Source organism: Stegodyphus dumicola, chromosome 1 (genome assembly GCF_044657685.1).
Source record: "Stegodyphus dumicola isolate Sdum_Otavi_A_Nest chromosome 1, ASM4465768v1".
NCBI lineage: Eukaryota > Metazoa > Arthropoda > Arachnida > Araneae > Eresidae > Stegodyphus > Stegodyphus dumicola.
Window position 1 is genome coordinate 255,464,243 of NC_140768.1, and position 72,089 is coordinate 255,536,331.

The 72,089-nt window shown below is 32.2% G+C and overlaps 1 protein-coding gene across 2 annotated transcripts; it reads left to right on the forward strand.

Annotated features, from left to right (window-relative positions):
• The first annotated feature begins 8,160 nt into the window (after positions 1 to 8,160).
• LOC118188111 (uncharacterized) lies at positions 8,161 to 57,211 on the forward strand. Of its 2 annotated transcripts, none has more exons than XM_035358469.2 (8): positions 8,161 to 8,276; positions 15,154 to 15,468; positions 18,504 to 18,851; positions 25,336 to 25,622; positions 30,637 to 30,866; positions 36,650 to 36,887; positions 41,057 to 41,482; positions 44,494 to 57,211. In XM_035358469.2, the coding sequence occupies exons 2-8, from the start codon at positions 15,189 to 15,191 to the stop codon at positions 45,241 to 45,243; spliced, it is 2,559 nt and encodes an 852-aa protein (XP_035214360.1). In that variant the 5' UTR covers positions 8,161 to 8,276; positions 15,154 to 15,188; the 3' UTR covers positions 45,244 to 57,211. The 2 variants fall into 2 exon arrangements, with proteins under 2 accessions (XP_035214360.1, XP_035214361.1); XM_035358470.2 differs by lacking the exon at positions 8,161 to 8,276 and adding an exon at positions 8,466 to 9,177.
• Positions 57,212 to 72,089: the final 14,878 nt, after the last annotated feature.

The window sequence follows — 72,089 nt, forward strand, 5'->3', positions numbered from 1 at the left end:
TTTGGTACTTTCGTTTTTAGACATACTGTCCACTAGGCTCTGCTTTCCCAATATTAGACAATCTTCAGCAGGATTCCATGACAGTCCCAAAACTTTAATAGTGTTGACTTGTGGCTGTGTATCGAAACCTTCACGTGTCCAAAACTGCATCAATGTATTGTCATTCGTAGTCCATTTTCGTAGCACCATGCTAGCTTGGCTCATAATTGATGTAGCTTGAGTAGAGATCTCAAAAGCATCCGACACATTATCAGCTCCAGAAATAAAATCATCCACATACAAACAGAGGTCTAAGCATTCTGTTGTAGTCGGGAATTCTTCAGAGTGCTTTCTCAGGTGAGTTTTCAAAGTAGCAGTCAAAAGGAATGGACTGCTCGTAACACCAAAAAGAACACGATTAAATCTGTAAACTTGAATTTTACCATTTTCTTCCCGCAGAAAACGAACTGCATCTCTGTCCTTTTCGGATAATAAAATTTGTAGGAAAGCTTTCTCTATGTCTGAAGTAAAGGCGACTTTGTTTAATCTGAAATTAACAAGAATGTCGAATATGTTCGAATTCAGGTTTGGCCCTGACCACAGGCAATCATTTAGACTTAAATGCTTAAAGTTATGACTAGAACTTGCATCAAATACTATTCTCATTTTTGTAGTTGCACTTACCTCTCTAAAAACTGGTTGATGTGGCAAATAGAACACAGGTTTATCAACAGGTTCCTTAGGACATCTAATTTTCTCTATAATATTCTTATTTTCATAGTCTTTTAAAGTTTCAATATACTGCAAATGAAGATTTGGATCTTTTTGAAGTCTACGCATAAGTAAATTAAGTCTGTTTTTAGCAACGATGAAGTTATTATTGAGCTCTCCCCAATCTCTTTTCCATGGTAATTGAACCTCATACCGGTTATCTTTAAAACGAACAGTTTTTTCAAATGTTTCTAAAGATTGATCTATCTCATTTTCACTGGGATCATCTTTAATTCCTATAGACTCAAGTTGCCAAAATTTTTTAATTTCATTTTCTACATCACTATAATTATTAATTAATCCACAGTGAACTGATCGCGCATTTTCAGTCTCTGAACCTAAAATGCTGCCAGTGGCTATAAAGCCAAAAACAGAATTTTGAAATCTTAGCTCTGAATTGGGCACTTCAACTTGACCGAATTTTAAGATCTGATAAAACACCTCTGCGCCTAATAATGCATCAATTTTTCCTCTTTTATAAAAGTTTGGATCAGTAAACTTAATGTTTTGAGGAAAATGTTCAGTCGGAACTTCTATATTATTTATTGGTAGAGAGTCTGAGATTTTAGGCACGCACAAAAATTCTAAACTCATTTCAAAGTCAATACCATTTGAAATAGAAGCACATACTTTAGAATTAATATTTATTCTCGTGTTATTTAATGCAGAAACCGCAACAGATATTTTTTCTCTTTTAATCCCTAACTAATTAGTACATTCAATCGTTAAGAATGACGTCATCGAACCTACATCACACAAAGCGCGAAGTAGCAATCTCTTATTAAAATATTCGCAGTAGAAAATAAAACATTTTTGGTCTGACGCATTCCGTTTACAGCTGTGCCGACGAAAATAATTTCTTTATTGGTAGAAGAAGAGTCATAAACAAATTTTTCAGCATTCGGATTGAGACTGACTGTCGTTTTCTCCCCCCCCCTACTTCCGGCTTTGAAATATGAGCACTTTCGGATTTATTTTGTTTTTCATTTTCGAAATGTAATAGCGTTGAATGCTTTCGTGAGCACTTTTGACATCGATAATTAGACGAACACGATCGAACGGAATGGTTTTTCAAACAATTAAAACAAAGCTTATTTCTTTTCACAAATTCACACCTGTCATTGACAGAAAGATGTATAAATTCCGGACACTTATATAATGAATGGAATTCTTCACCACGGCACTTTATGCATTTCAAATTTATGTTTTTTGTATTAGAAGTGGATATCATACTCGTAAGTTTTTTACGTGGAGAATTATTACTCTTTTTTACCTCCTTTATTTTACTATTTTGAAGCGTTCTTGCTTGGCTTTGTAAAAACGAAAGTAATTGTTCAATCGTACCAAATTCTTCCGAGTTTTTTTAATTCCTTTCCCCACCAGTATCGAGTCGATTTATCAAACTTATCCAATAATATATCCAATAATATACAATCATTATTTCCGATAAGTTTTCTACTTTGTAGTTTAAAATATTCAAAGTTCGAATACATTCGTTCGTTACATCAATTAAATTTAGAATAGAACTAGATGTCTCGCTAATACTCGGCTGATTCAAAAGCTTTTTTATTATAGCATTTAAAAGCTCACGTTTATTCGAATACGTATCTTCTAAAAGTTTCCAAGCTATATCGAAATTTGTATCCGAAATAGAAATAGACTGTATTACTCTCAGAGCTTCGTCCTTACAACTAGCTTTTAAGTATTGCAATCTCATTGCATTACTCGAAATAGATTTGTTTTCTATTACACTAGCTTTAAACATATCTTTAAACATTATCCAATTCTCTATTTTACCATTGAATGTCGGTACCGATACCGTCGGTCACTTAACATCCGAAAACACATTTGAATTATTGTTACTCGGCACAGAAGAAACAGAATGGGTGCTACTTTGGTAAACGGTTGCACGGATTTTGGCGATTTTCCTTTGGCGAGTAATACAACTGATGGTAAACCCATTGCTGGATAAGTTATTTATGGTAACCGATACTTTGTTGTCATTTTATTTTAAAAAAAATGCGTTTTATCGTGCATAAATTCCGTGTTTAAAATATTATTTATGGCTTTTAAATATTAAAAATCAATTTAATTTTGCATTTTTATTTGAAATAAAAATTTTATTGTTTATCATATTTTATGAAATTTTATGTTGTGGATGATGTAATCAATGACGTCACCTTACTTTAAAAGTAATTCGTTTTAATGTATATCAATTTAATCTAATGTTTTAAACATTATTTATGGCTCTTAAATATTAAAGTACAATTTAATTTTGCATTTTTTTAAAAAATGATTTTATTATGTATGAATTTTTAAATAATTTTAATTCTAGCCGTGATGTAATAAGCTCTCTGATTGGTTATAGAATATTTGTGCATTAACGAGCTGTAATCAGCTCCCTGATTGATTACTCACAATTTGTGCATTTCCGCGTCGTTTTAAAATTTAATTCATATCTTCGAATTCCTTCAAAGATGTCTTCAAAGATGTTATCTAAATTATGATTCTGATATTTTGTGGTACTTATCAATAAACAACAGGTTAAATACTAAAAAAAATGTAAGTACATATTTTTCTTTTATTTTATAAATGTATACTTTAATTTTTGTTTAAAATTAATACACTATTTTCAGAAATTGCTGAGATAATTATTGTCCATATGTTTTAATGTTAATTATATTCTATATAACGTATTTTAAAGTATTTGAATTTAATAATATTCTAATTCTTGTAAATGTTGGTATGATGGTTTTTAATTCGATATTCAATTTCAGTAATATTTTAATCTAATTAAACGTTGGCCCAATGTTTTTATAGCGGTGTTTTTATTCTCTTTGCTATATGAAAGTAATAATAACCTTACTTTAGTATTTTATACTCATAGTAAATGTATTTATTTACACTTGCCTGCCATCTTAAAAAACGACATTTTCAACAAAAAATTAATCCATTACTTTTAACGATATTTATTTATTTTTTTTTTTTAAGTTTCGAATACTTTACTATGCGTAAAAACAGCGTTTTTCAAGATGGCTGACGTTTGTAAAAATCGCGCCAACAATTGCGCCGATGTAAATCGCCAAAAATCCGTGCAACCGTCTACCAAAGTAGCACCACAGAATGGGTGTTCAGAATTCATCTTATTTTTTTACTACTGCTAAGTTACGTTTAATCATCAATAGCAACTCATCAACAATATCATCTGTATCTTCTTTATCCTTAATAAAGTTATCCAATTCTTCGGGTTTACATGTTTCGATAATTGAATAAAATACAGATTTAAGTTCGTTAGAAATTTCATTAGTTTTGGTTTCAAATAGCTGCAACGCAACTGAATCTGAAACATCAAATGACGAAACAACTTTATCTTTATGCCTCGTCAGTGAACTTTTTAACACTCTTTTTCTAGTTTTTAGAGCTTCCATATTTATAACAGTTATACTCTTCAAATTTAATAGAGATTAAAATGGGAGAGCTCACCTTCGATTCTCGACGGACCACTTGAACTGTACTCAGGAGCTGGTTGACTTTCTATTTAATAACAAAGATTATCACCAAAAAGATATTTACTTTATTATATATTTATTAATCATTTTGTTGCTGTAGAGGAACGATCTGGCTCCAAAACATTTTAAATTCTCAATCACAAAGCTGTAAGATCTGTTACAGCAAGTACACAAAAGAAAAGAATACTCAATTCAAATTACGTAGGTCGAGAGTATAACGCACTAGCAGCGCCTCCTGTCGGCAACTCTTAATCACTACTGAACAATGCTTATGTTACATTTTTCTGTTATATAAGCATTGAAAGTGGATTTCTCACTGAAATAGAAATAATTTTGCTATTGAATTAACATGGGGAACTTTTTTATTGAAATATTTTTTCTCTGTGACATTAGTTGCATCTACTACAAAATAAAGATTAAAGAACTGTTTTTAAAACATTTTGAATTCGTTGTCATATTGATCTATGAAGCACTAGATTAGTGAGTTTTTATTACATTATTGACAAATATAGTTTTTAAACAATCAAAAAATTTTCAGCGGAGATAATTATTTGTCAAATATGAATGTGTTTTCAAAGAGGAAATAAATAATAAGTGATAAAAAGAAAATTCAGTTAGAACATTCACATGTCTAACAAAGTAATTTGCTTTAATCTTTATAATACAATATATTTTAAAATGATAAGGCAAAATCCAATGTGAAAGGTTATGCGAAGATTACGATAGTACCTAGAGCAATGCTCCGCAACCGGTGTGCCGCGGCACACTGCCATGAGTAGGATATAGGTGTGCCGCAATCAAATACATGTATTTGACATTTTGCAATTTTTTATCATGTATTTAATACACAATGACAATTTTTTTCCTTAATAATGTCTATTTTAAATGTTTTTATATATTTCACTGTTGTGTAGTTGTGTGTGTGTGATTGTAAGTGTGTCAGCATTTGAATTTTTTCGGCACTTCCTTGATAACTCGAAACTCTTTGGTGTGCCACGAAATTCCAGAAAGATTTTTTGTGCGTCGCAGGTGAGAAAAGGTTGCGGAGCACTGACCTAGAGTATTCAGCATTTCGTATAATCCTATAACCAGATAATAATAATAATGTTAAAATAAATTTTATCTGAATGAAGTTTTCTTATTACAGAAACAGTAAAATTATGCAATTACATAAACGAATACACTTTCAGACAATATATTTAATACTGTTTACAAGTGCAAGCCAAAGTTCTGTTTATGTTACTTCTCGCCCTTCAGCGCATGCTCAAGAATTACCATCCAGGCGAAACTAGTCGATTTGTCCATGACGTCAAAAATTCGAAAAGTGGGGTAGGGTTTGGAAATACTCGTCCAGCCGAGACATTTTCGGTGAGGTTTGAAAAATCCCGCATAGACGCAACATTTTTCCGTAGCTAGGCGGGACTTCGCTTCCAGCGGGACTCTTTTTTCTAGGAATCCTCCCATTTAAACCAGTGCTACCAGAATCTCGTTTCTCAAAAAAGTCCCGTCTAGCAGGGACTGTAGCCATATGTGATAACCTCTTAACGCAACGATCGCTGTATAAAATTAAGTTTCGTCGGCAGTAATGTGACTCAACGCGCATCCAATTGAATGAACCATAACGATGGGTCTCTACGACAAAAAGGCGGTGGCTTAACTGCCACTCGTGCCAATTGTGAAGTAGCATCGTTGTCAAACACTTTAGATCAATCAAATATGCACAATAATAATATGTATAGGATATGTACAATAATAATATGTATAGAATATGCACAATAAAATTATGTATAGAAAAATAATCAATATGTATATAGTGATACAGTTTCTTGGTACTTGAAATCAGAGAAATTGGCGGCTCAAATGCAGGAGACGATACATATATACGCTGAAATTGTGACAGAAATATGTTGACTCACCGTAATGCGGCACAACGCTTGAAATGTCAGGTGAAATGTCTTACTTGCATCTCATCACAATGGATAACTTACTGCTGCTCAGAGTTTTTACATATAAACTCCATATTCGTGCAGCATTGAAGGTTGCTATTCGTAGTAAATACGGGTCACCAATTATGGAAGTACAATTTTTTTAGACAGATAGTTAAATAATTATAACAATTGAACAGAATAAATATTATTTTTTTTTGGTTGCTATGGGTTACCAGACTGGCAGAGTTGAGTTGTAGTAGGCAAGTTGTTTCTTATCTATTTATCTGTAGTGTATATTAAACTTTTAATTGTTTAAAAACTGTACCTTTTAAAAACACGTATATAAATATGTAAAATAAATAACGCCTTTTTAACTAATTCTATATCATCGTATGTCTGATTTTTCCGCCGACACAGATGCATTTCCGAATCCAAGCCTAGTGTAGTTAGGTAGTGACTGTTCTTAATATATTTTTTAGTATTTTATGGCAGATTCAGCATTTTATTATTATTTGCATTATTTTCTTATTACGAATATATTCTATATATTATATTACTGAAAGTTGTTTTTTTTTTGTGTGTGGGGGGGGCACCACGAAGGTGTTTTGCCCCGGGCACCAGTTATGCTTGCTACGCCACTGCACAGCGGTAAGAAGTCGAAGTGTTTTAAATCTTTCTTTTGTTGCTAAGACTAGAGTGGGAAATCCATAGGTTATAAATTTCACAAAATATGGTAGATGTTTGCCATATGTAAATTTCACTCTGACATTTTTCAGCTGAGAATATACACAGTGGGGTATATTAGTGGAGTATACACACTTAATTTGAATTTTTTAAAGATCTTTTCTGGCAATCTAAGAGGACCTCAGCATTTTAACCTCCATGAACCGCAATTTGAGGTTTTGAGATCTACTTGAAGTCTGCGGACCACAAATTGAGAAGTATAGAATTAATGATTTTCACCATCACTTATTAAGTTACGATCAATTGAAACTAAACTAATAAAAAAGTAACTAACCTCTCTTATTTTCATGATGAGGTTAATCTTTAGAATATGGTAACAGGTAGTTTGGCGACATTTTGGTAAGGCGATAAAGGTTACTAGCTAGGACTTTAACAATAATCTGAGTACACAGTTCGGATCACAGATTATTTTGTCTTAGAGAAATGAGAGATTGAGACATGTAATGTGACATTTTCCGGAAAATTCTGATCGTGATTTTAGCTAATATGCACTTAGAAACAATTTCGTTGCTAAAGTGCAGGATCGCCCACTTATTTGTTTGGCGCTTTTTACAAGAGTAAGAAAAATTGGATTTTTGTCAATTTTCTTTGACTTTTTAAGTGAAAATAGGTCGATGTGTACATAGATAAAGTCAAAAGTGTGCGCAATGCCATTTTTTGCAATTCTGGGATGTTTTTTTAAGAGAAAATAGGTCGACGTGTACATGGATACCGTGTAAGTGCAATTATTAAAAACTCGGCAAGCAGGCACTCTCAATTTCGCACATAATCTTCGTCGTAATGAGATACATTCCGCAAGAGAAGAAGAGGAAAAAAGGTGGTCCCGTCATCTAGTGACAACAATCTCCGCACGTGCGTTGTTTACGATGGAGTCTATAGCAGATGTACCAATAAAAGTTCTAGTATAAGCGTAATTCGACTAGCAGATTGTTGGAAAAAATTTTGAGTAAAAAAAAAAAAAAAAAAAAAAAAAACATGCCTTTACTTCGTGAAAACAAAATGGCGTCCAAAACAAAACTAGCAGGTTGCTGTAGCAGGGTTGGTCGCGAAATTTTCGCCAGAAAATCGCCAAGTTACCATAATGTAAAGATTCACCCATGATGATTATGATTAAATCTCTCTTGTTTTCATAACGAAATGTTCGTTGTTTCAGTTGCTGGTCATTGTTGTTTTCAAAAATTAGAGTAAAAATTTATTTTTCAGAATTAAAAATATCTTTTTCAGAAACTGGCAACAAGCTGCGTCGCTTTTGACGTCAAATGCAAGTTAATGGTGGTTAGAAACGTTGTGGTAGTAGGTCGAGATTGCCGCTAATCGACGAAATTGAACGGCTTGTTTTAAAAAAGTAATTCTTGTTTTCTTCATATTTTTATACTGTGAGCTGTATATTGATAAATATGCAGGACTTTTTTGTATTATTTTATAACATTAGTTTGTATGCGTATCTTCAGAGAAATTAAACTTGTAATAATCTCCAAGCCTATACATGAAAATCTTCGCAAAGTAGCCTCGAAACTAGATTATTCACACGAAGTTTCTGTTTCATTCAGCGGTGTGCGAGTGATTTGCGAGAGTGCTATTTTGAATAGATGTATTACTTTGTGTAATACTGCATACCCAAGTATTTGTAGATAGCAATTTCAGTTTGTTAACCGCCATTACAAAAGAACAGTAATCTTTATCATACTTTTCGTGTACTATTCTAGGAGCTCTGTTGTGACTGTTCGCATTGATATTAAATGAAAGTTTCACTGTGGCTTTAAAACTATTCTGTTTTAAATCTTTTCAAATTGGCCCCTATGTTTTAAATTTTAAATACTAAGTGAATACATCTTCATAGCTTAAATTTTTTTTTTTAATTTCTAGTTTTATTTCGGTCCTGTATTGAGAAAAAAATGCCGTCCCAGCTTTGTGCATCTTGTATTTTGCGATGTTGCCCAGTTGTTCTAAATCTATTGAGACTGTTCTTTCCTTATTCTTTACTTTGTTATTTAGAGATGCGATATTTCTGTTTTCTTTCTTTCCTAATTGACTTTAAATTGCATGGAAAAATTTCTTATCATGAAAGCTGACTTCCTGTTCCGCAGAAGAAAATTTAATTACATATCTGAAATCCATGAAGTTTTCAGCGAAAGAGCTGAATAACATGTAGTGGTAATAAATAATTCATTGGTATACTGTGCTGATTGATCAAAAGCAGGCTGTAATACATTCATAATCAAATCAGTGTACTTTTTTCTTTCAAGGTAATATTCTAATATGCAATTTCATTCCAGTTGTTTCCCCCCCTGCAATTGTGTGTTATTTACTTAACTTGGTTTGCCTGGTCTAATATTTAATTATAAAATGTCTGGCTTAATGTTTTTAATTCATCATGAATATTCTAAAAGTTGTATAATATTTGAAATAATAAAAAAATGTATAATATTTTTTTTTTTTCCTTTGCAGATTACATTTTGAATTTTTTAAAATAAAAGATATTAAAATGGTTACATTTATATTATTTTGTAGATTGTGGTAATTTGGTATTTAAGAAACTGTAGTTGAAACTGTACAAAACATTTCTTCTCCTTACACAGAAATTACTCAAATGTAATTTCTATTACTCAAATGTAATTTCTGTGTAAGGAGAAGAAATGCATTTGGGATATATTAGTGCAACAAACCTTTTGTAATGGATCTTTTTTTAACTATTATAAATAAATAATGATGATTTGTTACTATTATTTAATGTAAAATTAAGTAAATTGAAAATTTTTCTTTTTTGTCTATGAATTCTGCTTAATAATATAGTTAATAATGATTGTTAAATATTAAAATAATTTTGTTGTATTTAGAAAGCTATCATTAGGAAATTTGCAGTGCTTCCCTTTCTGTGTAGCTTTATGACATTATGAAATTTGGATATCTTTGATCTTGGGCTTTTTAGTGAGAAATAAAAAAATCTTTACAAAGCATGAACAGTTGCAGTATTGTTTTGCCCAAAACTGAAATAATCTTTTATTTTTGTATCATTAAAAGGAAAGATTGTCTTTTTATTTTGATGCATTTGAGAATGAGTTTTTAGATACTGTAGTGGGCTGCATATAAAATAACGTAAGAAAAAATTTTAAAGGAAAATAAAAATAAGTTTCTATTACATTGATTAATGATTGTTTTTTTTAATGCCTCAAAGGAAACCTTGGTAAAAGTATGTTTTAGGGTATCCCTTGGCGAAACTAGGCGATTTTTGGTGGTACATGGATACAGAGTTTGTGCAATTCTTTGACTTGTTAATTTGGCTTGCGTAGCAGTGATTTTTGGGACAAAAATTGCCGCTACACAAAGCCAAAATAACAAGAGAAAGAATTGCACAAACTCGGTAACCACGTACACATCGACCTATTTTCACGTAAAAAAACATCCCAGAATCGCCCAAAAATGGAATTGCACACTCTCTTGACTTTACCCATGTACACATTGACCTATTTTCACTTAAAAAAATCAGAGAATTTTGCAAACTAGGCTTTGTGCACTCCCTTTGTCCATGTACACATCGAACTATATTCACTTAAAAAGTCAAATTAGCAGCCAACAAAAAAATATATAATCTGAATAAACTGCATTTTAAATCAAACAATAAAATAACATAAAGAAAGAAATTAATCTTAGCACTACACGGAAGGAAATATCCACTTACCTTATTTACGAATTTACGCATCTTCAGCAAACCCAATTCCTTAACAGCATCCAAACACTTCCTAAAATTATCTGAACTAGAATCTGTATATTGGTGTAGCCACATAAATTCACAAAAAAAAAAAAAAAAAAAAAAAAAAAAAAAAGAGTAAAAAATATCCGATGTTCGACAATAGGCATTTCCTTCCTTCAAACAGGACATTCCTTCCTTCAAACAAATAATGGCTACTAAGTAAACCTTCATTTACACACCAGTGAATTAATGCTTTTTTCAACTTTTGTTCCAAGTCCTACAGAAACTTCAAATTAATCTTACCACAATCAACCAACTTATCGTGTAAACCACAAAATAACAACATACTAATCCATCACACACAAGCCCTTACCCAAAATCCGGCACACACTTTCTAAATGTTTTCCCACGATTCAAATTCACCACAACCAATGACGTCATAATAGGGTTTCCATAGCATTCAACTACTAAGGCTGTCATAAATGAGACAACAACTTGGCGATAAATAAAACAACAATTTTGCGATAATATAAGGGTTACCCTAAAGTCAACTCTAACCAAAACCTTTTCTAAAATCTTTGTTTTTAGCTGTGGTTTAATAATAATTATAGTGAATTAAAATTAAGCAAAAAAAATGTAAGCTTAGATTGATGTAAATTTTTATTAAAATTCTATTGATTTCAGGGCTAATTTAACATCCTCTTCTTGCAGAGGAAAGAAAGAAAGAAAAAAAAAAAAAAAAAAAAAAAAAAAAAATGGCAAATCAATAACTGTGCAATTAAACAGAGTGGTTAGAGTACAGAGAAGGGTATCCCTTGCATTATCGCATAATTGTTTCATTTATCCCCAAGTGGTGGTTTATTTTTAGTAGCCTGAGTAGTTGAATGTTATGGAAACCCTATTATGACGTAGTCGGGTGCATTATTGCGGTGAATTTGTAACGACTTGTCATGTGTTGTTGGTTAGGAAGTACATTGCTTGTTTTATGGTTTAGAAGGTAAAATGGCTGAATGTGGTAAGATTAATTTTAAGTTTCTGTACGATTTGGAAAGAAAAGGAAAAAGAACGTTACTTGACTGGTGTGTAAATGAAAGTTTACTTAGTAGCCATTATTAAGTGTCCTGTTTGTAGAAAGGAAATGCGTATTAGATGGACAATACATTGCTATGGAGGATACTTTAAACTTTTATTTTGTGAATTTATGTGGTGACGCCAGTATACAGATTCTAGATCAGATAATTTTAGGAAGTTTTTGGATGCTATGAAGGAATTTTGTTTGACTGAGACAAGTTAATTCATAAATAAGGTAAGTGGATATTTCCTTTGTATAGTGCAAAGATGAATTTCCTTTTTTTATATATTTCATTGTTTGATTTAAAATGTATTTTATTGAGATTATATATATTTTTTTGTTGACTGCTTTTTTGACTTATATAATACAGTCAAAAGTTGTTAATCCGGACTCGTCGGGACTTCGGCGATTCCGGATTATCGATTTTTCCGCATTATAGATCATCAGTTTAAATCTGGTAAGATGGCATGCAGAAATTATAAAATTAAAAATATCAAACCGTAATTTATGAAATAAAGAACAATTATGATCAAAAAGTATCAAAATTTACAAAAAAAAAAAAAAAAAAAAAAAAAAAAGCTTAATATTTATTTGTTTACTTTATTAAACATTTCTTTCAATGTAAGTTGCTTCGTTTTATGTGATAATACTTTCTCTTTAATTCTATAAATAGACATAATTTCTTGTTCAGTTACAAAGTTCCGCTGTTCAAGTCCTATAATTGCTGTGTCGAGAATACCGACTAATTTGTCAGTCGAAATTTTTTCGTCTTCAATAACCTCTGTGTCACTTTCTTCACTATTGGAAGTGAATTATAATGACGAGGAATTTGATTTAAATCATATCAAAGACGGAGTACATCGAGATGAACTACTACATTTAGTAAGGAATTATAAGCCAAATAAAATAAAAACATCTGCCCTGAAGATAAGGATAGTGCTGACAGATCAACTTCAAGTTCATTGCGCGCTGCGAAGTTCCCCCCCCCCTACACGCAGAGCAGCGTGAAATTGATAAACAGATTTCGGAATGGTTAGATAAACAAATCCATTATCCTTTATCTATTTTTTGCAGCAATTCCACTTTTTGTTTAATGGACTTAGAAACATACTTTCACTTTGTAGATCCTTAAAACATATTAGTAAATATGTATCAGAAATTCTATTTGACATAATCGAAAGTTCAAGCTTACTTTTATAAAATTGCTCTAACAGTCTGCAAAAAATAATAAGCCGGATCCAATTCGAAGATTAAGGAACAACGCAATCTGCAACATTAACTGAATTAGATAATTTTAGCTTAGCTTATACCGTCCGTTATACATTAAACTCGCATTCGTAACCATATTTTGCGCATGCGCACACGCATATCTGCAGCTGTAAAGGTCTTGACGCATGCGCAGAAAGTTTGTAGCTTTGAAGTCCGGATTATAGATCATTCCGGATTATGGGTGTCCGAATTAACGACTTTTGACTGTATAGTTCGATGTGTACATGGACAAAGTCGAGGAAGTATGCAATACCTAGTTTGTGCAATTCTCATATTTTTTTAAGTGAAAATAAGTTGATGTGTACATGGATAAAAAAGAGAGTTCGCAATGCCTAATGTGTGCAATTCTGTGTTTTTTTTTTAAGTGAAAATAGGTCAATGTGCACATGGATACCGAGTTTGTGCAATTCTTTGACTTGTTATTTTTGTATTTGTGTAGTGGCGATTTTTGGCACTAAAATTGCCGCAACATAAGCCAAAATAACAAGTCAAAGAATTGCACAAATCTGGTGTCCATGTACCACCAAAAATCGCCAATTTTCGCCTAGGGGTACCTGTAAATATGCTTTTACCTTAAATAGTTAACAGTAGTTTAACAAACTAAGCAGTAAATGTTAAAAGTGTGAGGAATCTTTATATGACTGCTTTCATAAAATTATGTATTCTTTTTCTTTTGAGCTTGGAAGTGTTTTCATATTGTTTAAATAATTTAGTATGTATTTAGGTAAAAGTATATTTGTGGGTACCCCTTGGCGATTTTTGGCGTGCATGGATACCAAGTTTGTGCAATTCTTTGACTTGTTATTTTGTCTTTGTGTAGCGGCAATTTTAGCGCCAAAAATCACCACTACACAAAGACAAAATTACAAGTCGAAGAATTGCACAAACTCGATATTCATGTACACATTGAACTACTTTCACTTGGGGAAAAAAAATCACAGAATTTCTTAAACTACGCATTGCGAACTCCCTTGACTTGATCCATGTACACGTGGACCTAGTTTCACTTTAAAAAAAAAATTCAGAGAATTGCACAAACTTGGCATTGCATGCTCCCTTGACTTTGTCCATGTACATATCAATATATTTTCACTTAAAAAGTCAAAGGAGCAATCAATTCTACAATAGAGACAAATAAAAAATACATAATCTCAGTAAACTACATTTTAAACCAAACAATAACATAAAAAAGGGAAACCTCTTATACACAATCTAATACACAAAGCAAATATTCACTTACCTTATTTAGAAATATCTTCATCACCAGTCTGTGGCACACAAAATTCCTTAACAGCATCCATAAACTTCCTAAACTTATCTGAACTTGAACCTGTAAATAGGCATCATGACATGGACATGAATTCACAAAAATAAGTGTCAAAAGTATCCTCTGTAGTTCTGGATTGTCCGGAACTACTGTTCGGAAAATGGCTACTAAGTAAACCTTCATTTACACCCCAGTCAATTAATGCTCTTTTCCCCTTTCATTCCAAATCATACAGAAACTTCAAATTAATCTTACTACATTCAGCCAGTCCATTGTGTAAACAGCAAAACAAGCAATGTACTTCCTATCCAACACACAGCACAGGCCCTTACAAAACATCCCATAAAATAAAATTTACAGGAATCATACAACCGATTACATCATAATAGGGTTTCCATAACATTCAACTACTAGGGTTTCCATAACATTCAACTACTAACGTTACCATAAATAAAACAACAATTTGGCGATAAACGAAACAACTTGGGGACAAATGAAGAAACAACTTCACGATAATACAAGGTGTACCCTTCCTAGTGAAAATAAGTTGATGTGTACATGGATAAAAAAGAGAGTTCACAATGCCTAATGTGTGCAAATTTTTTTTTTTTTTTTTTTTTTTTCTACTAGTGAAAATAGGTCTACTCTAACCCATATTTATGAATAATTTTTTTTTTAAAAATTTTTGAAAAATCAGGAAATGAATTCTTTAATTTTCCTTGCAATTGAAGTTTATGAATAATAACTGTGTCTCTACATCTACAGCTCAGCAGCACAGCTGTTCTCTGCTTTTGAGCAAAAAAGTATTTTAAGTTGCTGGTGTATTTGTTTCTAAAATATTCAGTAATCATTGTTAAGCTAAGTGATGTAATGTTTTCTAATTTTTTAAATCTAATATTAAATATCACTGTTATTGTTTTTAGACTTGGGAAGGTCTTGTTGCACCTTTAACTGCTACATGGAGAATATTGAAAGAGATGTTTCTTTATCACAGTCCATAGAATATGTTGATGCGATATGCCTTGATGATAAAAGAATCATTCTTCCTGATGGTTGTACTACTGCTACTTTGACCACTGCAGATGGTGAGGCATTGCCAGTTACATTTATTGTTTCACAACATCTTCAAGAAAGTTCAGAAATAAATAATCAACCTTTAGAAGAAACAATTACATCTGAAAACTGTGATATCATATCTGATAAAGATACTGATTGCATCGATGTGGATAATATTAATGGTAAAAGCTAATTTTGAAATATTTTGCATTTTTATATTACATACTTGAGCATTTCATAGCACTGCCTAAAATGTAATTAATTCAAATGTGTGTGTTCTTCCATCAAACAATAAGATTTTTATATTGGAAATCTTTTGAAGACTTAGGTCTTAATTCACAGTACTTTGAATGACTCTTAAGTGAGACTGAATGAATTATAGGGCTTCATGAATTGTTAAAAAATCTTTATTTTGGTATTCTCATCACCTCGGTTATTATGATACTAGAAAGCCTGACGGTTATACAAAATGACTGCTGTTCTAGATATTATAAATTTTAATTAAAATGATTTGTGCAAAAGTGCTAATTCAAACTGAATTACCCAGGGCAGGTGGCAAGGATGCCCTTTTGCTTACTGCCCCAGGGGGTTTCTCCCTTCTACTTGCTTAACTGCTTAAAGTAGAGTGCAATGAAGGAAACCACTGGTGGTACATTTCTTAAGAGCCACCGCTAGCTCAATAAATAAAGGTGATTTAAATAATAAAATGTTAATTCAGATGTCAAAGATTTCTTTGTACACAACATTTCTTGTGTAGATCTTTCCATCATTTTTAAGCTCTCTTTGCAGAGGATCATCAATTATTTTTAATTTTATGTCTGTTCTTTCATGAACTCTTGAACAGGAACTCACGAACTATTGCATTCAGTTGTAAACCATTTCAAAAATAGATGATTGCTAATGCAAACAAATGTTCATGTTCCCCCTGACATGCTCAATTTATGTTCAGCTGAAAATTCAGTTTAAAATACAATGTCGGAATAAAATTGGGCAGAATTTTAAACTCTTTACGCGAAAGGATATTTAACATAAGAGTTTTGGTAAATGTACCTAACGAGATGTACTATGCACAACTTGTTAGTTGGTTTTGTCTCCTTTAATGTCTCACATTTTCAAGTTTCTAGGTAATTCATATGTAAATATAGTTAAATGCATAATAAGCAACAGTTATATGAATTAAAAATATTTAAATGTTTTTAAATACCATTATAATTTAATTAAAACAATAACTGCATGTATGGTATCAGTGTATATGGACTATTTGAATGCCATGATAACTTCACCCCATTGGCTAGTACAGTTACACAAGCAACCAAAAAAATATCGGCAACAAAAAGACACTTAAGTCGCACGTAATAAAGATATTTGGCGGACTACTGATATGAATTTAAAAAAATAAAAATCTGGAAGGTTTCAAATTTTAAATTACGTCCCAAAGGGGCATTTTTTAACATTTTGTCTGTTACCTTTATCTATTAAATATCGCGTTCTTCGCATTTAAACCATAAAATTCAGTTCAAGAGCAATATTGCGAAATAGTTTTAAACTGAGCATATCTTTAGAATTTCTAATACAGAGTCTCGCGCGCTGGAGCTAAAAATGTTTTTTCTGTATAACGTTGCCATTGCTCCCTTTGAAATCCCTAAGTTTGTTAATCAAAAATTTGTTAAAGTTTTACAAAATATGAATTCTATAATAAAACGAATTCCAAATATCAAATTTGGGTTTCCACATGCCCATATTCGCAGTAGGATTACGTCATTCAAAATTTGATGGCTCTATGTACTGTTGTTTTATCACAATGCAAGAAATGTACATACATTTATGCAGATTTTTCATTATTTAAGTTCTTCAAATATAATGCAGGGCTCTAACATTAGGTGGCAACAGTTTGAAAAGTGAAACGGACATTTATAGTGAACCAACGCAAAATGGCAAAAAGAAAGCAATAGTCCTTCAGTGACAAAGCTCCTTTAGACTAAAAAAAAAACCTTAAATCAGACCTTAAATCTGAGGAATTTACAATATTGATTAAATGCATTAAATTATTTTCATATTATGCAATGTTTAGCAATATATTAATAGGCAAAAATAATATTCAACTTTCCAATACATGTAATTCTAATTTTCATTTGTTAATATATTATTTCTTGAAACATTTGGTGTTCAGCACCGTGCCTTGATATAAATTCAGGCTATGTCCCTGTGATTATAAGTAATAATCAAAACACTATTAACTTCTCACTGATACACATATTTCGTTCAATTTGAAAAATTATGTGAAAAGTACAATTGATCATGTGCTGCACTTCTTGGAATATTTAGTTTATTAGATAAATCCTAAACTGTATAACCTGGATTTTCAGCAATAACTTCTTTTAATAGATCGTCATTTTCAAAGGCTGATTGTCCAAAGCAGGCATCACTGCAAGGCTAAAATTTCAAAAGTCTGTAAATTTTGTGGCTTTAAATACTCAAACCACCTTTAAACTGTCGTCAGAAACAGCACTTTAACATAAATTTTAGGAGCTGTCTGACTTGCACTTTTTCCTCTTTTAAAATAAAATAAAAGAGCATAATATGAGGAAAATTAACTTTTTAAGTTCTTCATTCTTAGTTTCTCACTTTGTTGTTTCAGTATAGATAGAAGTTATTTACTTTAAGTCTCTCTAGTATGGTTGCAGTAAGCTGGTATACAGCAACTTATCACAGATTTAGATTTGATGAGATGTTAAGCTATTTTAGATATAGAGTCCTTTAGGAGAAATAGAAGTCTATTTTTTTATATGGGATATGGTACAATTTTTGGGGGTTGCCTCAAGAAAGTGGAGGCCGTAAGCTATGGCTTCTGCAGCTTATATGTAAATCTGGCACTGGCTGTAGGTTAGGTATAATAAAGGTGTTTATAGAGTAAGATAGTAAACTGCACAAGTTTTGTTTTTCAGATATAGAAGGTAGATTTTAGTCTGTAAGGTTCTTATGAGGAATTAAGGTGGGGGAAATGTATTATTGCATGTTTTATATTTATGAAGGATTTTGTAACATTGTTATTTTTTAAAGTTTATAATGAATGTAGGCATAATTTTTGCATATATATTTTAAAATATGAATGTAAAATTAATTTTATTCTCCTATATTAAGATTTTAATTATATAACTGAAGAAATTATATACCTGTTATATATGTAAAAAAAAAAATGATATAACTATTTATTTAGAAGAGCCACCTGCTGTATATGCTGTGCATTTTCCATCTGAAATAAAAGAACATGAACACACTCCAGACTTCCTGCAAATACAAGAAAGTGACAGCTTATCTGAAGGAAAGTCATCAGTTATGCAGGAAAATTCCTTGGATCAGGATTTACTTGATGTTCATAGTGATATTGAACCCATAAGTACTATTACCCGGTTGGAAGATTTCATGGATGTCGTCACTACATATAAGTGCAAGTTCTGCCGATTTTCTTGTGCTTGGAAATCTGGACTAATGTCTCATATCAGATGTTGCCATATCAATGAGAAGAAATGCATTGTGACCCTTAAAGCTGAGAAAGATAAATCTGGTAACTAAATCTGCAGAATTCATTCTAAACTTTTAATATTGCTCTTCTTGATTTAAGCTGTTGGAATGTCCTGTATTTTACATCATTTGTGATACATTTTTAAGTATAATTATGGGTTCATGAAATTTATAGTTATCTGGTTCTTGTGGGTTATTTGGACATGAGAGCTGTATTAGATGACTTTTTAAAAAGGATAATTCCAGTGGATACTGTCTAATTATTGCTTTCAATATAGCTTTCAAAGCAGGGGGAAAAACTTATTTAACAAGATAACCTTCATCTACTGTAAAAAGTTTCAAATTCATCTATAGGCCACTGCCTAATAGAGATGTTAGAAGAAAACATATTCTTCTTGTGCTACATGCAGAAGGTTAAGGATGCAGTTGTTAAAAGGAAGGCAAATGTTTATTGGCAAGTGATTGACATTTTGAATGTTGATTGTAGCTCCTAATCCTGCATAACCCACAAATGCTAATTATTTTTCTGATTATTTACTGTTTATAATTGAGCTGTCTTCTTGGATAAAATATGCCAAAAAATTAACATGGAAACAAACAATGAGGTCTAAAATAGTTTTATTACAATTATTAGGTAATATATGCAGTCAACCTTTTATTTATCTGTTAAGTATTTAGTTTCTAGTGTATGAACATAAAAGATTACTTCTTTTGCAGTTTTGGTATTTATCAATGTTTCTACACCTTTTATTGTTTAATTTATAAAATATGTTAACAAGTCATCTAAATCTAGTTTAAGTATATGTTTCGAATTTTGGAAAGTATGCGGGCTGATCTTCAAGCAATTGTGAAAAGGAAGCATGGGCAAAAACAAGTATAGAACCCTTAATATAACTTCTTATTAAAATTCAACTTAACATTTGGTGGCAACAGTTTGAAAAGTGAAACGGACATTTATAGTGAACCAACGCAAAATCGCAAAAAGAAAGAATAGTCCTTCAGTGACAAAGCCCCTTTGGACTAAAAAAAACCTTAAATCAGACCTTAAATCTGAGGAATTTACAATATTGATTAAATGCATTAAATTATTTTCATATTATGCAATGTTTAGCAACATATTAATAGGCAAAAACAATATTCAACTTTCCAATACATGTAATTCTAATTTTCATTTGTTAATATATTATTTCTTGAAACATTTGGTGTTCAGCACTGTGCCTTGATATAAATTCAGGCTATGTCCCTGTGATTATAAGTAATAATCAAAACACTATTAACTTCTCACTGATACACATATTTCGTTCAATTTGAAAAATTATATGAAAAGTACAATTGATCATGTGCTGCACTTCTTGGAATATTTAGTTTATTAGATAAATCCTAAACTGTATAACCTGGATTTTCAGCAGTAACTTCTTTTAATAGATCGTCATTTTCAATGGCTTTAAATACTCAAACCACCTTTAAACTGTCGTCAGAAACAGCACTTTAGCATAAATTTTAGGAGCAGTCTGACTTGCACTTTTTCCTCTTTTAAAATAAAATAAAAGAGCATAATATGAGGAAAATGAACTTAAGTTCTTCATTCTTAGTTTCTCACTTTGTTGTTTCAGTATAGATAGAAGTTATTTACTTTAAGTGTAAATCATTACACAACTAATAAGAATTCTTCTTATTAGTTGTGTAATGATTTTATAAATAGGACATTAACAGTATAGCACATGTTGAAATTATGTTCACTCTTCTTTTCACTCAGCTCTTATTTGAGTAAAAGTGTGATACTAATATTTGCAATTGATGTAGTAATTCCTAGTAGAAGGACAATGGTCTGTATCTTTTAATAATAAGTGTGTTTTCTTAAAGATTTTTTTTAAAAAAAGTTGAGGTAAGATCTTTTTTTATGAGGAAGAAGAAATTGGTGCATTTAGCCCAATCCACTATGCAAAATAACAGAATTTTTATGAATTTCTGCAGTTGGAAAATGTATATATTTTTCACAAACATAAGAAATTGAAATAATACTCTTCTGGTGAAAGGTAAAGGGATTAGATACTGCCATATTCTTCATTTGGAGAAATCATAATATTTCATGTACAGTCAAAAGTCGTTAATCCGGACTCGTCGGGACTTCGGCGATTCCGGATTATAGATCATCAGTTTAAATCTCGTAAGATGGCATGCACAAATTCTAAAATTAAAAATATGAAACTGTATTTTAGGAAATAAAGAACAATTATGATCTAAAGGGTATCAAAATTTACAAAAAAAGAAGCTTAATATTTATTTGTTTACTTTATTAAACATTTCTTTCAATGTAAGTTGTTTCGTTTTATGTGATAATACTTTCTCTTTAATTCTATAAACAGACATAATTTCTTGTTCAGTTAAAAAGCTCCGCTGTTCAAGTCCCGTAATTGCTGTGCCGAGAATACCGACTAACTTGTCAATCGAAATTTTTTCATTTTCACTAACCTTTCTGTCACCTTCTTCATGTCTTTATCCATTTTTTGCAGCAATTCCACTTTTTTTTTGACGGACATCGAGACATACTTTCGTTTTGTAGATCCTTTGAGAGCTCCAGAATCGGAAATTGACATAATCAAAAGTTCAAGTTTACTTTTATAAAATTGCTCTTACAGTCTGCAAAAAATAATAAGCTGCATCCAATTCGAAGATTAAGGAATAACGCAAGCATCAACATTAACTGAAATAGATAATTGTATAATTTTAGCTTATACCGTCCGTTATACGTTAAACGCGCACGTGAAAACGTATTCTGCACTTGCGCACTTACGCGCACGCATAAACGCCTATGCGCATGTGTCAACGCAGCGCATGTGCAGAAAGTTTTTAGCTTTGAGGTCCGGATTATAGATCATTCCGGATTATGGGTGTCCGAATTAACGACTTTTGACTGTATTGATGGATATTATTTATAATAGAAAATTTTGTCATTATTATTTTACATCTTCCATTTATTATTAAATGTATGATTTCGAATATAAAGATATTTTAATAATACTTAAAAATTGCTGAAAAGATAAAAAGTGCATGGTTGTTAAGAATATTGGTTAGTTTTAGAAATAAGAAGTATGAGATTTTGAAGTATATTTGTAACACTGATTGCAGAAAGTTGCGTTCTTCTCTCCAAAAAGTAAAAATATCATAATGTATATAGTTTTTTATATTTAATGAATATTTAATGTATATTCTTTTATGTATCTTGAACTAAGAACTTTATTCAAAGGTATGATTAACATACTTTTGAATTAAATTTTAGGAATGAGCATTAAAGTTTATATCCAGTTTATTTAATTGTACTCTGTGAAACTGGAATTTAAGAAAGTATTATTAATAGTTATATCTTTGCAACATTATCTCTTACACACACTCTCTCTCTCTTTTTTTAGAAGAGTAGTGCTTAAGTAAAATATGAATCAAATTGATTCATTCTTTAGGATTTGGGTTTAACACTGAAACTCCTTTTGAGCATAAGTTTAACCCCCAAATCAAAGTAACTTTATGGCAGCTAATTCTGAAGTTAAACTGCTTGAAAGTAATAAGTAAAGGAATCAATATGTGTGTGTATAAATAATATTAATTTTCATTTGCATGATTTTATACTTGTGTAAAAAAATGTATGTGCTTAAAAATCTTTGTACTAAAGTCTGCATCAGGTATAGCCATTTAAATTAACTCAACTTTTATTTTCCATCATCACAGTTTTTAAATTTTTTGTAATTGTTTTTAACACTCAGTGTCAAAAATGCAGACATTATTAGTTAATTATTGAACTTACTCAGTTGTCACACTTTAATTTATAATTTGTAATAAGAATTTTTTTAATGTGATTTAATATGTTTATTGTAAACAATGATGTTTGTCAAAGTTTCTTATCTTTAATACAGAAACTTTCTTGAAATCATTCTTATTTGATTTAAACCATTAGCATAAATTAAGCTTTGAACATCATACAATCATTTAAATAAATATTGAGTGTACTTTTTTATGTACAGAATTTCATATTTAAATTAGCAACTTCTAGGTTTAAATTTGCAATTTTAATGGTTATGCATGAACATCCAGAAAATTATTTATTAACGTATAAAAAAAATAATGATAATTTACATTTGATAACTCTGGAATGTCTAAAAATATTTAAGAAAATTTTATGTTAAATACCAGACAATACATTAAAAAACCCCTCTCGCACTACCATTATTTTTAAAACTTAAATTGTATAGCATAAATTCTCATCAAAATTTCAGATAAACTACTGTATTCATAAAAGTATTATGTGCTTAATATGATTAAAAGGGAAGTGAAGGAAGTTAATATTAGGTCTTAAAAAGTAAACAGTATTGATATAAGAATTTTCATTTGAAGACTACCAGAAAAATACAAATCTACCATTGTAGGGCCAGAAAAATACAAATCTACCATTGTAAGTCATTGTTGTGGCTAAGTACCCAGAAAATAATAAAAAAATGCTGAATGTATCTGGTTCATTTGCACTTTAACAGCTGAGGATGGTGGTTCAGTAAAACCATCGAAACTAGTCCTATGAAAATTTACAAATATAATGCTGATTTTTGTTGTTTGGCTTCTAAATTAATATTTGTTTGGTGTGTTATTTTAACCTGGATTACTAAGTGTTTGTGTTTAACAAAATTCCCAATCGAGAGAGGCAAGTAATGTTGTCAAGGTTGTGTGACATGCACTATATCAGAATGAAGTTCTCACCCATTGTGAGACCTTATGCTGCAGAAATTGGTCCTGAGTTCCTCATTATGGACAATAATGCCTGTCCCCATTGAGCCAACATTGTTAAAGAGTATGCTGAAGAGCAAGGATGTTGCTTGTATAGAGTGACTACCGCATTTCCCAATTTGAATTACACTGAAGAATCTTTAGAATGCTCTTGGGCATGCTTTCTCTATATGTTTACCTCTTTCAGGTAATCTTAGAGAGTTGGAAACTGCCTTCATGGAGGAATGGTTGTAAAGTTTGTTTAAAAATTGAGGGTGGTTAGTACATTCCTTATTAAAGAAAATTTTGTTTGTTTCTTTTTAGCTTTAATCATAAATTTGTTAATCATCCAAATGTGATGTTATTGTATAATGTACAAAAATTAAAAATTGTTACCATCTTTGTACATAATGCTTGTTTCCTTTCATATATTCCTGCCTTTATGTGAAAAATGGTGTTATCCATTTTTTGTTGATTTAACTGTCGCATGCTCAACTTTTAGAAACCAGTGTATATAAGTAAGTGCAGTTTGTAGTATGATTTTGTCCATTTGGTTTGATTGAGGTTAATTTTGTGATCTTGCATACAACAGGTGCTCAATATAATCTGGAGTATTCATTTCAACTGAGAGTACAGTAGATACAGTCATTTAATTTATATTAAATAACTGCTTCTAATCTACTTGGATTTCACGTATAAAGTATGGCCATGCAAAGAAATTAAGAAAATTTTAATTTTTATATATTTATGCTGATATTGAGGGAATTCAGATGCAAATTTATTCTGTCTCAGTGAATGTTAAATATTTAATTTTTCTAAACTTTATAAAGTATAAATTAAATCATGAAATGCTTTCGTAAAGTGTAATAAATAAACAACTATCTAATAATTATATACCACATCAAGCATGTCTGATTAAAAATACAAATTTTATCAAAATTGCATCAGTTACTGACAGATGATCATGAAAAATATATCTTAAGCACACTGATAATATATACCAATATGCAAAATGCAGAAAATAATGAAATCAAGCAAAAATCAACTTTAGATTGTTTGTTTCAAGAGATTCGAGCATAAATCAAGGATCAAAAGTATTCTGTTGATACTTTTGTATCTGGTAATCACTTGTCCCTTAAAGATCTAAAGTTTATAAAATCAATGCTATTCCAAGTCTGACTTTTGGCTTAGCATGTATCTCTTTCATGCAGCAAATGATGTAACATTCTGAAGTTATTAAAAAAAGGGAAGAGAATTTTATATTCAATGCTGTTAATGTATATTTTATGTGATACTTATTTTAATATAATTTATTAAAGTAGAACGAGTTGAGTTCAGGTGATAATTGCTGATCAAATTAAGTTTAGAGAATAATGACTAATTAAAGAGGTGTTCATTTTCTAATGAATTTTTGTGTAATTGGAGTCAAGTTGTGAGTCAACTATACGAGTTCTTTTTTTTTTTTTCTTTTTAGGATATTAATAATGTGGAGATAATCTGGTTTTTGTCTTTGTAAGCATGATTTTAAAGGAGTTGAAAATTTTGCAATTTTAATTAAGAAAATGATAAGGGGGGATTTGCTGTATGAAATTGAGATCCATAACTTATCAGAGAATCAGAGGTTATATTATTTAGCTGTAACTAAGAGCATTTTAAAATTCTGATGTTTGTTCTTTGCTTCTTATGGTAAATGCCAAATGTATTATGTATATTGCATTTATTTTTATTAACATGTATTATTTTTAATTCTGTGTTAATAATGTTTTTATTTTTATCAGTTTCGTCTAGCAATGATAAACAAAAAGAAGAGCTGTCTTTGCAAGATGAAAGTTGTAATAGTCTACCAAAGATAGAAGATGAACTGGAAGAGGAATCTTGTAATGATTCTGAAGTTAATGTGAAAAAGGAAAAAGAAATAAACAAATTATATGATGGTCTTGAAGTAGAATCAAATGGGAAACATGCTGTAACAGATGCACCAGTTGTGGAACGACATATATTTTTATGTGGTCAGTGCAGTGACGGGTTTGCTTCTCTCGAAGACTGTAAGCAACATATGATTGATGCAAGTGATTTTTACATTTTATATTAAATAATGAAGTTATTAATTAACAGAGCTAAACCATATAAATCAGTGTCCAAAGTTATCTTTTTTGAGAAAGTAGATCATTGAACCTTAAAATAAGTAGTCAAAATTATTCTTTGCTGAAATATTGGATTAAAATATTACATCATTCAATTGTAAAGCAAGTAATTTGTATGCATATTTGTTAAACTTAATTTTGATTTCTTATGGAGTTATAATCATTCATCCTTGTTTATCATTGGACTGTGAGATGGAAGCATATTTCAAGGATAGCAGTGTCAAACTGAAGTATTTTGATGATTGAATTTTTTAGGCAGTTTGTTTTCACTATATGATAGAGTTTTAAGAAATAGAAATAAAAACTCAAAAGCCATGACAGGGATGCATGAAGGAGTTCATGCTGAAAACTTTTGTTTGTTCTAAGTACTTGCAATAATATAAATTTATCTTAATTTATTTATATTCCTGAAATCTTGATATGTCTATAAATAGTTTACATTGGTTTCTTCTTCTGTACTGTTCCAATAAAGTCATGTTGATCTGCATCCTATTCTTTTTTTTTTTTCTAATAATCCTGTTCATCTGAATTGGTGCAGACAACTTCAGATTGATATTCTGGTTTGTTTGGTCCTGAATAGTGCATCAAGACTTGATTTAATCTTGAATTCTAAAGATATGTATGTCTAAGAAACTGCATTGAGTCTCGTAACATTTGAGTATTTTTATGTCATTAGCAAATGACCATTATTTTAATGGTAGATTCATGCTTTAATATGGCTTCATGATGTACAGATGAATGTGTGGGCAGCCAAGGAGTGAGTGGTTCCAAATGACTTCCTCACTCCTCTGAGATGTAAAAAAGAATTTTTGAACTTTGTGTACTATTTATTATGGTAGCTTTTATCTAGTAATTTATTTTTAAGAATACGGGCAGACTCCATTAGAGAAACTGATGGTTTGGTTATGTATTGCTTGGATTGCATATTATAGCTCATTTACAGTATTTAATCCTTAACATATTTATTAATAACCTGCAAAAAGCTTAATAATCAATAATAATATTATGTAAATATCATCAAATTAACAATCATATACTACATGCATAGCAGTAGGAAGGAGTTAGACAGTTGTTTTTTAAGGTAAATGTTAATTGTCTTTGTGTTTAAAGACAGAGTTCTTGCTAACAGCAAGTACTGGGCAGTTCGGAAAAATTCGGAAAATATTTTTTTCTCAAATATTTTGTAATTTTTTTTATTAAGTGCTTTGTATTATTTGAATTTGAATTCATTTCGCTGTATAAATTTTATATCAGTTTTCATGGAAAAAAAAAAAAAAATATGTGCAACTAAACTAGCTGATTTTGCTCACATTCTTCAAGAATTATCTGATGAAGAAAAGGAAGACAAGGAAACCTTTGGATGGGAGAACAATAGCGATTTCCATTCCTTATTTTCTTTTATTTCTATTTTTTAGAAATAAAAATATTAAAGTTAGTTTAAAGTGCATTTTTGTAACTAGTAAGAAGTAAATTTCCTTGCAGAAGTAGTTAATGCTAAACTTACTTTTTTTCCTACCAAGGTGTTTTCCTTTTTTATTTGTCTATACTTGCCTTTGAATGAATATTAAAATTAGCTTCGATTTTAAAATATAATTATCAAGTAATAAATTTAAAATGTTCTATAATGAAATACGTAGCGTATTTGGAAACTAAGTACCGTTTCATTCTAGCGCCGTCGCAGCGCTGTGGTAGGCGTCCCGCCCATGCGCACTAGTCTTTCTTGTTCACTGACTTTCAATTGTTGCCATTTTGGTTGCTCTATGTTGTGTTTTCAGCTTGCTGTGCACATTCAAAATGTTTAAGACAATTAGTTCTCCTGCTGACTGTGAGATTCGTGCCGTGATTAAATTTTTGAATGCGAGGAATGTTAAACCGGCCGAAATTTATCGTCAAGTGACAGAAGTTTACGGTGAATACACGATAAATGATGGAATGGTGAGAAAGTGGGTAAGAATGTTTAATGCAGGTCGAACAAATGTCCACGCCAAGGCTCGGAGTGGTCGGCCTTCTGTTGTCACCGATGATTTGGTAAGGAAAGTTGATGAAACAATTCATGAGAACAGACGCTTCACAATGACAACTCTTTCAGAGGCATTTCCACAAATTTCACGTGCTGTTTTTTTCGAAATTGTGTCTGACCGCTTGAATTATCGCAAACTGTGTTCCCGATGGGTTCCAAAAATGCTCACTGATGTTCACAAAACAAAGCGACTTGGTAGTGCCCTGACATTTCTCATGCGGTACAGTGATGAACGAGAAAACATTTTAAACCAAATTGTGACAGGTGATGAAACTTGGGTGTGTCATTTCACTCCAGAATCGAAACAACAATCGATGGAATGGAGACACACTCATTCTCCGAAAAAACAAAAGTTCAAAGTGACAATGTCATCACAAAAAATCACGTGCACTGTCTTCTGGGATACGAAAGGCATTTTGCTTACTGAATTTCTTCCCAGAGGAGAAACCATTAATGCGGCACAATATTGTGAGACTTTAACAAAACTAAGGCGTGCCATTCAAAACAAATGAAGAAGAATGCTCAGTAAAGGAATTGTCGGAGTCTCAGTAAAGGAACAATGCTCGGCCCCATACTGCTGGTGTCACTGAATCGTTAATTCGACAGTTTCATTGGGGGCAGTTCGATCACCCGCCGTACAGCCCAGACTTGGCGCCGTCCGACTATCACTTGTTCCTGCACATGAAGGTGCGAGCTTGGTGGCAAGCGTTTTGGATCTGACGATGACACGAAAAATGCTGTGGAGTCGTGGTTATCGAAACTGGCGGGAAGTGTCTTTGACGATGGTATACAAAAACTGGTCACCCGCTATGACAAGTGTTTGATCATTGGCGGAAACTATGTTGAAAAATAGTTTAAGACATGTATTTTCATGTAAAAATAAAATTGGATTCGAAAAAATTGTTTTACTATTTTTTTTTTTACAAAACGGTACTTAGTTTTCGAATACGCCTCATACATCATTGCATTTCCATCTCACTAACATAAGAACTTAAAAATAATTTTCTTATATTTGAATGTGATATCATTTGTATTTTGCAATAATAAGATTAATATTTTATTATCAATATTTACTCATTTCTGTCGTTTGTCGTGCAAAAAACGGTAAAATAACGGATGTTGTAAAAAATATGACGCGCGTGTGTTCATATAAAATTGTCAAGTGGGCGTGCTGGAAGGTTGAAATCTTAAGATAGTGGTCATGAAATTATGATTTCGTGACCACTATCTACTATTAGTCAAGTAGAGCCCTTATTGAAAATTTATTCCTTCTGTAGTTTCAGAGCATGCTGCCTTGTACTTCTTAACAGTGTTGTTTGAGGTCAGCTTTTAGATTGCAATATGTGAGGGACCTTCTTACGGAACAAGTGCCATTCTGAGACTAGTGGCAGCACAACTCATTTTACAAACTCTGTTGATAGTCAAGGTTGTTCATGTAATAGTCAAGATTATTCATGTGAGGCCAGTCTGATGATAAAAATGACAGTATTCTAAGGATGAAGAGATTATATAGGTTTCTACACCGTAATCTCACAGAGATATTATAGTTGATGTAATAAGAGCAAATGCAAGGCATCCTGCCTTTCAGTTCTTTATAATCTCATATTTATGAAGTGAATGCATTGTCAGATGCAAATATGTATTACTTTAAAGAAAAAACAGAGAGCAGCTTTGAATGTGAACATCGTTGGTATGCTATTTGAGAATAGAGGTTCTCTTGCCCCTTCTTTTTGTAAATTAGTGAGAATGTTTAGAAACGTTTACTGTCCTTGAAAAGTTTTTGAACTCTTCAATGCATTAAATATTGGCGAAAGTTAGCTCTGCGAAGCTCATCAAACTTAAAAATTTGCATCCCTCTGCATAAAAGAGAAAAGTAAAAATTATTATCCATTGACAAAAAATGATGTAAAATGCACATTGTAATAAAATATGTAAATTTCACATTGTCAAAAACTTACCAGCTATTGTATGGCTAAAGCTACAAAGCAATATTGTTTCATCTTTGGTTATATTTTAGTGGCTTAACGGGCTGGTTATATAGATTTTTTTTAGGCTTGTATTATGTATAAAGTAATATTCAGTTTCCTTTAAAATGTCATCTAAGAAGGCATCTTTTTACTTTGATCAAACATATAGTTTTCATATTCAGTTTCAATGAAATCTTATTTGAATGAAATGAGAATAAAATCCTATATATTTTGCAATAATGTAATGTTCCAATTCATTTACATAAATGCATTTTTATTTATACACATTTAGGTTATTTGTTTTTGCAATAATATTTCATAATCATTCTGTGTAGTTTAGAAGATTTTACTGCCTTGATTGGATTGGTAAGATTCTTGATTGGATGTTAAGATGGTTAGTGGAGGCTGACTTCTAACCTGAAATCAAATGCATGGTCTAGACAGGCTTAGTTGTTGTGTATTTTCTTTGTGGATTCAGTATAGGTCACTTGCCGTGAAACATCCTGAGTAACATTCTTAGTGATGAAACAGCTAAATGATCAATTTATTTGACTGTCAATTTCGATGAATGCTGAACCAATAAATGTCCAACATTACAATAAAACATTAAAAAAAATAAGTGGAAAATAAGAAAATTTAGGAGAATATCTATTTTAGAAAAAAAAAAAAAAAAAAAAAAAAAAATCATATACATTCTGAAATAATAGTTTATAAGTAGCCATAAGAGTTGCACAGACATCTAAAATATTTTCTTCTGTTTTGTGGATCAGTTAAATGAAGAAATAGTTTACATATAGCTAGTATATGTGTTTTAATATTTTATATGTATTTTTTTTATTTTTTAAAAATTTTAACAGGTGTTGTTTTTAAAAGCTGAATTATTTGTTTTTCTTATTTTCAGAATGATTTTTGATTCAGTGTTTAATTGAATTAAAAATATTTTTTTAGGATCATAACTTAAAACTTGAACAAAATAATGCCAAATCTGTTAGAAAACGGGGTCGTCCAAGAACTCGTCCTTACGCTGATACTATTAATCAATCAGATGGCAATGCTGATGCCTCAGGAACAAGAGAAAACAAAAGGCAATGCCGTCCACCAAAGAATTTAGAAGAAGATTATGATTATGGTGTCAAAAGAAAAATTCGCAGAGAATGCATTACTGACAAAATATTCAGGTAATTTTCAGTAATATATGTTATTTTAAGAAACATCCATTCCTAATGTAATTAATATGAAATTTGCTTTTAGAGATAAGCATTAGTTTTAGTGCTTTTAATTGCTGTTTTCTTCTTGTATATGAAATTTCTCTCAATAGTATCATATTTTCTTTACATAATCTAAAAACGCCAAGCCTTCCAGTATGTTCTCCCATTAGTGTCTGACATTTTGCTTCCTATTTAGTTCATTAGTGTCTTAAGGTTTTGAAACTCCAAAATGTTTTTAACTTTCATAAAAAAAGCATATTTTAAAAATTATTTCAAATAGTGCAAAATTAAATACAGTGGTACCTCAATATATGTCATTAATCCATTCCAGATCCTTGGACGTATACCAAATGAGGAAAAATAATTAATCCCTTCATATAAAAAATCATATTGTTATTATTATAACTCTGTTTAATACTAAAATATAAATGCAGTGAATGAAATACATATTGTACACAGATGTTTTTCTGCTATCCAGATTAAAAGCAGTTTTTCAATATGCTCTAATGCATCTGACCTTTATTTAGTAATCAGTTTTACCCCCTTTGTTACTCTAGCTGAAGAAATAGCATCGTTGTTTTTCTCAATAATATTCACTGCTGTTCTTGGCATACCGTAGGCAATAGCCAAATCCTGATATATATATCGTCGTCATACTTTTTAGGAATTACTTTTTTCATTTCCATGGTGATCCCAAGAATTTTCTTTGTTGCTTGACTTGTCTCATTAACTTTCCTAAATCTCATTGTTATTGAATTTACAACACTTTATGTGCCACATAAAGTGATGTATTTTTCACATAAAAAACTTTGTGAAAAATACATCATTTGAAAATCCAGACTTATAGCACAAGTTGTTTACTGAATAGTAGCAACATGCATTGTGGGCAGTCATGACTCATCAAGCTCAAGTCTTATTCCAAACAAATATTGCATATCAAACGAAAACTTATGTGTCCTTACAGGACATGTATCAAATTGGAGGATGTATTTCAAAGCAGACATACACTGAGGTACCACTGTACTTTTGAGCATATGTCAATATTAGCAACCAGGCATCATGCTTTATTTCAAGGTTATTCACCTCTGATTTCTAGATTATGAAGCATTTTAAATAAAAAATTTTTAAACATTTTAATTCTATTATGCATTTATTGTAACATGCATTCTGAATTAAATGAGGATTGAAAAGAATGTATATTGTGATAAAATAAGGATGGGCCAATAAGTGCTGTCATAAAAATCCTTTTAAGTACTGAAGTAATTTTTTTTATTTTTATTTAAATAAAAAGTAAGTTTAAAATAATAATTTTAAAGTTTGTTGAATAAAAGTGGTGTCCAAAATATCTGCAGTGTGGTTAGTTCAGATAAATGACGTCCTACAATATTTGGGCCCACCAGCGGCCGAGTGATGAAACTGCTGAACACTGCTAGTTCCAACTTGGCTTTGATTCCAAGGTGAACTGGCTGGCTGTGTGGGCGTTTTCGTGATTTTCCACCATGTATAACGTGTATACGAGCCAGTTTCCTTTAGGATATCGTCTGCAAAGGCATCCCTTCCCTTAGACAGATAGCCCTAGTGTACTTTGCCATAATCTACTAAATCAAACTAAACCTGCAATATTTGTATTCATTCTATTTGTTATTTTTTCATAAAGTTTAAAAAACCAACATTTTCTGCATTACATTTTTAATGAGTTGCTTTATATTTATTAGTCAAATGATGAATATTTAATTTTTCATCTTTATTTTACCACATAATCTGCTGTATTAAATATTCTTTTGACATTAACCACAAACTCGGTATTTTCTGTTATATAAATGTATTAAATATGCTTTATATCGAGTTGTAATCAAAGTTTTCCACCAAAAAAAGGTTCTTAATAAAGTTAGGAAAAAATGAAAACAAAAATTAAAGTAATACCTTTAGTGTTGGCAGTAATCACCACCCAAATCTATGATTTTTTGCCTTCAGCCTAGAAACTTGGTGGCCATGAGTCCAAAAACAGATCTGCTTCATTTCGGACGTCCCATTCAGAATGGAAGATAGCACCAGCAAGATGTAGCTGCAGGTGTGAAAAAGGTATAACTCTAAAGGAACGATGTCGGGGCTATATGGTGTAGGTGAATAATACCATGGCAATCCCACCAGATAGAAAACATGATCTTTTTGTTACTCAGATTGGGTTTGCAATGCTGCTGCCAAGCTCGCTCTGCACAGACCATCTCCCTTTTCAGCCCATGTTATTGAAGTAAATCCACTTTTCATCACAAGTGATGAACTGGTCCAGAATTTTGTCCTTGCATTGATATCGAGCAGATTAGTGCAGGCCCGAACATGTCTGTCCTTGTCTGCTTGAGTCAGCTTATGTTGCACCCAGTGATTGAACTTGTACGTCAAGCTTATGCGATACATAGCATGACTAATGGATGAGGCACTAACTTTTAACTCTATAGCAAGCTCTCGAGTGGTTGCATATTGATCTTCCACAAACTCTTGCAGATGGTTCTTAGGAAATTTATGGTGAATTTATCTTTTGAATTTTTGGAAGAACAGTGAAAACAAAATTATTTGAATTTTCTTCTTTTGATCCCAGAAGTCTTAAAATGTTTATCTTTCCTTTATTTTCTTATCTTTCCATTAGACACAAACCTTGAAGCAAGCAAAGAAACTGAAAACCAAATTTTAGTGAAAGATTCATCTTGCATGTCACAGTGCATCATATACATACCTCAGTACCTGCCTAAATAAAAAATTTTTGCCATCCCTAGATTTTGTTGCTCAGTGCTTCACTAAATTCTAAAAATGCTGCCACCTACACTGGCTCTGACACTGGTGCTGACTTTATATCATTTCATATTTATTCTCAATATTCATATTATTAAAGAAATACAAAATTAACACTTCATATATTCTATATTCTATCTTCATATATTCTAAGTCCAAAAAGTTCTTTAGAAAATAACATTATGAATTAAATCAGAAAAATCTAAAATGAAGATGAAACTTGATTTTATAAAAGAGAAAATTATTCTTCAGAGTTATAATCTGGAAAAATTAACAAATTAGGAGATGAAGCATAGGCTAATGGGAATATTTTTTTATTTATTGAAACAAATTAACTTAGAAAAGATGCTAAAGAGAAGGAAATTGATGTAAATTAGCTAAAATATCTGGAAAATTTTCAAATAAAAAAGACTCATTTAATATTTGCATTTGTTATTGCTACAAAACATAATGTAGTTTTTAATGTGTACATGGTGGTCAGAATGAAACACCTCTACTCTGAGTTCTCTATACATTGAACTACTATTCAAGACATATGGAAACGGATTCCAAAGAAAAAAAAAAAAAAAAAAAAAAAAAAACAAATTAGTTCCAGAAACACCGATAGATGGTATACACTATACAACAGAAAATATCCTGAAAAGGCACAAACAAACAAGTACGTGCAGTATGGAATTTTTCTTTTTAATTTCTATTGCTGATATGAAAAAAAAGGGGGTGGGGAGATAAAAAGTGAAAGAACTTAGTGTCATTGTAACTTCAATTTCACACTGTAAGCACAAAAATTTGCATAAACCCTGGTTCACAGCTACTGTTCTGGGCATAAAAGGGAATAAAACTGGGAACATGGCATTCTTATCAGTGACTGCTGTCATGCTTCCAGTATGTCCTTTGTCTGTGAAATTGATTTACTAAAGTAAAGGAAATGCTGCATCTGGTGTGGAATCACAGCCACATTTATTCTGGGACCTTTCTTTTTCGAAAAGGCTATATGCAGTGGCCATGTGACATGCACCATGATTGCCAGGAGGTATATAATCTTAATGCGTGATTTTTGGCTGTGGGATTACTTAAAAAATCTTGTTTATCGAGAATGTCTGGTAGCCTTGGCAGATTTGAAAGACAGTATCACTCTGCATGCAAGAAGCGTCTCAATCAACCAATTACGATCTGCAGTTGAACAAGCTGTCCATAAACTGCAGATTTTACATCTTGAAGAAGGGAACATATTGAGCAGCTTCACCTGCATCGATAAGGTCCTTGTGATATGAATGTTTGGTACATTCGAATAAAATATGTATTTTGTGTCTTTGCAACATATTTCCGGTTATCCGGTTAGCGCCATCTATTGGTGTTTCTGGAACTTTTTTTTTTTCTAGCATGATCTGTTTCCCCTTGTCTTGAATAGTATGTTCAACAATTTTGGAGCCTTTTACTCTCAGTAGTTCAATGTCTAGGAAGCTCAGAGAAGGGGTGTTTTAATTCTGTCCACCTTAGATATTTTTTTAGAAATTAAAAAAAAATGTAATTGTAAGCATGTAAATTTATTATGAATAAGGATATCTAACTACATAATTTAATTATTTGTAACTGACTGCTTACCCTTAAAAGTTATCTTTATGTGAGTTATTGCATTTCCTTAATCCTTATTGTAGATGAAAGATACAACACAAAAATGTAAAAATTAACATAAAACTTTATTCCTTACATCTAATGAGACTTGAAATAATAGTAAACAATCTATCAATTTCTGGTACAATGTCAGGCATTCACATCTGTTCTGATCAGTGGCTCTCTGTCTCTAAGCAAGAAAGCAGAGGCAACAGCCAAGTTTCTGTTATAAGCCATGCTGATTATTATTTTACTTCTCAATTTAACTTACGCTAGACTTAAAATCTGCATAAACCTTTGGACTGAGCAAGTACATGACTGATAGTAAAATTTAAATAAAAGTTACAAATTTTCTTAAAAATATGTAGGACTGTTTTAAGTGCAAATTATAAATGTTTCAAGAAATTTTATAATTCAATACAAATTATACAAATTACTTGAAAAAAATTATTGTCGCTGTGATTTATCTCACTTTTGCAGAGCAGTGCAAAACATTCTGCTTCTGAGCTCAAAATGGCATATTATGTTTGCGTGGATTTGACTGTCAATATGGTTTCTTCAAACCAAGACGTGCTGTATCTTTTTATGTGAATTTTTTATTTTCATACTTTTCATTTGTTTTCATAGAAAAATAATGATGAAAGATAAAACGTTTGAATTTTTTTAATATGAAATAGACCGCATCTAAATATCTCAGTTAATTTAGAGAGAATATTTGAAGCTAGTAATAATTAATGGACATTCTGTGTATTCGTTCAAGTAAAAGAGCCTTGAAATTTAATATTGGAAAATATGATTTGACATATTGAAAAGAGCCATAAATAACTCTTTTATTATTTATGAATTTATTATTTATATTTAGTCCTTTTAAATTTTGTTTTAAAAGTTCTCAGATCTCTTAACTATTGAATTAGATTTCCTTTTAAATTTTCTACATTGATAAAAATAAACTAAATGTCTAGTTAAATAATTTCTAAATTCAGTCTTTATTTGTTCTTACTGATCTTATTTCAAACCACTGCCTCTTGCTGTTTGTGAAATTTTAATAAATCAAAATATAACAATTAAAGATGAAGATGTGTAACAGAAGTCAGTTAAAAATCAAAATATAACAAGGTGGGTAACAGTGGTTGAAGAAATGTTAATTGCCATGCTTACAATTAAAAAACATCATTGGTATTTAACATTGTTATCTCAAGTATTTTTCTCTTTTGTAAATCTTTAATGTGAGTATAATGTTTATCATATAAGATTTAAAAACTCAATTATGTTAAGATACAGAGATAAAATGATTTAGTTATTAGAATGAATGTAAGTAAGTTATTAATTGAAATTTTAATTTTTGATTTTCATAGGTGTACTCGAAGTGGATGTGGCCATAGGTTTAGTTCAGAAGCTAATTTACACTATCATTATACTTGCCATTCGGAAAATGTAAAATCATTTATGTGTCGTGAATGCCATGATGAATTTCATCATTGGAGGGGACTTGCTATGCATCTTTGGAAAGAGCATACAATAGATGTTGATCTGCATTCTTGTACTGAATGCAGCTATAAAACATATAGTTATTTTAAACTGGATAACCATCGTGTAAGTATCTTTTAATTCATGTAATTATACTTAACAAGAGTATTTTCTAAGTATAAATTAAAAATATTGAATATTTAAGCTTTAATGAAATATAAAAATTAGATTTAGTTCTTTACATTGAAATTAAATGTTCATTCAAATAATTATGTAGCTGAAAACTTATTTTGGAAATTTCATTTATTTGAGGAAAATGATGATGAAAGATAAAAGTCTGATAATACATCAACATGGATAAATGCATAGTGCAATTATGAATAAACGTACTCGTTCAGAAAATTTTGTGCATGAGATGTACATTGATTATAATATGGACTGTGTCAGTTTTTTTCTAAAATCAGATTTTATGTCACTTCTGTATTAAATTTGACTTAAAAGTTTTTTCCCTTTAACCAAAACTCTGCATAAAATGCATCCAAAAAATATTCATTATAAATCGCACAAAACGACCGTATAAAAACTTGCAAAATTTCATTGCTATATAATTTAATAATTTCTGTAGGAGTTTTTCATTATAAGTGATGAATTAATATAACTCGCACTCACTCAGTAAAATTTCAAAACACATTATGAAGTTAGGACTGTAGCCTTTATTTCATAGCTCTCGAACCTTTTTCAACACTCGCGCCACAAAGGCAGGAACATACTTACTGGATTCCCCCCCCTCTTTTGGTACATTACTGCCCTCTGAAGGCATTTTCTACCTTTGACAGTTAATGAAGTAGGTAAAAAACAGTAAGTGTAACAAAAATTTAAGATTTTGCCATAGTTAACAAATATTTTGTAGAGTTAATTTTTTTCAAATTATGTTAATGAACGCAGGTATGGAGTATAAATAAATAGTAATAATAAAGAAAAATAATTTTTTCAGTATTAAATCAAATAAAAATCGCAAAAACCAGAACTTTAACATAAAGTGAAACTTATGGACCCAAAATCATTTAAGATGGCATAATCCTCATGAAAAAATATGGTATTCTTTGGTTAACCACACAACCCTCATACAAAGTCGCCAGTCATTCACAACTAATTTCTCGCCCATTTCAGGCATCAAGATTTTAAAAAAGGTGACACAGTGAAAATTATATAAAACTGCATCAATTTAATGAAGTTAAAAAAACAAGGAATATCCAGAATGAAAGATTGAAAATTACTTAACTTTACTTTAAAGAAACTTTACTTAATTATCCATAAATAATGCTGAAAATTAAAAACAGCAACAAATTTAACTAAATTAAAAACACATGAAGCATCCATAATAAAGCACTTATCTTTCCCCTTCTACAATGTACATATCAACCTGTTTTAACCTGTAAATCAGAGAATTGCACAAATTCAGAAAAAGCTATTATCACAATCACCTAAAACTACTTTCATGCTCTTCTTCCATATACACATCCACCTGTTGTAACATAAGAAAACATCAGAAAATTGCTTAAAAAAAAAAAAAAAAAAGCTTTTATAACAATCAGTTGATAAGCAGTAACCACAAAGATGACCATCAAATTTCTAAAGCTGAACTCTGTATTATTTATTATGGTGTAATTATTTATCGAAATTCTTGGTTGCATACTTGGTGACATAATGCATTACTTGGTGATTACTTTCTCTTTCAGATATCCAGCACAGTTGTCGTAAAAATTTATACAATGGTTCTTATAATGTCATTTTTTCTCGCCAATCCTTCCTCTTCTAATTGGGTAATCAGCATACGTACTTCATTTGGCAAAAAGTTTCTTTTTTTGTTTCTCTCAGTACATTATGTATTAAATCATCCAGTTCAGAAGATACTTCCAATGCTGTTACAGTCTGTGCTTCTATGTGCAGAATTGCCGCTTGAAATACCACAGCGATATTATGTACGAAATAGAGCCACAATTCGGCACAGAGATTCTCAAAAAAGTTGCGGATTAGGGTGGGGCACTTCCCTTCCAACAAGAAAAAATAAGATTTCGGTGAAGGAAACAATTTTAAAGCTCTCTCTACTGCAGGCCTCAGTGATAACCATCTAGTTTTCCCATATCCTAAAACGTGCTGGAGACACAGGTAAAGTCGCAAAATTCTTTGAATGACTCAACACGAACAGTTTAGATATAGAAATAACAATAAATTTTCGTAATAACTGCTTCCATATCAATTTGCAAGCAATCTCCTGCTGTTTGGATTGCGTTGTGGACGATATGAGCAGCACAACCAGTACCTAGCAGTTTCCTCCCGAGGGCATCTTGTAATATTGCAAAAATGTTGTTTCTACCTCTTCCTTTTAATCCTCCAAAATTCGTGTTAGCGTTGTCTGCGCAGAAGCCAATGACCTTTTTTGTCAGACCATGCCATTGTAATGCATTTACAAGAAAATTGCAAATCGTCTGTGCTGTTTCTCCAGAAAGAGATTGCATGTCCAGGATTTTAACTTTCACACCTGACAGTGGCACAAAATATCTCACTATCACAGTAAATAGCTTGACGTCCTTATGGTTCAACGTGTTTGTAGACGCTGCCACAAAATTGGTGACATTTAATTCTGCCTTGACTTGGTTCATTACATATGGACAAAGTACATTCGGGACAATGGCTTGACATTTTGTTCGTGCAAAAGTGAATTTCAGATTAAAACCACTTTTGCATTAATTTGGAAGTACAATCCATTAACCTAAAGTTGTGATTGTGATAAATCATGTGGTACGCAACGGTACCTTCTGTAGCAGCCAACCGAGCTTCCTTTTCACCTAATTCAGATCTTGAAAAATAGTTCGTAATTGTACCTGGCGATGTCGTCAGGGCAATTTTGTGACGATCCATCCGTATTCAAATGCTTCATTTATATCTCTACGGCTGCTGTGAGTGACAGAGAAATGTGATGCACATTTGTCGCGCCTCGTGTCATTATCGGTGTTGCTTCTAACCTTCTTTATGAATGGAAACTCGCCTTGTAATTCCTCGTTGAATTTTGACGTTTTGGCTTGACTGATGCTCAATGGAGACTCAGGTCATGTCACTAACACGAGGAAAAAATAAATAACCACCGAAACACGATAATCATGCGCACAAACCACCTTAGCCAAAGAACATCTATGTAAAGAAGGAAAGGTTCCATAGAACATAATGTAAACCAGTTTGCTATTACATCGCTGGGAAGCGGAGGGAAATTTTGCCAGGAGATTTGGCCACGGAACCTAGCGGCGAGAATTACCCCTCCACAATGTTTATAGGAAATTGAGGAACACGGTGTTAGAATAAACGTTCTTTGATAAAACATTTCTTTGACTTTTCGTGATAATTTAAACTTGGATTTTCACACTTTTTTTTTGCTTAAAATAACTAATCCATTAATTAATTTACTTGCACGAAAAAATATTTTCTTTTTTTTAAAAGTTTAAAGAAATTTAAAACAATATTCGTTTTATGGACTCGATAAACGTGACCTTCGAACTTCAACGCCGGCTTGGAGCTTTGGCGAGAAATATTTTGCACATGCAGTTTATTTGCGCCACCAACGCGGTCGCCGCCCGCGTTTCTGAGTGGTAACATCACAGCTTTATCCGAAGCAAGCATCAGCGAGGCGCCACCAATGCGCCCAATTCGAGTTTATTGACCTTAAGAGTGTCTTTTGTAGAAAAGTGGGACAAACAGGCATCCCACCGAGACAAGTGAAGGACCTCGGGGCATGAAATCTGAGATCTGGACTGTCCCGCCTAAATAGGGACGTCTGGTCACCTTAACTATAATGACCTTACAAAACATACCCATGCAAGATGCTGCTTGGCTGTGGATTATAGCAAACCCTCATGTAAAATTATTCATTAACTTGAAGGACTGTAGGGGTACACAGTACCATTGTTAATGTCTGCGTGGTTTAGGTTAACATCAGTAACTTTAAGAGGAATATTTTTAGGTCAAATTAATAAGAACAGGTGTTTTAACATTTCACAAGAATGCAAATAGTATTAACATTTCGTTGTATTTTGAATAGCAAGAGTTTTTGTATTTTTATTGGAATTTCATGTAAATACTATATGTGAATGAAACTTGAATATTTTAGATCTATTTACTTGTAAAACTGGATACATAGTTTTATTAAAAATCCTTTCAATACATGGTATTTCATGTTCACACATTTTCATAAAATTTTAATATAAAATCATTACAATATAGGACAATTTTTTATGTTACAGAAAATTCACAGTGATGAAAGAGCTTTTGTTTGTCCAACATGCCATAAAGGATTTAAACAAATCAGTCAGCTACGTAATCACTTAGTGATTCACTTAGATCGTAAAAATCTGCCTGAGAAGCGATGGTATAGTGAGCAACAATGTGATACATGTGGCCGTAAATTTTCAGATGCCAAATGTCTTAGGAAGCACCAACAAGCTGTTCACAGTAAATTAAAACCATACATTTGTTCTTATTGTGGTCATCTTAGTGCGCGTAAAGCTATGTTAGAGCTGCATATGCGGCAGCACACTGGCGAGAAGCCATTTTTATGTGAACACTGCGACTATCGTACTGGAGACCACAATTCTTTGAGGCGACACCGAATGAGGCATACTGGAGCCAAGCCTTACAAATGTCCTCATTGTCCTTATGCTTGTATACAGGTATGTGAAGTTTTTGTTATCCATCTTATTCCTTGTAAATTTTTATATTAAACCAGTTTTTCATATTGTATTCAACTTAAAAATTATTTATATAATTACTGAGATTATAATTGATAGTATTAAACTGGAAACATAATTTTATTGAAACTTTTTCAAAATTTATTTATTGATGTTATATTTTGAAATTACGATGATCAGTATTTTTGGTAATTAATGATATGAATATAACATAAGTAGTGTAACTTTAAAATAAGCTCGTACATGGGCTGTAAAAATTAAAATTTTTATAAATTCTGCATCTAATATGCTTTCTCTTTCAAATGTAAACTCATTTAAATTGTACATGTTTACAAATACTAAACAACTAAAAAATCAAATTCCTGTATATAATGATGTTAATTACCATTCCTTTTCAATATCTCTAAAAAAATTCATTCATTGTCTATGCTCATTGTCTGTTAATAAATAAGTAAAGCATTTTATAAGAGGAAAAAATTGGAGAAAAAAACAAAATCTTTATAGCTGGTATTCACATATTTTTACAATGGCAGATAGTGTTATGCTTAACTCAAGCAGGTGTGCAAACCACGATGTTTTGTAGCACGACATTTTCGCCTTACGTTGTTTTCTCCGCGATGCTTTCATACGCGTTGCTTTTGCCACGATATTTTCGGCTGTAACCAATGTTTCACTAACAGAAAGGCTGTGGAATGATCTTGCAGAATTGCAAACTCTTCTTTCTATACTGTATATAGCCACAAAAAAGCTGCAATCTAAAGAATTGACACAAGGCAACAATGAGATGTTTGTTCTTTCTGAAATGGAGGGTTTATTGCAGAAGGAATCATTTCTTCAATGAAGAAAGGAGAAACTAGTTTGCTAGACAATGCGGTCTTGCTGGGTTCAATACATGGAGATCTGAGACACCGAATTTTCTTGGATGACGAACAAATTTAAAAGGCAAAGAAAGTCATGTATAAACTATCATTAAGAATGAAATTATTAATATGAAATCGATAATAAAACAAATTTCAAATTTGGGCTTTCAGATGCCCTTATTCAGAGTCGTAGCTAGGGTTTTCAGCGCCCAGGGACAACTGAAGATTTCGCGCCCCCTACTGCTTGCCAAGGATGGAAAACATTTAATTCTAAAATGTCGTAACATCAGTTTGGTGCCCCTTGGATTCTGCGCCCGGGGACAGATGCCCCCTGCCCCCTATAGCTACGCCCCTGCCCTTATTCGAAGTAGGATTAAGTCATTCAAAGTTGAATGGCTCTACAGTTTTATCATAATGCGAGAAACATACATACATTTATGCAGATTCTTCATTATTTAATTTCTTCAAATATAATACAGGGCGATAGTATTTGGTGGCAGCGATTTGAAAAGTGATACAGCCTTTTAAAGTTTTCAACGCAGTATCGAAAAATGAAAACAATAGTCCCTCAGGAAAAAAGTCCATTTGGACTAAAAACCCTGCTGCTATTTGTATGTGCTTTCTGCCATATGGGGAAAAAAAAAAAAAAAAAAAAAACTAAATATTATATGGGTCTAGTTATATATGTAAGACTTATGTTCTTATTTTGTATTGCGAGAACCCCCCAAGAAAGAAATATTGTATGGCAACAGTAGTTTGTCGTTTATTGTTAGAAAAATTAATGTTGTTGATTTGTATAGTCTTGTTTTTTAATAAATGAGTTCTAAACTTAATTTCTAAATTTCATTTTTGTTTCAAACTTTATGGAATTTAGAAATTACTTCAGTTTATCTATTATACAAAGAGTTTTGAATATGTTTGTTAAAACATGTCCATTTGCTTTTGTGCATATTTTTTTTCTTCAAGTGTGATGTGTTTTCTGGGGAAAGATTTAGTGCAAGGTATCAACTTAAGAACTGAAAGGCCTGTTCAGTGTGAAAATTTGCACTGAAATTTGTGGAAAAAACGTACAGACATTATATGAATATATGTATTATTTTTTCATGTGTGTTCTTTATGTCTCAAGATCGAACTGGCAGTGTATACATGTTTGTAAATTCCTAACAGCAGTTCTACTTTTTCCATTTCCCATCATATCTTATACTATATATTGGAAGGAGGTAGTTATCTTTGCTTACAAAGAGGAGCATGGTGGTATACTATTATAAGAATATACAAAATTTTTTAAGCATTAGATAAGTGTCAAAGATGGTTATATTCTCATCATTAGCTTGCTCTTCATGATGAATAGATAAAGGTTTACATTTTTCTTATTTGCACATCTAGTAACCCTTACTTGGAGCTTCATTTTTATTATTGATTATCAGAATTATATGCTAAAAGTTAATTTTAAAGGAAAGATGCCACAAAAATGTAAGCATGTAGTTTGTTAAAAAAAAAAAAAAAATGACACCCTGTTTAAGATGTTGCAAAAGCAATGTAACATGGAAGTGTGAAATAACAGATAATGGATTTTCTCGAAGTTCATTATCGATAATTCACGAGGAAAAAATCTTAAGAAACTTTTTAAATCAATAGTAGTTAATTCAAGAAACTTCTTTCACCTTGAATCTTGATGTTGAAGTGCTTGCATTTTTTATTGATAACAATAAAAGCTCAACATTTACATATTAGTGGGCAACTACTTCAGTTCAAATATTAAAATATATTGTCTCAGTAAGAGTAAGAAAAGTTTGATGCTAATGCAGTATGGTAATAAAAATTTACTAGTTTAAAAAACTAGTTTAGAGACTTAAAAATTATAACATTAAAAAAATTTAAAAGTCATTTTGGTCATAAACCTTTCATTTGATGTCTAGACAATAAAAAATAAAAGTTTTATAGTAGACAGCAAAGTATGCTTCAATATTTTGATTAACTCCTTGTCTTTTTCAGGTATTTTTTTATAGTGAATTTTTGTTATTTTCTGTATGGTTTGCAAAGAAGTTCGAGTGTATTATTATTTCTATTCTTGATTTTCTATTATTTTGTTTTGATGTGGAGAGAGTACTAACAATATTCTTAATTTTATAGGCTATATCATATAAAACTCATTTAAGAAATAAGCATCCAGGAATGGAAGGATTATTTTCTTGTACTATCTGCACATTTAAATCAGTAAGTAAGGAAAATTATGTGAATCACATGTCAGACCACAAACGACAAGCAGAAACACTTGTACAGAGTTCAACTAATATTACATCAGATTCTGAAATGCCTCTAGAATCGCTTTCAGTATCTGATCAGTCTCCAATACAAATGCAACTGTCAGACAACACAATGCAACAACTGGAAGGTATTTTAGATTTAAATGCAGCTCAGTTAGTTTGTTCTTGCCTCAATGCATTGAGTCAAGATGGAGGTACTCTAAATCTCCCTCCAGGTGTAACTGTAAACATACCACCATTCTCACCATCTGCTGATGGCACGCAAACCATTACTATTCAGCTACCCACAGGTCATGAAAATGAAAATGAACCATATTATCTTGCTATTCAGCAGCAAGATGGTACAACTGCTTTAGTGCTTCCATCATCAACTGAGCAGAATGATGAAAGTGTTCAAGAAAATGCAGAATTAGACAATGTAAATTTTGTGGAACAGGATGTGACTGGCAGTTCTTCCTTAGATTGTGGTGTACTTCAAGAAGATAATGAAGGAAGCCAGTTACATTCAGGCAATTCAGATTCTTTAGTTATAGCTCACATAGAACCATTTGATGATCCAGAGAGCTTCAGTACTGAAGTGATGACAACAAGTGAAGATAATCAAAACAGTTCATAAAGGTGCAATTGTAAAGCAAAATCTGTGATTTTTCTTTTTGTGCTACAGTTTGTGATAAATATTTAATTTTGTATATATGTATATATATTATTTTTAAAAAGTCGAGAACATATCATATTTCGAGGAAAAGTAAATTTTATGTGAAAGGTTTTGTTTATGGATTGGCTAATTTTGTATATTATTTGGTATTTATGTATGCAGAAAATAAGGTTTTCCTTATTTGAAATTTATTAGATGGTTAATAGAATCATATTTCTGTAAAAAAATTAAGGTTTTGGAAGAAATAAATAATCAATAGACTTCTTGTAAATGTGATGTTATATTTAACTATGAACTTGTAAGTATGTGTTTATAAAAAAAAAAAATCTGGTATCACTAAAATTATGTATCTGAACACTGTATTTATGAAAATATGGTATCTAATTTTGAAATCATGGCTTGTTTAAATAAAATACTTAGTAATAGGCTTAAATGAAATTTAAATTAATCATGTATAATTTTTATTTTTTATGCATTTTATCTCTATTACTAAATTATTGTAGATAAAAAGCGATTTGAATGAAAACCGTTACTTTTTAAGAATATCTTTGGAACTATAAGCATAAAATTTATTGATTTGTAGTAATTTGCTCACTGTTGAAGCATAGTAGTTTGAATTTATGAAATTCTGTATATTTCCTAGCCTAATTTTAAGAATATATTTCTTAATACCTACTCTTTGTAAAAGTGTTTAAATTAGTATTCATTGAAAGATGCTTTGTAATTCCTCATTTTCCATTTTATGGAAATCTGTGTTTTTCACAGTAACAGATATTGACAGTATAAAAAATGACTGAGTTATTTCAAATCCATAAACTTGTTTACAAAAAATACTTATGTTAAATAACAATGTCATTTATGGGTTAAAATAAAGCAAAATTCAACCTTAGATCATTGTGGATTTTATAGGAAAACTGACATGGTCTTTTCTTCAAGGAGCAAAAGCATATTATATTAAAGTAAGAATATGATATGAATAATAAATTCAAAGTTGCTAGTTAGATTTCTTGGATACATTATTTTTCTTTTATCATTTTTTAGGTCATCGCCATTTCATGGCACATTTCCTTATTTACCTAAACACTACATAAATGGGATGATTAGAGCATATTCACTTCTATACAGTAGCTATGAACATAAATATGCATTAGCATAATACAGTTTGGTGAATACTCATTAGTTTTATATGTCACTTTCCTTTTGGTGATGCTATCACCAGAATAACATAAGAAATTATAAAAATATTTATTGAAACTATGTATATATAAAAAAGTCATTTAAATAACCAACTTTAAGTATTTCTGAAACTACACTTACATTCTCAATAACTGTTTATCTCTTTCTCTTAAACTAACATAATTAAGCAATAAAATAATAGAAGTTTTATATGTGCATAATTTACATTAACTTAAGTTGGATGATTAACTTAAACTGATTAAGTTTAGTGATTGCATGTAGTTAGTGGTTTGCCAGTAATCCTGTATATATTGTGAAAATTTACAGCTGCCTTAAATAATTTATCATCCGTTGCAGAAAATACTACTGTACACGTAGTTAAAAGTAATGTTCAAAATGTGATTTTAGTGCCTAATCGTATCACTTTTCGAAACACTGATTTGGGGAAGGGAAGTATTAAGTACAAAAAATTGCATTCTTCTAATATAATTTTATGACTTTTGTACATTTGTTGGCATTGGTGATGGTTGAATACTCATACAGTGACTTTAATAAAAAGTTTCAGGTTCCACATCTATCTTAACATAATGCAAGGCCTTCATGTTATGTTATGGTATAAAATGTTACATCTTATAACTTTTGCTGTGCTACAGTAATTTAACTGGGCAGTCTAACTGACCAGCTATTTGCAAATAAGGTGGTTAGGCCCATCGTAATCACTTTTATGATTACTGTCCAAGGTAAAGTATTTTAGCAATACTATGTGCAAGTACTTACCAGATATGCAGATGTTACTGCTCAATAGTTTGGGGATGTCTTGCCTCATAGATCATCAGATTTATTTTCATTTGAGCATGAGCAGAATCATATGGGAAGACAGAGCTATCATCTTTCACAACCATCAAACAATGTGTTCGACCTATGCCAACAAACATGTAAGGCTGTATGACAGTACGCTATATCTGCACACTGCATGACAGTAGAATTTGACGATATGCTGCATTAGGTGGCCAACTACTGTAACACATGGGAGCTATACAAGGTATTAACACAAACATGCTAGGTTCCACATGAGTATTGTGTATGGGCATGCTAATGAAATCGGTTCTTTTGGTGGCATGTGTGCATATCATGTAATATGTATGGCTCTATCTGAAAGGCATATTACTTTTGAGATTATGTGCATTCATAGTGAGAAGAAATTTCAAAATGCTGAATAAAGTTGTGAACATTTGACTATTTTAATTATTTTTAATCTTATTTATGTTTGATCTTTTAACCTATGCTTGTAATCCTATTTATATATGAACTTTTAGACTGATTATTTGTGATCTTAGGCCAAACAATAAAATGGAAAATTGTATTTTAATCCTGTAGCATAGTGGCCTAGTGTTTAAGGCTGTTGAATGTCGGGAGTTCAGTCCCAGGTGAACAGGCCAGCTACATGATTGGTTTTAATGGATTTACCCATGTGTAATGTGAGTATGAGCCATTTTACCCTAGAAAGCTCCCCATAGTTCGGCATCCCTTCCCTCATAAGCTTTGCCATATTCAGTTAACCTAAGTTAAGTTATAGCATAGCTACTAACTCTCCTGCTTTCACTCATAAAGCTTGCTTTTTTACTTCCTTGTACGAAGTAAAGAGGAAGTACTTTAATCAGGAAAATTTTCAGTCAGCATATTTCAACAAAAATATCCATTTTGACCGCTATTGAATGCAATTTAACGATGCTTTTGCATGACTTCTGTACGTAAGAACAGAATAAAAGACTCCTTTCCTCCAAAAAAATTATAAAACTGCTTTAAAATGAGTTCTGAAGAGAATATTTTGTGGCATCTGTATGTACCTCGCATAACTCAAAAACGAGTAGCCTCAGAACGTTTAAATTATGTATATAGGACTGCTATAAGATGTAGATGTGCACCTCGTATTTTGGTTGCAATCGGCCGCACCAAGCGTATATAAATATATTTATATATATCCACTTTGCTATCCGGCTCAGTGATCTCAGTTTCTTTGCTGTTATATGTTTGTAAATTGTGCATTTTTTGCTTTAAAAATGATTGAATTATGTTGTTCTTATCTTCCGGTTAAGGTTTTAATGCCTTTAGTATATCTGCAAGCAATATTTGTACAATTATCAACAACTTAAAAGCTGTTTAGCCTAATTTTTAAATAACATTTGTTTACATTTGAAACAGCAGAATAGTAGATTTGTTGCCAATGTAGCGAGACTAAGCTTCGCAACAACGAAGATAATGCCTTCATTTATTATTACAAATTAAATCATGCTTAATCCTTTCTGAAATTTTTTCGAGGAAATAAGTGTTTAAGATTTACTTCGTAATTTTTAATAATAGATATTTTGAGTTTTTATGTATTTTTGCCTTGTTGCAAAGTGAGAACTGAATTAATTGAATGAGAAATACTAAACCGTCTGTGAAAAACTGTTTCTTTTTTGTTTTGTTTGCTTAATTTCTTTTATGCATCATTCTAGATTTATTATAGTACTTGAATAGAACATGTGGCAACGATTAGATAATACTTCAAATGATATAAATTTTGTGCATTCTGAGTTATAATATGAACGAAATATAATGCTGTTAAGTGAACCTAGCACCAGAGTGTTGCTATGGTAAACAGATATATTGAATTTTAAAGAATGCATTTATTCTGTTGTGGTTTATGCGCTTGACAAAGCAGATTTAATTCAATTCAATAAGTTTAAATGAAATGCAAGAAAAAATGCGTATAATTTAATATTCCATACAAGGAAGTCATGTGGTGTACACACATCAGATTTTTTCATTTTATCTCTCAATTGGTCATTGAATTTCCTGTTTTTTAGTAAATGAAACATTAAATTTTCAAATTTTACTCTCCCATCCCTAGTGAATTTTCAGGATTATTTTTCTAATTAAATTAATAGACCTTTTTAGAAAAGCGCAGGGAGATTCCAACAATGTTTAATCAGTTAATAATTTTTTCTTACATTAGTATATGGTACTAAATTTTTCCACGCAATAGGCTGTACACTTTATTTTTAACATGTGTAATAGGTTGTACACTTTAATTTCAACGTGTTTAAAAATACATTGGCAAATTAAAGCTTCCCTTTCCTACTCGAATTGTCTCAGTATTTTAAAGTATAGAGGAAAGTGTCTATAAAATGAAATGATTCAAAAATCATAAAATTGAAAATATCTGATGTAATATATGTTGTATCTGAATCATATAATAAATAGTTGAATAATCTGATTCATGCATTATAATGTGAATTTAAGTCAGCTGGAGTTCTGTCAAAATGGTGCTGCTGTGCATCTTGAAAATGTCATAGAAATTCCCAGTTTTTCATACTTCAAGGTTGGCAGCTATGTTACAGAGATTTTGTATTTTGCAAAGAGAAGCATTTTATATACTGTTTTAATCAAAACGTGTGCCACTTTTTAATGATTAGTTTATCATCTTTCACTTGAAATATTGGTTTCTTATGCATAGAAACTATTTGAATAATGTAAAAAATGTCAAAATATTCATTTTGATATCATTTGTAAATTATTGAAATGTTTTTAAATATGTATATTAGTTTTGGAAACTTTGCTGAGACTTATTAGTATGTGTTTAGATCATCTAATAGCTGTGGACTATATTGAAATTACTTGAATTTTTTTCATTTAAATGAATATTATTCATGTCATGGATATTCTGTTGGATAGAAAAGTTATTGGATATCAGGAGATTTGATTAATTTAAAAATGCTGTTGAATTTTGAAGAGATCATTTAAAAGGTACATTGAGTTCTCTCTCTTTTTTAAACCTTTCCCTCATGCATATTTAGTAGTTATTTTTATATTGGCTTTATTTAAAAAAATGTATTGAAAAGTTTAAAATTGAGAAAGAAAGCAAAAGAAGTTTGCTGTAGTGCCCCTTTCCAAAGAAGAGTGACCTGTGTATGATCGTATTTAAAATCTGTGCTAAATTGGTGTTTCTGATTTGCCTAGTTTAAATTTTTGTGTGTTTCTCTTTCAAGTGTATTAAAAATTAAGAAAATAAATTATACAGCCAAATATTCTTTTATTATTATTAATAACTTTTTAAAAGATATGTGGGGTTGCTTATTATACTAAAAGCAGTGCTTTGTAATTTAAATTTCATAACCTAAATATGCTATACAGTTGTGTATAAATGTAGCTGTGCTATATTATCACATTGCATGCAGGTATATTTCACCGAAGACTTAACGCACGTAGCAAGCATTTTTCGTGAATTTCGCGGGAGTTTGTCATAAAATCACAATAAATTGATACACATGTATGATGTCCATCCTATTTATACGATACAAAGTCTCCAGCACAAATTTACCAAAAACGTACATTTACGTGACCCGTGCTCTAGTGATAGACTGCAAAAAAACGAAAATCATGTTTCCCCGCATGCAGTGTGTTATTTTTTAAATTTAGCCTCGAGATCACTTATCTGTACACAGTATGAAAATTACTAGAATTTTCTATTAAGAAAGTATATTGTTTATGTGTTTTGTTTTAGTAAAGTAGTTTAGTTTTGCTTAATTTATTGTTTTAACCTTTTGTGCTTAATATTGTCTTTTCACTGGTGTTTCTTCTTGTTTTAATGAATTCAGTTTGATTTTGAATGATATGTGATATGTTAAATATTACCCATGTAAGAAAGCAATTCATGATTCCGAAATTTTAGCTAGTTACAAGTAAGCTTTGCTTCATTTAGAATAATATAGCTGGTAGTTTTCTGTGATACTTTTAATAGCACAAATCGTAAAATTCTCTGTTATCATTCTCAAGAGAAGTAACCAAAAGTGCAATAAGTATGAAATGCAGGAAATGATGCAGTTTAAATAAATGTGCGTGTAAAAAGTATAAAGAAATATTTAAAGATAATATGGAAATTAACTCTCTTTAACTTTTAGCATTCAGAGTAGAATTTATGTACCTGAAAAAAATTTTTTTTCCCTTTTTTTTTTTTTTTTTTTTTTTAAAGAATTAACATGAGTAAAACAACCAAAGAAATTTGAGTTAGGTCTAGAATTTGAATGCGTTACGTATGTGTTCAAGTAATGATTTCAGGAACCTATAATTCTTTATTTCTACATCAAAAGTGGCTAATCTTTATTTGACTCTAGAATATTGGTGCTACTTTGGTAGATGGTTGCACGGATTTTGGCTTTTTTTTTTTTTTTTTTTGAGCGATACGACTTATGGTAAACTCATTGCTAGACAAGCTATTTATGGTAACCGACACTTTGTTGTCATTTTAGTAAAAAAATAATGCGTTTTATTATGCATAAATTCTGTGTTTTAAATATTATTTATGGCTTCTAAATATTAAAAATCAATTTAATTTTGCATTTTTATTTGAAATAAAAATTTTATTTATGATATTTTATGGAATTTTATGTTGTGGATGATGTAATGAATGACGTCACATTACTTTAAAAGTAATTGTTTTTAATATATATAAATTTAATCTAATGTTTTAAACATTATTTATGGCTGTTAAATATTAAAATACAATTTAATTTTGCATTTTTAAATGTTTTTATTATGTATGATTATTTAAATAATTTTAATTCTGTTCCTGATGTAATCAGCTCTCTGACTGGTTACTGAATATTTGTGCATTACTGCGCCATTTTAAAATTTCATTATTCGTCTCTTCGAATTCCCTAGATTACATTTTTCAAATTTTTTCTTTAGATTATATTTTTTAAAGTATATTGCATTTTTCAAATTTTTTCATTGATATCTAAATTATGATTCCGATTTTTTTTGTGGTACTTATCAATATACAACAGGTTAAATACTCAAAAAATGTAAGTACATATTTTTCTTTTACTTTATAATTGTATACTTAAATTTTTATTGAAAAAATTAATACACTGTTTTCAAAAATTGCCGAGATATTTATTGCCATATATGTTTTAATTTTAAATAATTATATTCTATAAAACTTATTGTAAAGGATTTGAATTTAAATAATATTTTCATTTTTTTAAAGTTAGTATGATGTTTTTAATTCGATCTTCAATTTAAGTAATATTTTAATCCAATTAAACGTTGGCGCAATGTTTTTATAGCGGTGTTTTTATTCTGGTGTTTTTATTCTATTTCTTTGCTATATGAAAGTAATAATTTAACCTTATTTTATACTCATAGTAAATGTATTTATTTACATTTGCCTACTATTTAAAAAAACGACGTTTTCAACGAAAAATTAATTCATTATTTTTAACGATATTTTTTTTTAAAGTTTCGAATACTTTACTATGCGTAAAATACGTAAAAACAGCATTTTTCAAGATGGCCGACGATTGTAAAAACCGCGCCAACGTAAATCGCCAAAATTCCGTGCAGCCGTCTACCAAAGTAGCACCAGAATATTATTCAGTTGTGAAAACTTCTTGAAAATTTAGAGATAAAATTTGTCATATGTTGTTTCAAATCTGTCATGGTTATTGTTATAGCCATTTTAATATTTTAAAACAGATTATTGACAAATTTAAATCATATGAGGGAAATGCTAATTGACATTTTTATCTCATAGATCTCATATTTTAAACATTTTGACAGCTTACCTTTTTTTATATTATTCTATAAAGACTTTGTATAATGTCTTTTTGATCTTAATAATGTATTATAGTGAAACAAAGCTTTTGGGTGAACTTCACTATCTATGACAATTTTTAAATATGCAATCTGTGTATACAAACCTTGTGCGTGTCTTGAATTTCTTTAATTTTACAATAATAGTAGGCTGGCAAATGACATTTCCATCAGGCATCTTTGAATGAAGTATCAGTATTTTGATAAACAATTATGGGTTGTATTCAGTAGTTCTATATCTACTCGTGTAAAAAATGTTATTAGATTATTAACTGTTGTTTTAATTTAGCATCTTCACCTTTTGTGTCGTTATATGAAGACCTTTGCAATAGTATCATTGAGTACAAAGAGAATTATACTCTTTGTACAGCCTGGACATTAAAAAAAAAGTGGCATTTTTTCATATGCTTCAACCATATCTCATGTAGATCTTGTGGATCTCAAATAGTTTCTAATTTTTAGAAATGAATGTGATATACTTGATGAAACAATATTTGTCATGTCATGGATAAATCAGTCTTAAATACCAAACTACTGCAGTTTGAGTTATTTTATTAGTTTTGCAGGAATTAGATGACGATTTTCTTTTTTATATTTTTAAGTGTTCATGTATGTAATACTATTTATTTCACTACAAAAAATTTGATAATTAAGATTAATGAATAATTTATTACATTACCATATTTTGTTTAAAATTTTGAAATGTGTAAAAAAAATATTGTTTACAGTGTTCAGCTGTTCCTTTAAACCAGGGATGGCCAACCCACAGCTCGCATGCCACAGTGTGGCATGGCAGAGTTTTGACAGTGGCATGTGAAGATTTATTGAAACATTAAGAGATTTAATAAAATAATATTGTCTGTATCAACTCCACAATAGATATACACACAAACATATTAGAATAAATATAATCATTCAATTTCTCTGCAAGATGTTAGTTGTTACCCTACTGAAATTCAAATCGAAATTATCAACCTACAGCAGCATACTACACTGAAAAGTAAATATAAGGAATTTATTTCAACTGCAAGTGATCCAAATTATACTGAATTTTGGAAATTTGTTCCAACAAGCAATTTTTTTGAAATTTATATGATTTGGCTGTCGGATATTGTTGTAAGTTTGGATCAACATATGTTTGTGTAAAAATGTTTTCTATTATGAACAAAATCGAAATATCCTTAGAGATTAACATCTTGAACTAATTCTAATATAGATGAGTTGGTAAAAAAAAAAATCATACTGAAAATCCACATTTAGTACTGACTGTTTAATAATTATTTAGAATTAAATGCTGCAAATCATTCATTTTTATTTTATACATAACCTGACTGACTAAACCTTTAAAAATGTTTATTAAAAGAAAACTCTACTCTTTAGGTTTATTTTATTTATTATATTTTCTAAATGTCCAGTACTCAAGACTTGCATAAAAAAATGTGCTATTTGCGTAAAAATCCCATAATCAGCCTACAAAAAGCATTTTTTCGCCTTTTTATGTATTTTTTACAGTGGCGTAGCTAGGGTGGGGTAAGGGGGGACATCTGCCCCCGGGCGCAGCATTCAGGGGGCGCCAAATTGATGTTACGAAATTTTAGAATGAAATGCTTTCCGTTCTTGGCACAGAGAAAGGGGCGCAAAATCTTCAGTTGTCCCCGGGCGCTGAAAACCCTAGCTACGCTTCTGATTTTTTAGTATGTAGCAAGTGGCAGCATAACTCTTTTTTTTTTTTTTTTTTTCCAGATAGTGGCACTCTTCCCAAAAAGGTTGGCTATTCCTGCTTCAAATATAAAACTATTGTAAAATAATTATATATACACTGTTTGCCCGAGGGCCCGTACCCGGCCTTTATTTTCGCGATCGTTTTTTGTAGTACTTTCTAGTTGGTAATACAATCAAAAGTCTTTAATCCGGACTCGTCGGGACTTCGGCGATTCCGAATTATCGATTTTTCCGGATTATAGATCATCAGTTTAAATCTCGTAAGATGACATGCAGAAATTCTGAAATTAAAAATATGAAACCGTAATTTATGAAATAAAGAACAATTATGATCTAAAGGGTATCAAAATTTACAAAAAAAAAAAAAAAAAAAAAAAAAAAAAAAAAAAAAAAAAAGCGGCTTAATATTTATTTGTTTATTAATAATTTCTTTCAATGTAAGTTGTTTAAGTTGCTTCATTTTATGTGATAATACTTTCTCTTTAATTCTATAAACAGACATAATTTCTTGTTCAGTTACAAAGTTCCGCTGTTCAAGTCCCGTTAATTGCTGTGGCGAGAATACCGACTAACTTGTCAATCGAAATTTTTTCGTTTTCACTAACCTCTCTGTCACATTCTTCATGTCTTTATCCATTTTTTGCAGCAATTCCACTTTTTGTTTGTAGGACATCGAAACATACTTTCGTTTTGTAGATCCTTTGGAAGTTCCAGCATCGGAAATTCTATTTGATATAATCGAAAGTTCAAGTTTACTTTTATAAAATTGCTCTTAGTCTGCAAAAAATAATAAGCGGTATCCAATTCGAAGATTAAGGAACAACGCAATCATTAACATTAACTGAAATAGATAATTAGATAATTTTAGCTTACACCGTCCGTTATACATTAAACGCGCAGGCGAAAACGTATTCTGCACTTGCGCACACGCATATGCGCAATAGTCAAGGTCTTACGCGCACGCGTAAAACGCCTGTGCGCATGTGCCAACGCAGCGCACGCGCAGAAAGTTTTTAGCTTTGAAGTCCGGATTATAGATCATTCCGGATTATGGGTGTCCGAATTAACGACTTTGACTGTATTTCTAATTACGCAAATGTTTTAAATGATGAAAAGTTTTATGTTTTGGCATTTTTAGATTAAAAAACAAGTTTGAAAAAATTACGAAATTTCACTTCGTATGTTCACTCGGTCCTTATATTTATTTACCGTATATTTAGGAAAATTTTATACTCATTACAAAAAATAAAATGTAAAAAGTATGGCGTACGACAAAAATACGTACAATATTCTGGGATCCTATGCAAACTGAAAACCGAAATGTGTATATTTGTACGTAACTAAAAATAAAATGTGAGTTTAGAGATTTTTGATGTTAATGGGTAAGTAATCGCCATTTTAATATAGATCGCCGTGAAACTATTAATCAGTGTAATAATTTCTTTTGAAAAATGAGATCTTATTGAAGTCATATGCTAGAAAACACTGGGAAGCTTCAGTGTTGGTACTTAGCAACATGTAACATTACTTGCATAATTAAAAAAATAATGAAATTTCCTAGTATAGCGATTTTTTTCATAATTAGGATTCTAAATTAATAAAACTTGACAAGAATATTAATAACGTAATTTTAGCATTTGAAAATTTAAATCACTTATGCGAAAGTTCTTTTGTCATTTCAGATGTAACAAAATTATAAATTCAAGAATGTTACGCACTGGTAAAGCACAAAAGAATATCACTGAATGGCACTTAGGAGAATAAAATAAACCTCGAATCACGGTATTCGTGTACTATGGTATTTTCAGCATTATTTAGTTAATTATTTCACAAATTACCCCGGTGGAACGCTGTTTGTAAATATGGAAGTAAATACGAATATATAAATTAAAATAATTCCATTAATTTAATAGCCCATTACATTTTTAATTCCACTAAATGTAAAGGAGCGATTTTGGCCCTTTAAATTGTATTTTAGGGCCAAAATCGTCCCCTTGCATTTAGTGGAATTAAAAAGGTAATGGAATTTTAAGAAAGCCTGCCAAACCACCACTATTTTTCATAACTCGGCAAATATTATCAACATATTAAAAAAAAATTAAATGCGAAAAGTTGATTAAAAGAACAATTTACAAGTAATACAATAATGCAAATGTAAAATTAACAAAATGGTACGTTAAATATTATGCGTAATATGCTAGATTATTGTTCTCCCCATGTACACAGCGATCCCATTTTACCTAAAAAACAATTTGAGAAAAATTCGGTATAACACTATGTAATACATTACTGTTTTAATATCCCATTAATTTCGGTTACCATTAAAAAAAACTTCAGTAACAATACCTTCACAGGCAGAAAAAAAAAAAAAAAAAAAAAAAAAAAAAAAACTAAATATTCGAACTGTCGATAAAATGATCCCAACCAACCCAAGTTCAAAATGACATCAGGTAAAACAGATTTTGAAATTAAATATTTTAAATAGTCAATTTTCGCAGTACGAAAGTCGAGCTTTTATGTTATTTTTCATAATGAGTATAAAATTGTCTTGAATTTAGGTTTAGGGACCTTATAAAAAGTTTGACCTGATAACTTATATAAAACTAATCCTTGTAAATTAAAAAATGCCAAAACATGAATGTTTGTGTCTTCCAAAACATTTTTGAAATTCGAAATATAGGTCTGCGATCAACAGTTGCTAAAATAAAGGCCACGTTCCGGCCGTGAAAACGGTGTATACTCTACGTTTTGTATGTAAGTTATGTACTAAAAATGTTCACATTTTTTATTCACTTTTTACATTTGGATGTATCCATTTTTTTTTTTTCCTACAGTGAATCTAAAATAAGATTGTAAGTAATTGACTATTGTATGGTAAGAATGAAATGAGATTTGAATTTAATATCCATAATTTAAGAAATAACTATAAAGTTTGCATGTCATATTTGTAACGCTATTTTATAATCATGAAATTTATAGATGTCGTGCTAGTTTGTTTTAACCAAGAATGTAAATTTAATTGTTGTTCACTAAGTGCATAAATTTTCAGATAATTTAATCCCTATTAAATGTTTTTCTATTGGGAAAAGAAATCATTGTGTTATCTGTTTTCTTAAATACATAAAATATTCCATCTAACTGGAGAAACAATTTCATCTATGTTCTGATTTCTATTCAGCCTTTAATTTTGTTAGGTGTGAAATATACGTGATATATTTATTTATTAGTGTACAGGCAGGCCTGCTAACCGGCCGGCAGATATAACCTTTCTCCTTCAAAAGGAAGAGACTTATAAAAAAATATTTAGAATTATACTAGTGCTCTTACTTGAACTAGATATTCTGATGCTCGTACTTGGAAAAAAAAAAAAAAAAAAAAAAAAAATTATCCAGCGGAATAATTAGTTTTCGTCATAACAATAATTCTGCTGGAGTTTTCCCTGTCGTGTCATGTTTAACCGACCTTTAAAGCAAAAGCTAACTTATTGACACAGCTATCCCAGCGCGTATGGCAGTTTTTTTACTCCTCTGCTGTTTGACTGCGGCTGATAAGGCACAATTTTTAAATGCTGTATAGTCCTGCGCATAGTCCCTCAAATATATGATTAATAAACTCTTTCCAATTATCCGAGATCACTTTAAACGAAGCCCTGTATTTTAAAATATTTATTTAGGAAAAGCGTCTGAAACTATTTTAGCCGAGACTGTTCTTAGGGGACTGTTTCTACCCACTTAGACAAATGATCTGCGATAACGAATAAATATCTGTTTTTATTGACTTCACTACGTGGGTAGGGCCCTAAAAGTCTATTTTGATTAATTCAGTTGGAAAAGGATTTACATTATACTATTTACATTCCCTGCCGGGCTATAGTTAACATTGTGAACTAGTTGGCAAATAAGGCACGACCTGACATACGCATTTATAATTTTTTGAAATTGTGGAAAACATATCACCTCGCGAACTGGCTGTACTGTTCTTATTCTACAGTGGCCTGATATTTCGGCGAATCATGCAATTCGTGCAAGAAGCTTAACCTTAAACTCGCTGGGATAACCGACTTTAAGTCTGATTAAGAGTTTTTGCATAAAATAAGAGACTGTTAATAACTTCAAAATCCGCAGCTCTGTTTCTGATGGTCGTAATATCCTGGTGTTGAAAATGATCAGAATCTTTTACGTATGCATATATGTATTTAAATTCGGAATCCATCTATTATTCTGTCACAACAGTTTCACGCGAGTCAAGAATTTTTGTAGTGTAAGCATGCCACATTTTATTGTATTCCTTTCCTCAATCAATTTTTATTCTTGATAATGCATCGGCCACCACGTTTTCTTTCCCATGAGTATGTTTATTGGGTATGTTGAATTCTTGAAGGGCCCATGTAGACAATTTTGGCGATAAATTCTCTCTTGACCCACAGCCGCATGAACGAAATGAATTGTAACGAGAGCTTAGCCAAAATATACTCTAAATTTCTGCGCTGCTAATAAAACACTAGTGTTTCGGTCTCGATGGCAGTATAATTTCTTTGTGTAGGATTGAAAGTTTTACTAAACTATGCAGTTGGTTGACCTTTCTGGTTTAGAATGGCACCCGCTGCGTAATCGGAGGCATCCTTTGCAATTTCCAAATGTTCATCGCTTTCAAGAAACTGGTGCTTGAATTAATGCTTGATTAAGTTGTTCGAATTTAGTATTGGTTTGGCTGGCCAAATGAATCGAGTTTTTTTCCTTTTTAATTGTAACAAGGGCTCAGCTATTTTAGCTAAGTCTTTAATGAAAGTCCTATAATATGACCACATGCCTATGAATGAAAATAACTTCTTTGCGGTGTTAGACGGAAGGTAGTTTTTGTAGCTGCTATTTTTGAGTTTTCAGACACAATAACCTTTTTCCGATACCTTATATCCTAAATAACGAAGTTCTGTAGACGCCAATCAGCCTTTTTAAAGGGAACTTCGTATAAGTCTTTAAAGTGTTCGTCAATCGTTCACTAATAATTATTAAATCGTCTAGATGGTTGAATGCACTTTTTCCTTGCACTGGCCTCGAAATTATTTCTATAGCCCTTTGAAAATATGCGGGCGCTCCGCATAAGCCGAGCAGAGTTTTTAGAAAGGCATAAACACCTGACTTTGTGATAAATGCAGTTTTCGGAACGCCTTCTAATGCCAAATTGAAAATTTCGGTGATGTTAAATCTAAAGTAGTTATGAACTTCGGATATTTAATCTTATGAGTATTCTCTTCAATTATGGGAAGGGACAGGATATTTAGTTACACTGTTAAGTTTTCAGTAAGCAGCTTCGGAATGACAAGTTTTAAGTACATTCCATGAGACATTATTTTTTTTGTCTAAATAGCACCATAAGGGCTTCTTATTATTGAATTTTTTTTTTTTTTTTTAATTTTCTTTTAACATTTATGTTCTGCAATTTGTTCCTTTATTTTGTCGTAATGATAAAACTTTGCTCTTACGGGGGCCGTGTTACCGGTATCAGTCCTAGGCCTCACAATCTGAGTGTGGAACATCGAACAAAACCGAAAACTGACTTACACTCTCCAGCTTTTCCTTTTATTCCGTAATTAAATGTTTCAGGTCAATCACCGGTGCCTGTGTTCTTCCTTCTTCCAGTTTTTTCCATATCCGACTGTAGAGTGGATTCCTGAAATTCAGTTTAGTTCTTGCCGCTGTTAAAAAATTCCATATCCAAGATTATGGACGTTTGGAAATTTTTCACGATTATGATCTTTTACTGTCCGTTTTTGACTTGACCATGTAAAGCTACTTTACCTGTGCATGTGCACTGCTGCCCCCCCTTTTTTTTTTGAGAGGCAATAATTTCCCTCCCGCCATATCAAAGAGTCTATACCAGCGGTTCTCAACCGGTGGTACGCAAAAGAAAAATAGGTGGTACACAAAGAAACAAAGTATTTTTAATTTTTAAATTCAAAAATCTCGTGAAGAAAAAGAACAATTGATAAAAATTTCCCGTGATCGAACTCTTAACTGAAGATTTAAAAAGTAACACACTTGTTAACTTTTGGCTAAACCAAAAAAAAAAAAAAAAAAAAAAAAAAAATTGAAATGCGTTTCAAACAATGCTGTTAAATTTTTTTTCGCATAACCTGTTTTGTGAACTCGTATTTTCTTCCACGTTTTATTTGAAAAAGAAATACAAAGCAAAATTTAAATTGGATCCTAATTTACGGGTAAAGTTAAGTGATATAAGACCAGACATAAAGAAATTGATCTCTCCTATCAAACAGGCCCAAATTTCACATTAAATTTTAGAATTGAAGGTATTATAACTTAAATTTTGATAATTAAAATGGCAATAAATTTTTAATCTAATAATTTTTAAGTATGCACATTTAATGTAGTTAATAGGTTGTGCAAATGACAAAATACTTTTTTTGTTAATTTTTCCTATTCAGAAATTGAAAAATATTCATTGTAAAATGTAGTGGTGGCACTAAAGATTTTCAATCTTTTGTTTAGATGATACGCGTTAGACAAAAGGTTGAGAACCTCTGGTCTATACCTTCTAAAGTATTTACGGGAAAAAATTTCTGCAGGGAAGTTATATAACAATACCTGCAATATTGGCAATTCCAAATTTTTAGCAATTGCGGTACTTAATTGAATTTTAGAGGGATTTTCTTGCCATACATTCTTCTTCTTCGCCACTCGCCAGCTTTCGAATTTTATGGCTAGCTCAAATAGATTCTCCATTGTCGTTGGATTTCACAATTGAAAGAAATCTTGTATTTGAGGTGGCAAATTTGATAAAATGATCTGTATTATCTCCCCGTCAGGCATTTTACCATACAATAAATAAAGATTTGGGTTTTCAGCAAAATAAAATCAGTTAATTCTTCAAATTTAAACTAAATCTTGCTAAAGAATTCTGACTCGAGCTCAGCCCTATCTTTTACAAGCGCTTTAACGAGCGCATTTTTAAATCATTCAAATGTATAAGTATCGCTCGCTGTCTCACCCAACACAAAGTTACTAATGCATTTATACCAGCTAGAAGCGTGTCCTTTGAAGGCCGCAGATGCGATTATAAATTTCAGCGCTTTTGGCACTGTATACAAAATGAGAATGAGAAGTGACCTGTTCAAGAAAATAGTTACTGGATTTTTGCCACCGAAAGTCATTGCGGGTTTTTTGACAGCCCGCATGATATCCACAATAAATCCAAATCCCTCCGTGGGACTAACTGGCGTCGGTGGGGTTTGAAGCCTTGAGGAGACAGATTAATAGTTGTCCTTTCTTGTGACATAGTCCGCTATTGTTCAGGCCCTCTGTAGGGATTGTGTCTGGAACTAAATGTAACTTGTGGCAAATCCTTGAATACACATGTATGCGACTTATTGCTATGTATAAGAAACAGAACTTATAAAAAGTGTAAATGACCCTTTTATTCAGAACTCAAAGCACTTTAGAAGCACAAACTAGCCAGTATGTAACACAAACGTACTGAATTCATATTAAAACTAAACAAAATCGCAAGTTAGCCAAAGGCTACACAGAAATAAATAATGCGCAAGGTGGCTCAAGTCTATATCGGCGTCTATATTGGCAAGCTCAAGTCTATATTGACAAGAATAATGCAACGTCGAAGACAGACTGCTATTTCAAATGCAAATAATAACGTGATCTTCAAGAGACAGAACATGCTCTGATTAAACACTCTAAAATCTTCTTTTAAAATACTATCTCTTTGTACCCCATTTAAATACGCGCGAACTAAAAATTGGTGTTCTGGCAAGAAAGCGGAAAAGGAGAAGACATTAAAGATACTGTATACGAAGTAACTGGTTAGATAAAAATTAATAAATCCTTACAACCAAAATCATAAATTTCTGTTTGCAGTTCAATTGCATCTTTCAAAGCTGGAAAACTGCCGCAATAGTTACATTTTTCAAGCCCAATAAAAAATCATATGCTCCCGCATCCTATATTTGTTGGCCAAACATTATTTTTTTGTCAGTGTAAGTTAAAACGATTTAAAATTGCATTTTACAATTTTATACTTTTGTGTATAAATATTAGCGACATGTTTTCCTTCCTATTTAATGAGTTTACTAATTACATAAATATGCATCTTGCGTGGAGAATAACCGAAGTATCTAACCAGTTACTTCGAAGCGAAGCGAAGATACTTTTTTTATCTAACCAGTTACTTCATATTCAGTATCTTTAATGTCTTCTCCTTTTCTGCTTTCTTGCCAGAACACTAATTTTTAGTTCGCGCGTGTTTATTAAATCCAAAAATGATATATTTCTCGGCTTGCTTCAAATTTTGAAAAGAATTTCTTTCAAATTGGCGAAGAAAACGAAACGTGATCATTCCTTAATTATTGTGCACTTTAAAGAAAAAGACTAATTCCGCTTGATAAGTCAACCTTCTTCTATGAGATCAGCAATAAATTTTTTGATATGTATAAATCAGTTGAGTTTTTTTGCTATGAATTCCATTACAATTCAAAATTTGTAATAAGTATTTTTTTCCATAGTTTTATCTCAGTCTTTTAAAGAACTAACTTCTACGCGTTTTATTATGCAGTACTTTGCTCTTCATTTTCTAGGTGATAATCAAAAATAAAATGTATAATTAAATTTAAATTTATAGGCTTAACAGCAAGCAGTAGCGTAAGAATTTTATCCTTGTATATGTGTGTGTAATCATATGCAATATATAAAAATAAATATTGTTGCGTGCGTACGGGTTCGTTATGAAATGAATGCACAAGTCCGATGAAAAATGAACAAAAATTTATTATTATCACAACAAAAATGCTTAAATTTTCTCAAATTATCATGCAGTATTACAATATCTCACAGTAGTTTTCTTTTAACTACTCAAATGTCAATAGAACGTAATTCAAAACAGCTAAAGAACGCTAATCCGCGAATTCGCTACAATCAACAACAGTAGTTTTCTAAACAACAACAAACTAAGCAACTACTACAAACTGAGATGTTTTCCTCCTTTTATAAGATTTTAAAATCACACGCTAGAATTTTCCAGTACTTTCTCGAAATCAAAAAGAGATATTTATTTATTTAATGCACGCGCTCTTGTATTTTCAATTTTCCGGCTTAGCTTTCTTTTAATATTCGTCACGCGCTGCACTGCGCGAGAAATAAAACCATCTAATTTCTAATTGAACTAACATTAGCTTTTTAAATACCAAATTCGTAACACTGCCCCCTTCCCAAGGACTGTACGTCCCGGGCAGTACAATCCCTGGACAGGAAGCAAAACTTACAACTGTGGCATAAATGCATTAATAAGCATTACATTACAATAATAAACAACATGAACAATAAATGCAATACATAAAACAAATCAAATGCTATCAAATACAAATCAAATACACATTTAAAAACAAAAATGGACCATGGTCTTATACTATTTACAATTATTTACATTATGTACTATGGCCATAGTAATGAGCTAACCTGTCGTAATGAACGACTTTAGGTTTAGAGTTCGAAGACTTACGAATCCGAACCACGACGTCATTCAGCCTGTTTAGGACTGTGTACCGCCCATCCCAAGGTGACTGTAATTTCGGACAAAGTCCTTTCCGTCGAGTCGGATTCCACAACCACACCTTGTCTCCTTCGTGGAATTGATGTTCAGTAGCTCTTGTGTCGTATCGGGTCTTCATCTTCTCCGTCGCCAAGTTGACTCGCTCTCGTGCAAAATTGTGCATCACTTCAAACCGGGCCTGGAGATCTTGAATATATTCCTCAGACGATGAAGGAGCATCCGGAGGGCGGCCAAACAATAGATCACAAGGCAGACGAAGGTCAAGACCGAAGAGCATCTGTGATGGAGAATAGCCGGTAGTCTCGTGGACAGCACTGCGGTAAGCCAGTAAAAAGAGTCGTAATTTCTTGTCCCAGTCCTGTTGGTTTCTGGAAACCACTAATGAGAGGTTATTAAGGATGGTTCGATTGAACCTCTCTACCATGCCGTCCGACTGGGGATGCAATGGCGTCGTTTGAGTTTTGTCAATGCCAAGTAGTTTGCATAGTTCTTTGATTACTGCCGAGGCAAAATTCCTTCCCTGATCGGAATGTAACTGAAGAGGCACTCCGAACCTGGAAATCCAGTGCTGTATCATTACCTCAGCTACTGTGACTGCCTCTTGATCAGGAATAGGATAAGCTTCAGGCCACTTGGTGAAGTAATCAATGACAACGAGTATGTATTTGTTGCCATCAGCAGTTCGTGGCAGAGGTCCCAGGATGTCAAAGGCGATACGTTCAAAAGGCGCACCTACGTTGTAACGTTGCAGTCTGCCTCGGCTGCGTTTCCTCGGTCCTTTCCAACCTGCACAGGCATCGCAAGATCGGCACCACTTTTGCACGTCATTCTTTGCATTATTCCAGTAAAAGCGCTCACGAACTCTCTGTAAGGTCTTCATAATTCCAAAGTGACCTCCTGTAGGGCTGTTATGTAGTTCTTTGAGGACATCAGGAATCCGGGATCTCGGAAGTATCAGTTGCCATCGGAACGTCTTCCCATCATCCGACTCGAATTTCCGGTATAAGACGCCGTTTCGAATGTGAAGTGAATCCCAGAGTGCCCAGTATTGTTTTGTTGTAGGACTACAGATAGAAATGTCCTGCCATGTAGGTTTTCTGTTTGATGACTCTATTAAATCAAGTATGGGTTTAATGTCGCGGTCTTCCAGCTGGTCTTTCCTGACTTCATCATCACTCCACGGGTCTCGAGCAGCCGATGTTGATGTTGTAATTTGTCTTGCGACCGGAGTCAGCAGTTCGTATTTCGCTTCCACCCTGGAACAATATCGGCAGTTTTCTTGGCAAGGTCTTCTAGACAGGGCGTCGGCGTTTCCGTGTGATGATCCCTTACGATGACGGATAGTGATGTCATATTCTTGGAGTCTCTGTATCCACCTGGCTATTTGACCCTCAGGATTTTTGAAATTTAAAAGCCACGCCAATGAGGCATGGTCCGTGCGGAGGAGGAATTTTCTCCCGTATAGATAATGATGGAAATGTTCTACAGCTTTGACTATGGCGAGCAACTCTTTCCTTGTGACACAGTAATTCCTCTCCGGTTTAGACAGGCACTTGCTCCAGTAAGCTACTACACGTTCTTGGTCGTCTATTTCTTGGGACAAAACAGCACCGACACTTTCATTGCTCGCGTCGGTGTCGAGAATAAATGGTCTGTCGAGCTGAGGATACGTCAGGATTGGAGCAGATGTTAAAGCTTCCTTTAAGTTGTTAAATGCATCCTCGCATTCCTTTGTCCACAAGAATCTTTGCTTGCTCTCTGTCAGCTTGTGAAGTGGTCTTGCGATGGGTGAAAAGTTCTTCACGAATCTCCTATAGTAGGTGCAAAGCCCTAGGAAGCTTCTCAGCTGATGGACATTTTCGGGACGCGTCCAGGATTTAACCGCTGATACCTTTTCAGGATCCGTGCGCACACCTTCTGCAGAGATGACATGTCCCAGGTAAGTCACTTCCTTTCGAAACAATTTGCATTTAGCGGGAGTCAGCTTCAGATTGGCCTCTTTCAGTTTCTGAAGCACCTTTCTAAGATTTTCTAGATGCTCTTCAAAACTCTTTCCGACGATGATGATATCGTCCAGGTATATCAGACAGGCTTCGTAAGAAAGGCCTTTCAAAACAGTCTCCATAAGACGTTCGAATGTTGCCGGCGCATTACACAGTCCAAACGGCATCACTTCGAACTGCCAAAGTCCTTGTCCCGTAGTAAATGCCGTCTTTTCTCGGTCATCAGAATGGATTTCTACCTGCCAATACCCACTCTTTAAATCAAGTGTTGAGAACCACTTGCTTCCAGAAAGAGTGTCTAGAATGTCATCAATTCTAGGAAGAGGGTAACTGTCTTTCTTCGTAACCTCATTCAACCGGCGATAGTCAACGCAAAATCTTGTTGAGCCGTCTTTCTTTCTGACGAGAACGATGGGAGATGCCCATGGACTCGCTGAAGGCTCGATGACATCGCCTTCTTCCATATCTTTTAACAGTGTTCGCACCTCTTCCTGTTTAGCAAACGGTAGACGTCTTGGATGTTGCTTGATCGGGGGATGATCGCCAGTATCTATTCTATGTTGTGTCAAACTAGTTCGACCCACGTCAGAAGACGAGCGGGAGAAAACAACTTGAAGATCTTTAATGACGCGATCGGCAGCATTTTTCTCTTTATCGTTTAATTGTGCATTCTGCAATAACTCCGATGTAATGCTCTCTGAGGACACGGATTCTGGGATGTTACTCTTTTTTTCAACGCTGGTTACTGGAGTACATGTTGCAACCACTTCACCTTTCTTAATAACTCTCGACTTTTCAGTTACATTGGCGACTCTCACCGGGATAACCGTTCTGGATAGGTCGACGAGTGTTGAGGCTACTAATACTCCTTTTGGGATATTACAGTTATTGGGATATTCTATGATGCCGTAGCGGAAATTTCTATTTTCGGCTATGGATCCAGGAAGTAAAATTTCTGTTCTTGCCGGTATTGTAATATAGTCTTGTGCTATGATTTTATGGACAGATTTAACTTCTTCATCATTAACGAGAAATAACGCTATGTCCTCAGATGTAGAATGCAATTCGTTATTTTTAAAATCCAAGGAAAAATTGTATTTCCTTAGAAAGTCCAATCCGAGTATGCAAGAATCAGTGATTTCTGCTACATATGCCGTGTGATGGTAAGCGGCACTTCCAAACGTGATGTTAACATTTACTTTTCCGTCGATGTCGATCTTCTCACCGGACACAGTCTGGAGGGTAACGCAGGGCGGCGTCCAGATAAGTTTGTTTCCTAGTTGTTGAGCCAAATCTTTTCGGATGATGGTGACGTTGGCTCCTGTATCTATAGTCATATTGCACGGAACTCCATTAATATGTCCTATTATGAAAAGTCCATTACTGCCGCCTCTCACTGCAGAAATCTGAAGCGCTTTAAACGGGGGCTTTTCATTATCTGGCAACCTCCGCCCCGCGAGATGGCCACTAATTAGTTTCCCTGCTGCTTGTTAGAAGCGGTCTTAACATCAGTACCCTGGGGTGTTTTGCAGTTTCGTCGTATGTGTCCTTCAGCACCGCAGTTCCAGCACTTAACGGTCGGTTTCTTCTCACCAATATTCCGTCTCAAGGCGTTCAGTTGTCTAGTTAAATCGTCAAGTCGAGCGGTGACTTGATCCTGTGGCTCCTGGACTTGAGCAGCTCTGACTGGGTGGCGGTCTCGACGAGTGGCTTGCTGGGCTGCCTCAAATTTCATGGCGTACACTAGAGCACTTTTTAAATCTTTTACATCCGCCATTCGTAGAGCTTTCTGTATTTCAGTATCTCGGATGCCGTCGATAAAGTATTGCAAGGACAGGATTTCCCTTGTTTCTGTCGGGCATTCCGAAAAGGCGAGATGGGACAGCCTTTCAACATCCGCGGCGAGCTCCTGAAGTGTTTCGGTAGGCTTCTGTTGACGAGATTTTAATTGGAGCCTGCTGTAGTCTTTTAAACACTTCTCCCCAAAGCGCAACTCCAAGGCGCCGGACAGAGCTTCGAAATCTAACCATTTGTTTTCGGGAAGAGTCTGAAGGATATCCGCTGCGTCGGCTCTTAGAGAAGCGGCGAGATGACAGGCCTTAGCTTGGGAATCCCATCCATTCGCATCCGCCACGATAGAAAATTGTGTCTTATACACCTGCCAGGAGGTCTTCCCATCATATGTGGATAGCTTCAGAGGTGGACGAGCAGGCATTGGTAAGAATTTAAAATCATCACTCCTGCTCCCTGCCGACGCTACGAATTTCTTTAAAGTATCCATTTCTTTGGCAACTGCAGAAACTCTCTCATCAATTTGTTCTTTTACAGAAGAAACTCTTTCTTCTATTTCTTCTTTCACCGAAGAAACTCTTTCTTCAATATGTCCAACTTTATTTTCAACTGCGTCAATTCTGCCTTCCATAGCTTCAAATTTATTTTCTATTATGCAAGTAATTTCTCTTTTCATTTCTTCTTGACCAGCTTGAACGGCTTTCATTTCGTCCTTAACGGATTCCTGGCCCAATTTCATTTCTTCCTTAACGGATTCCTGGCCCAATTTCATTTCTTCCTTAAATGATGCTTGGCCAGCTTCCATCTTTTCTTGGAATGCAGCAAAAGCACTAATGAGCTGTCTCAATTGTTCTTCCATCGCTCTTGTTATTGGCATTCAAATCCCACTTCTGACACCAAAAATTGTTGCGTGCGTACGGGTTCGTTATGAAATGAATGCACAAGTCCGATGAAAAATGAACAAAAATTTATTATTATCACAACAAAAATGCTTAAATTTTCTCAAATTATCATGCAGTATTACAATATCTCACAGTAGTTATCTTTTAACTACTCAAATATCCAATAGAACGTAATTCAAAACAGCTAAAGAACGCTAATCCGCGAATTCGCTACAATCAACAACAGTAGTTTTCTAAACAACAACAAACTAAGCAACTACTACAAACTGAGATGTTTTCCTCCTTTTATAAGATTTTAAAATCACGCGCTAGAATTTTCCAGTACTTTCTCGAAATCAAAAAGAGATATTTATTTATTTAATGCACGCGCTCTTGTATTTTCAATTTTCCGGCTTAGCTTTCTTTTAATATTCGTCACGCGCTGCACTGCGCGAGAAATAAAACCATTTAATTTCTAATTGAACTAACATTAGCTTTTTAAATACCAAATTCGTAACAATATTTTTGTTGGAACATGAATTTAATAACCCAGTTATTCAGATTCATTGGTACATCTTTCGGAATATAAACATCTGTTTTAACTCTCAAAGTTCTTTATTAATTTTTCCTTTTAGAAATAATACAGAAGTTTTAAGTTTCAGAAATATATTTTTCTAGGAACGTCTCTTCGTACAATACGTTATTTGAACGCTATTTGAAATAATTAAGTTAATAGTCGAAAATTTTGGAGAGATTCAATAAGTATCTGGTTGTATTTGATCTTTATGAAAAGAAATTAAATTCAATCTCAATTTTCCGAAACTGCAGCGCTAAATAGTTTGTTTTTAGATATAGCAAAACACACGAGGGGCTATCTGCTTAAAGATATAGGATTTACTTTTAAGATTATAGCAAATATACACTGTCCTTCAAAAGTTAAGGAACAACATGTTTTTTGTGTCTAATTTGAAAATGAAGCAACATAGAAACAAGAAATTTAGAGGACATATTCACCAAACAGTTCTTTAATGAATGCGACATAGAATGTTTCTAAAGTCCAACGCAAACATGAATTACAACAAAAAATCGCACTTGGCAGAGAAATCCGGTCTTGGAGAAACAGTATATCACAGTTTTTTGAGGAAAAATGGGGTAGTAACATTACAAAAATGTGTTCTCATAAGAAATGTGTCTACCCGTAGCTGCAATACATTGACAGCAGCGTCGTTCTATGCTGTCAATTAAAGTTGTGGGTTAGCGAAATGGGAAGCAACAAGGAGTAATCCTTGTTTAAGCTCATCTAACGACCTTGGATGAGGACTTAAAGCAGCAACCTGTCTCCCAAAGTAGTCCCAAAGATGCTGTATCGAATTCAGGTCAGGGGATTGAGCTAGCCATTCCATCCGCTACATACCGTGATCCACAAGATATTCTTCAGCAACCCGAGCTCGGTGGGGTGACGCATTGTCGTCCATCAGAAGAAATTCAGGACCAATAGCAGCGGCATATGGGCGGACATATTCATCAAGGATCTCGTCTCGATATCTCACACCGGTCAAAGTTCCTCCGTGAAACACATGCAGGACAGTGTGACCACCGAGAGAGATCCCAGTCCAAACCTTTATTCCACTACCTCTATAACTGTACACTATGTGGGATTGGTTGCACCTGGTGCGTTGGTCCCTCCAGATCAGCTGACGACCTGAATCACTCTCCATTGTAAACCTGGACTAGTCTCTGAAAAGAACAGACGTCCGTTGTTGACTGGTCCAGGAGAAGTGTTTTTTGCACAACATAAACGGGCACCTTTGTTTCCTCGGGCAAATAAGACACAAACAACTGGTCGTCTTGCATACAGACCCGTATTGTGCAGGCATCTGCGCACTGTAATAGCTGAGATTCTTGTTCCTGTTGCCACTAAATGATCTGCCATGAGCTGAAGCACAGTAATGTTACCCCTTCTTCGGCCCGGAAGAGCTAAATAACGGTCTCTCGCAGGTGTTGTAACTCTAAGTCTGCCTGGAACATGTCTTCTAGACACAGAATCCTCGGATTCAAACTGATTCCATAGTCGGTGGACCACACTACGAGAGAACGAATAAGGTGATTATAGTTAAATATTTTTTTTTAATCCACTTATTAAAATACTGCATGATTTCCTTGTACGGCCTGTTAAATTATCCACATTTTTTTGCTGCAATTTATTTAAAATGATTTCCTTGAATTATTCTAACTTAATTAATCCCTCAAGAAAATTTGAAAATGACATCAAAAGCTATAAATTTTGAAATTAAATATCTCGGTCAATTTTTGTCGAACTTCTTACAACTTTATTTTTTCGTAACGAATATAAAACTTTCCCAAATATAACTATAAGAAGCAACAGATGGCATTAAAATTTAGTTTTAGTTATTTGGTCAAAAATTATTATTTTTTTAAAATTTGACATTGCCAAAGCATTAATATTTTTGTCATTTGAAACACATCTGTAAGTATATGACTACAACCAAATGATTGTGAAAATAAAGGTCGGGTTTTAAGTCGGGCCAAAGGGTTGGATATATGCATATTATATATTTCGTTCAGCCGATTGCAATAAAAAAGGAAGATGCACAATTAGATGTTACAGCAGTACCATATGGAAAATTTCAACGTCCTACGGCTAATCGTTTTGAGTTAAGCGAGATACATACGTATATACATATGTACGTACTTACGTCCGTACAGATGTCTTAAAAATGAGTTTCGAATTCGTTTTAAATCCATTTTACAATCCGTTTTGCAAAGATCAATCCTTTATTATCTCCGTATGCAAAAAATCGTCGAAATGGATTCGCGAGCGATAAAAATGGTTATTTCCGTTGAAATATGATACCTGAAATTTTTTCGAAATTACAATACTTCCTTTACTTCGTACAAGGAAGTAAAAAAAAACTTTCCTTTTTGACTTTTGTTTTTGTGAAAAATGTCATGAATTAAATCGACTTCTAATTTGAATTTACTCTCATATTTTAGGTATTAAATC

Excerpts from the sequence above, each read along its gene's own strand:
- LOC118188111 (XM_035358469.2), top strand. The coding sequence starts at position 15,189 with ATGGAGAATATTGAAAGAGATGTTTCTTTATCACAGTCCATAGAATAT. Across the intron at positions 30,867-36,649 it reads ATTACTGACAAAATATTCAG|GTGTACTCGAAGTGGATGTG; the intron begins GTAATTTTCAGT and ends TGATTTTCATAG. Across the intron at positions 36,888-41,056 it reads TTAAACTGGATAACCATCGT|AAAATTCACAGTGATGAAAG; the intron begins GTAAGTATCTTT and ends TTTATGTTACAG.